Below are 72,089 nucleotides of genomic sequence, written 5' to 3' on the forward strand. Positions count from 1 at the left end.
GCAACAACTATGAGATGGCTGTATCTTCCATACTACATGCATTATAGGCAGTTCCCAAACAGAATGGTAAAGGTTTATACTCCCCCAACCACCAACAAGCATCAATCCATGGCTTGCTCGAAACAACGAGTGCCTCCAACTAACAACATCCCTGGGGGAGTTTTGTTTAATTATTTTGATTTGGTTTGATCTTTTGGATCATGGGACTGGGCATCCGATTACCGGCCCTTTCTCGTGAATGAGGAGCGGAGTCCGCTCCTCGTGAGAATAACCCACCTAGCATGGAAGATATAGGCAGCCCTAGTTGTAACATGAGCTGCTCGAGCATACAAAACAGAATTTCATTTCAAGGTTTGGAGTTTGGCACATACGAATTTACTTGGAACGGCAGGTAAATACCGCATATAGGAAGGTATAGTGGACTCATATGGAACAACTTTGGGGTTTAAGGAGTTTGGATGCACAAGCAGTATTCCCTCTTAGTACAGGTGAAGGCTAGCAAAAGACTGGGAAGCGACCAACTGAGAGAGCAACAACAGTCATGAACATGCATTAAAATTAATTCACACCGAATACAAGCATGAGTAGGATATATTACACCATGAACATAAATATCGTGAAGGCTATGTTGAGTTGATTCAACTACATGCGTGAACATGTGCCAAGTCGAGTCACTCAATTCATTTAAAGGAGGATACCATCCCATCATACCACATCATAATCATTCTAATAGCATGTTGGCACGCAAGGTAAACCATTATAACTCATAGCTAATCAAGCATGGCACAAGCAACTATAATCTCCAAATGTCATTGCAAATATGTTTACTTCATAATAGGCTGACTCAGAAACGATGAACTCATCATATTTGCAAAAACAAGAGAGGTCGAGTTCATACCAGCTTTTCTCATCCCAATAAGTCCATCATATATCGTCATTATTGCCTTTCACTTGCAAGACCGAACGATGTGTATAATAATAAGAGTGCACGTGCATTGGACAAAGCTGGAATCTGCAAGCATTCAACTCAAAAGAGAAGACAAGTAATATGGGATCTAAATTAAATAAACAATCATGCATATGAGAGCCACTAAGCATTTTCAATATGTTCTTCTCGACCCCCAAAGGAAAGAAAAGAAAAGAAAACTATTTACACGGGAAAGCTCCCAACAAGTAAGAAGAAGAACTAGAAATCTTTTTGGGTTTTCATTTTAATTCCTACTACAAGAATGGAAATTAAACTAACTATTTTTTTTGGTTTTTCTCAAGGTTTATCAAGCACACAAGAAGAAAACTAGAAAAAGGAATTTAAACTAGCATGGATAATACAATGAAAGAGTATGAGCACCGACAACTAGTGTGTGAACATGAATGTAAAGTCGGTGAGAAATACGTACTCCCCCAAGCTTAGGATTTTGGCCTAAGTTGGTCTAATACCAAGGACCGCCTAGCTGATATCCATAAGTGAAACCGGGGTTTTACTGGGATGCAGCGGCAACCGCCTCCTGAGCTGCGGCGTGTTGGCGAGCTGCCTCCACTCCCCTCTTGTATTCAGCTGCTTCCTCCATGGTGACAACATATCTTCCTTTTGCCTGAAAATCAAAAATGTAGGGAGCAGGAAGAGTAACAGGGACGATGTTGTGTCTGTCATAGATTAGTCGATAATGGAGGAATTGTTCATTCCTCTCAAGAAAATGATCATTAAACATAGCTTCTTTATCCAAATAAACAGGAGGTATTATCATATCTCCCTCTCGTGGGGATATACCAAGATAATTAGCCACACGGGTTGCATAAATTCCTCCAAAGAAATCTCCCTTTCTACTATTATTCTGCAACCTACGTGCAACTATTGCCCCCAAGTTATAACCTTTATAACCTAACACAGCACTCTTGAGGACACATAGATCAGGGACACACATGTGACATGCTTCATCCTTACCATTAATACATCTACCGATGAAGAGAGCAAAATAATGTATAGCAGGAAAATGAATGCTCCCTATGGTAGCTTGTGCTATGTCCCTAGATTCTCCCACGGTAATACTAGCAAGAAAATCTCTAAATTCAGATTTGTGAGGATCATTAATATTACCCCACTGCGGGAGTTTGCAAGCATTTGTAAAATCCGCTAAGTCCATGGTGTAAGATGTATCATAAATATCAAATAGGACACTAGGAGAATTACGCGTACAGTTATATTTAAACCTCCGCACAAAGGAATCAGTCAATTGATAGTTCTGAGGACCCTTATCTTGTAAGAAGTCCTCCAGCTCAGCATTACACACATACGCGTCAAATTCCTCCTTAAAGCCTACTCTGACCATAAAATCATCGGATGGCCACTCACAAGCTCGTACATTCGCGTCCCTCGGTAATGCAACATCTTTCTCACGTAAAGCAATCCTGGTCCCTTTCTTCACCGAGGAACCACCTTGGTACATTCTTCTAAGCATATTTCTTTTTCTGAAATAAATCTGAAATTTTTAGTAACTTCAAGATAAAAGTGAATGAAACTGAACAAGATTGATAGCAACTACTCCTACAAGTGCCTAGAGTCTATATCATGCATTGGAATTTCTTGGGACCTCAAAAATTTAACATGCAAGCTCAAGAACAAGGTCACCTATGCAGCAAAAAATTGCAATAAATAAAGCACTAGAACAAAAACTAATTGGACCAATGGAGGAGTCACATACCAAGCAACAATCTCCCAAAGCAGTTTTGTGAATGGAGCTTTGAGCAAGGAGATCGGAAATCGCAGCAAAATGAGCTAGAACTCATGCTTGAGCTGGATGGGGATTTTTTTGGGTGGAAGATGAAGTGTGTGGGTGCTGGCATAAGTGGAGGGGGGCCACCAGGGGCTCACAAGACAGGGGGCGCGCCCTATGGGGGGCGCCCTCCACTCTCGTGGCCTGGTGCTTGCCCCTCCTGCAGTGATTTCAGTGCCTAAAATCCTCAAATATTGCAGAAAAATCATACTAAATTTGCACGACATTTGGAGCACTTTTATTTTCAGACTATTTTTTAATGCACGGATAATTCAGAAAACAGACAGATAATACTACTTTTGCTTTATTTAATCTAAATAGCAGAAAGTAAAAAGAGGGTACAGAAGGTTATGCCTTCTAGTTTCATCCATCTCATGATCATCAAAATGAATCCACTAACAAGGTTGATCAAGTCTTGTTAACAAACTCATTCCGAATAACACGGAACCGGAGAAATTTCGAATAACACTAAGTTACCTCAACGGGGATTTGAAAATCCCCAACAATAAGGATATCATACTTTTTCTTTACAGTAGGGAGAGGAAATTCAAAACCTCCAAAAAATAATAGTTGGGACTTTTTCAATAGAATTGATGCTATGAACTTGAGATTGTTTCCTCGGAAAGTGTACCGTATGCTCATTACCATTAACATGAAAAGTGACATTGCCTTTGTTGCAATCAATATCAACCCCTGCAGTATTAAGAAAAGGTCTACCAAGGATAATAGACATACTATCGTCCTCGGGAATATCAAGAATAACAAAGTCCGTTAAGATAGTGACATTTGCAACCACAACAGGCACATCCTCACAAATACCAACAGGTATAGCAATTGATTTATCAGCCATTTGCAAAGATATTTCAATAGGTGTCAACTTATTCAATTCAAGTCTACAATATAAAGAGAGAGGCATAACACTAACACCGGCTCCAAGATCACATAAAGCAGTTCTAACATAATTTCTTTTAATGGAGCATGGTATAGTTGGTACCCTCGGATCTCCAAGTTTCTTTGGTATTCCACCCTTAAAAGTGTAATTAGCAAGCATGGTGGAAATTTCAGCTTCTGGTATCTTTCTTTTATTTGTAATGATATCCTTCAAATACTTAGCATAAGGATTTACTTTCAGCATATCAGTTAAATGCATACGTAAGAAGATAGGTCTAATCATTTCAGCAAAGCGCTCAAAATCCTCATCATCCTTTGACTTGGATGGTTTAGGAGGAAAGGGCATGGGTTTCTGAACCCATGGTCCTCTTTCTTTACCGTGCTTCCTAGCAACAAAATCTCTCTTATCATAACGTTGATTCTTTGATGGTGGGTTATCAAGATCAACAGCAGGTTCAATCTCTACATCATTGTTTTTGCTAGGTTGAGCATCAACATGAACATTATCATTAACATTATCACTAGGTTCATGTTCATCACCTGATTGAGTTTCAGCATCAGAAATAGAAATATCATTGGGATTCTCAGGTGTGTCTACAGTGGGTTTACTAGAAGCATGCAAAGTCCTATCATTTTTCTTTTTCTTCTTTTTAGAAGAACTAGGTGCCTCTAAATTATTTCTCTGAGAATCTTGCTCGATTCTCTTACGGTGGCCTTCAGGATACAAAGGTTCCTGAGTCATTCTACCAATTCTAGTAGCCACTCTAACAGCAAAGTCATTTTTATTATTTAATTCATCAAGCAAATCATTTTGAGCTTTAAGTACTTGCTCAGCTTGAGTAGCAACCATAGAAGCATATTTGCTAACGAGGTGAAGTTCATCTTTAACTCTAGCCAGATTATCACTTACACGTCCTATCTCGAAACCATTATTCTTTAACTCTCTACCAACATAAGCATTAAAACTTTCTTGTCTAGCCATAAAGTCATCAAATTCATCTAAGCATGGGCTATGAAATTTAGTAGAGGGGATTTCAACTTTATCATATCTATAGAGAGAATTTACCTTTACTACCTATGTTGGGTTATCAAGACAATGTGGTTCTTCAACAGGCGGTATATTAAGACCATGTATTTCTTCAATAGGAGGTAAATTCTTAACATCTTCAGCTTTAATACCTTTTTCTTTCATTGATTACTTTGCCTCTTGCATATCTTCAGGACTGAGAAATAAAACACCTCTCTTCTTCAGAGTGGGTTTAGGAAAAGGCTCAGGAGTTGGCTCAATTGGTTCAGGAATTGCTTCAGGAATTGGCTCAGGAAGGGTCCAATTATTTTTATTAGTCAACATATTATTCAATATTATTTCAGCTTCATCGAATGTTCTTTCCCTGAAAACACAACCAGCACAACTATCCAAGTAGTCCTTGGAAGCATCGGTTAGTCCATTATAAAAGATATCAAGTATTTCATTTTTCTTAAGAGGATGATCAGGAAAAGCATTAAGTAACCGGAGAAGCCTCCCCCAAGCTTGTGGGAGACTCTCTTCTTTGATTTGCACAAAAATATATAATTCCCGCAAAGCAGCTTGTTTCTTATGAGCAGGGAAATATTTAGCAAAGAGGTAATAAATCATATCCTGGGGACTACACACACAACCAGGAGCAAGAGAATTATACCAAGTCTTAGCATCACCCTTTAATGAGAACGCAAATATCTTAAGGATAAAAAAATAGCGAGACTTCTCATCATTAGTAAATAGGGTGGCTATATCATTCAACTTGGTAAGATGTGCCACAACAGTTTCAGATTCAAGGCCATAAAAAGGATCAGACTCAACTAAAGTAATAATCTCAGGATCAACAGAGAATTCACAATCCTTATCAGTAACACAGATAGGTGAAGTAGCAAAAGCAGGGTCAGGTTTCATTCTAGCATTAAGAGACTGCTGCTTCCATTTAGCTAATAATTTCTTAAGATCATATCTATCATTGCAAGCAAAGATTTCCCTAGCAGCTTCTTCATTCATAACATAACCCTTAGGAACAACAGGCAATACATAATCATTGGGGGAACGTTCATCATCACTATCATCAATAATAGCATCTTCAATATTTTCATTCCCCCTAACTCTAGCAAGTTGTTCATCAAGAAATTCACCTAATGGCAAAGTAGTATCACGCACAGAAGCAGTTTCATCATGCATAGCAGAAGTGGCATCATCAATAAGATGCGACATATTAGAATTCAAAGCAGTAGCAGGTTTAGGTGTCGCAAGCCTACTAATAACGGAAGGAGAATCTAGTGCAGAGCTAGATGGCAGTTCCTTACCTCCCCTCGTAGTTGAGGACATAATCTTGGTTTTGGCGTCTTCCAAGTTCTTCATAGTGATCAATAGATATAAATCCCAAGTGACTCAGAGAATAGAGCTATGCTTCCCCGGCAACGGCGCCAGAAATTAGTCTTGATAACCCACAAGTGTAGGGGATCGCAACAGCTTTCGAGGGTGAAGTACAACCCAAATTTATTGACTCGGCACAAGGGGAGCCAAAGAATATTCTTGAGTATTAGCAGTTGAGTTGTCAATTCAACCACACCTGGATAACATAGTATCTGCAGCAAAGTATTTTGTAGCAAAGTAGTATAATAATAAAGGTAACGGTAGCAAAAGTAAAGATAAATCTTTTTGGGTTTTTTAGCAGTTGTAACAGTAGCAACGGAAAAGTAAATAAGCGAAGAACAATATATGAAAATCTCGTAGGCAATGGATCAGTGATGGATAATTATGTCGGATGTGATTCCTCATCTAATGCAATAACATAGGGTGACACAGAACTAGCTCCAGTTCATCAATGTAATGTAGGCATGTATTCCGTAAATAGTCATACGTGCTTATGGAAAAGAACTTGCATGACATCTTTTGTCCTACCCTCCCGTGGCAGCGGGGTCCTAGTGGAAACTAAGGGATATTAAGGCCTCCTTTTAATAGAGAACCGGACCAAAGCATTAACACATCGTGAATACATGAACTCCTCAAACTACAGTCATCACCGAGAAGTATCCCGATTATTATCACTTCGGCGTTGTCGGATCATAACACATAATAGGTGACTATAGACTTGCAAGATAGGATCAAGAACACACATATATTCATGAAAACATAATAGGATCAGATCTGAAATCATGGCACTCGGGCCCTAGTGACAAGCATTAAGCATAGCAAAGTCATAGCAACATCAATCTCAGAACATAGTGGATACTAGGGATCAAACCCTAACAAAACTAACTTGATTACATGGTAAACCTCATCCAACCCATCACCGTCCATCAAGCTTACGATGGAATTACTCACGCACGGCGGTGAGCATCAAGAAATTGGTGATGGAGGATGGTTGATGATGACGACGGTGACGAATCCCCCTCTCCGAAGCCCCGAACGGCCTCCAGATCAGCCCTCCCGAGAGAGATTAGGGCTTGGCGGCGGCTCCATGTCATAAAACGCGATGAAACTTTCTCCCTGATTTTTTTCTCCGCGAGACGGAATATATGGAGTTGGAGTTGAGGTCGGTGGAGGTCCAGGGGGGCCATGAGATAGGAGGTGCGCCCTACGGGGGGGGGGGGCGCCCCCCTGTTTCGTGGACAGGCCCTGGGTCCCCTGGTGTATTTCGTTCGCCCAGAAATTCTTATTAATTCCAAAAGGTGCCTCCGCGGATTTTATGACATTCCGAAAACTTTTCTTTTCTACACATAAAACAAAATCATGGCAGTTCTGCTGAAAACAGCGTCAGTCCGGGTTAGTTTCATTGAAATCATGCAAGTTAGAGTCCAAAACAAGGGCAAAAGTGTTTGGAAAAGTAGATACGTTGGAGACGTATCACGGATCCACGCAGGATCAATCACTTCGGTGATGCTCGATAACTTTGGGGTTTGTTGGTTTGTGAAAGTGCGTTATATCGACTAGAGGGGGGGTGAATAGAAGATTTTTATGAATTCTTCACTGAGGAATTTGCTGGTGAGGAAATTCCTTAGCGAAGAACTACTTGCAGCGGAATAAGTACTCAGAAGTAAATATAACTGGATACAAACATAGTCATCATGATGAAATGAGGACTAGCACAGAGTACAGAAAGCGTAAACACAGGATAACAAGATGAAGACAAACAGACTGAAGAAATTGAACTGAGGAATTTGTGAAAGTCTTCAGTCAAAGTCTTCAAACACAGATATGAACAACATTCAACACAGTAATGAGGAAATGAATGAGTTGAGGAAATAGAACCAGTCAGTTGGTGAAGACAATGATTTGGTAGACCAGTTCCAACTGCTGTCTCAGTTGTACGTCTGGTTGGAGCGGCTGAGTATTTAAACTCGAGGACACACAGTCCCGGACACCCAGTCTCTGAGCCGCAACTCAGGACACCCAGTCCTCACCGTATTCTCCTTGAACTAAGACCATGCAGGCCTCGTCCAATCACTCGTGGTAAGTCTTTAGGTGACTTCCAAACCTTCACAGACTTGGTCACTCGGCAATCCACAATTCCTCTTGGATGCTCTAGACCTTGACGCCTAACCGACTGGAAGAAGCACAGTCTTCAAAGGTAACAAGCGTCGGATCCACTCAGGATCAATTTCTTCAGTGATGCTCAATCACTTTGGGTTTGTGGGGGTTTGGTTTTGGGATTTTCCTCACTTGATGATTTTCGCTCAAAGTCCTCGGAGGATGGGTTGCTCTCAGATGACAAGTGTCAAGTTCTCTCGGAGCAGCCAACCAACTAGTGGTTGTAGGGGGCGGCTATTTATAGCCTAGGGAGCAGCCCAACATGATAAGACATAAATGCCCTTCAATGATATGACTGTTAGGTGGATAAGATATTTTGGACAGCCGGCGCGCAGCACAACAACGGTCGGAAATTTGACTCTCAAATTCCTCAGGGCTATCATGTTCCTCACTGTGTAGGCAATTTGCACTGGCGAATTCCTAACTCCTCAGTCAGAGCAAAGTCCTCAATGACCAGAAGAACTGCGTCTCTGTCACTGAAGAAATTGACTGAACTATATGAGATTTCCAATGGCTTCACTCAAAGGGATTGGTAGGTGTAGGATTTTGAGTTGACCATCACATCGAAATTTTTCCTTAGTATTTCCTCGACCCCCTTTAACAGTACGGTGTTTCCTATGACTCAAGAAAGAGAAAATGAAACTACGAAAACAAAAGTCTTCACGCTTCATGTTCCTCAAGTAAATACCAAGTCTTCAAGGTCACACCATTTTCTTCACTTTCAAAGTCTTCAGCAAGTCTTCAGAATATCAAAGTCTTCAGTCGAAGAACTTCATTTTTAGGGGTCGAGTTTCTCTGTAAATATCAAACTCCTCATAGACTTATAGACCTGTGTACACTCACAAACGCATCAGTTACTTAACCTATAAGTCTTCAATACACCAAAATCACTAAGGGGCACTAGATGCACTTACAATCTCCCCCTTTTTGGTGATTGATGACAACATAGGTTATGTTTTCAACGGGGATAAACATATGAAGTGTAAATACTGATATTGAGGAATTTGATTGCAAGATATAGAAGAACTCCCCCTGAATATGTGCATAGTGAGGAATTTGCTTTTGAGGCAATGCACATTTGAAGAATTGAATCATGGAGATCTCCCCCTATATCTTGTAATTCATACACGCATTTGATATATAATATGAAGAATTTGAAATGCATGATGAAATATGGTGCCTGATGAGATTCAGCATGCGTGCACTAATATTAACGAGGAATAAGCATGCAGAATAGCACATCAAAAGTATCAGAGCTCAGTGCATAAAAAAACATCAGAGCACGACCAAAAGTATCAAGGCACCATCGGATTTAAGATTACAACTCGATCCAATAAAAGTTTCGGAAGAACGAGAGTTGTAACTTAACAAAACGCCCATAATATAAACCCGCTTGAAGACTAACTCAGATTTCTCCCCCTTTGTCATCAAATGACCAAAAGGATCGAAACTAAGGACTAACGCCCCTGAAGAATTTCAAGTTGATGGAGGAGCGCCAGCGTTGTCGGGGTTGTTTGTTGAAGGAGGGCCTGCCGCAGTGTCGTTCAAATTTTCATGTTCATCAGTTTCACGCGATGAAGAATAAGAACTGGCCATCAGATCAGGAACTTTGACTCTCTTGAATTTCTTCGGAGGTGGTGCAGACCAGTCAAATGCTTCCTAGAGACCCATAGTCTTCAGTTCTTCCGCGGAATATACATGAGTGAGAACAGCCCAGGTGCGGTTGAGGGTTTCATGAAGGTGATACTGATTTTTCTTCACTGCATTATGTGTTGAGGTCATGTTGTGAAGAATTGCAGCAAATTGACGCTTCACCCATTTGTGATTGCGATCAACCTTCTGATGAAGACTGAGGAGTAACTCACGGTCAGTCATCACCCTGGGTGCTATGGCTTGAGGATTTTGCTTAGTTGAGGTATTTGCGGCAGTGTCATGTGTTGCAGAATCATCATTGGTGGAGTAAGAAGTAGCTAGACGGAATTGACCATCCGATGGACGAGTGCCTTCATCGATCACAGCAGCTGCCTTGCCCTTATCATCAGATGATGAAACTGGTCGCTTGAGGACTTCAATGGGCGGCAAGTAGCTACCATGGTTCAGAGTGTTAGCCTTGTAATTCAGTGAAGATCTTGCCCTTATGAATCTCATAATCCAAGGCGCATATGGCTTCAGCTCAAAAGGTGACATTGCAACATTAGCCAGAGTCCTCATGAAGAAATCATGGAAGTTGACGGGAACGCCATGAATGATGTTGAAAAGCATGTTCTTCATGATGCCAACGACATCTTCATCATTTGAGTCGTGGCCTTTGATAGGACTCATTGTCTTTGTCAGGATGCGATAGACAGTCCGAGGCACATACAGCAATTCTTTGACGAGGAATTTGGTTCGAGGGGCCTGCCCTGGCTTCAAAGGCTTCATGAGCACTTGCATATAATGATCTGTCAGTTCGCGGTCATTGTAAATGCAACGTGCACTGTCATGGGGAGGATCAAGAGGAAGGACACGAAGCAATTCAGTTGCTGGTGCCTTATAGTGAGTGTTTTCTGTCATCCAATCCAGCACCCATGAATTGACATCTTCAGCATCTCCGGTGATATGCAAAGTGGCATAGAACTGAAGAATGAGTTCTTCATTCCAATCACAGATATCAGTGCAGAAATTCAGTAGTCATGCGTCGTGAATAACTCGGAGAACTGGCTCGAAGCACGGTAGAGATTCCATATCCACATGAGGAATATGCTCATGATCGAAGATTTTGTCCTTGTCAAAGAGCACTGAGGAATAGAAGTTGGCTTGAGCAGCAGTCCAGAAACGTCTTTTCCTTATGTGAGCAGAGTCATATGGATTGTAGTCAGTGAAGAACACATGCTCAGAAAAGAAGTCTTCAGCCTTGAATTTTTGCTTGCTCGAGAACGGATTCTTAGGTTTGGGCAGAGGAGTGTTAGTGATTTGCAGCACAACCTTAGGAATCGCGATCTCAGGTGCTTCAGGCTGGGGAATTTCTGGTTCCTCTTCTGGTGCAGTTTAGGGATCAGCAGCAGGTTCTTCAGCACTAGCGGCTGGAATTTCTTCATGAACAAACGATGTGGGATGAGTTTCTTCAGAGCCCATTTGAACAGTTGTAGCCGGGGACTGAGGAATTTGTTGAATAGGAGTGAAGAGAGGAGTATTTGGATGCTGACTTTCCCAAAAGTCATCGTTCATCACTGGTGTAGTGCATCCAATATCCACGTCTTCATCTTCTTTTTCAACTTCCTCAACACCAGCCTCCTCAGCTGTGAACTGAGGCATGGGTGAGGAAACTACTGGCGTTGAAGGGAATGCTTCCACTTTAATTTCTTCATCAAACTGTTCTGAGGTAGCAACAGAATGATTTTTTCTTCATCAGATCCGCTTGGGATCTTGTAGTCTTCTCCATAAGGAACAATTTCCTTAGACGGCATGGAGGAAATGGGAACGGCATCAATGGGATTTTCAAGCGAGCTGGTCATTGGCTTCATTTTCTTCGCGGCCGAAGAATTTGACACAGCTGATGCCTTCCTTTTCTTCACCGCAGCTCGCTCTGCAGCCTTCGTCTTCTTCACTTCATAAGCAGAAGGAAGAATTGGAGTTGGTGTTGGCACAGGAGGAGCTGAGGACTGTGGTTCATTTTCTTCAGGCGCAACTGGTGCAGTTGCCCTGATCTCTTCAGTTTCTTCAGGCGCACACTAGTGGATGCCCTGGGAATTTCTTCAGTAGCTGGAATGGAGTCATCAGCCCTGGAACTTGTATTCTCATCAGCAGGATGAAAGTCATCAGTAGTGCTGGCATGTTCTTCAGCAGGCTGAGCAGAGTCTGCAGCCTGAGGATTTTCTTGTTGCGATGGGGCTGCAACAGTTGTCATTTTCTTCGTCAAGTTGACGAATCTCACTTTGGCTCCTTGCCAATCAGCATTGTATGCATCGAAATTTTGCTGAGGGCTTGCATCTCAGATTGAGCCTTGAGAAGTTCTTCAGGTGATAGTCTAACAATGTTCTTCTTCAGAAGCTTCTCCTTTCTAGCTTGTGCTCTCTTTATTTCACAAGCCTTTTCAAACTTCCATTTCTCTTCAGAGATGAAATGGGTTAGCATATGATGTTAACCAGGAGTCAGAGGCAGATCAGGCATTGGAGTGTTTGGATCCTGATGTCATAAGTCGATGAAGTCAAGGATCTTCTTCGGATCCAAAAGCAGAGGCACAGGTGTTCCTTTGGCTCTAGCGGCCTTTGCTTGTCTGTCTCTGATGATTTCTGCAAGTTCTTCATCAGAAGCCTCGTCATTAGAGGGCACGTGGAAAGCAACTTGTTTCTTTCGTGGACTTGGCCGAGGACCGCGTCCAGCTGTTGCTTTTGTCTTCAGTAGAGTGGGGCCTGATGAGGACATTGGTGCAGCTAAGGAACTTGCTGAGACACCAGAGGCAATCGAGAAACCCTGAGTCCTTTGACATGTAGCCAGATGCACAGGAGTTGAGGACTTGGAGGGAGCTGCTGAGGACATTGGTGGAGCAGCAGTAGTCTGAGGAATTTGCCGTGAGGGCACGGCTGAGGAACTTGGTCGTGAGGGCGCTGATGGTGAAGCACTTGGCTTGCGAGCAGGCTTCTTCGGCATTGATTTCCTCGGCTTGACCGAGGTCTCAGCAGCAGCAGCAGCAGCAGAATCCTCATTGAATTTCCTTACTGCCTCCTTGGCTTGTCTTGCCAGTTTTGCTTGACGCCTAGACCATTCTTCAGGAAAGTCCTCACCACGCTTGATGCTGGTGGGATCAGCGACTTGGCCAGGTGCCAATGGAGCTCTTGGGCATGGAGGGTTTAAGGCGAATTTCTTCATGTACTTTGGAGTAACAAAGCGATATTCCCTCCATTCTCGTGCCCATCTTCGTTCTATCCTCTGAATGCGCACTTTGCGCTGATTTTTGTTTTCTTTGCCAAACTTGGCTTCATCAGGTGTGCAATAATCCTTGTATATATCATCAGGGATTTCGAAGGCAGTCATAACCTCCGGTTTCTTTCCTCCTTTCTGCAGTCTCTTGCCTTCTGCCATTTTCTTCAGATGAGGAATTTGAACAATAGAACACTCTGAAGAAGTATGCAGTTTTTCTTCGAGGAACGCTGCAAATGAGTTAAGTTGATGAGAACCTAGTGATTCAGCAGCGGACATGAGTACCTGTGAACAGAGTGTAGGTGCGAGGAATTTGGAGAGGTCATATGTGTTCTCAGAAGATTTTTTGAGAAGACAAGTTTTGAGGAATTTGACCAGTTGAGCCTTGAGGAATTTCACTAAGCGTTCTTGTCTTAGGTTCCAGAGTTGTACAGATCGAAAATTCGCACAATTGAGGAATCTTGAAGAAATGAGTGCTTAGAGAGATGGATCAAGAGCATACAGTGTGTGAGGTGTTCATATGTGAAGATTTGAAGAATAAAACACCTTTGAAGATTTTCAGAAAAGTTTGAGAATCAAAGCGAGTAATAAAAGTGACTTTTAATTACCCGAACTGAAGAACACGACGAACAGAGATGAACCATGGTGAAGTTCGTCACGTTAGATCTCCCACGCCCTAACTTGGCAGAGGGAGACAGCTACGGCGGCGGCGGAGTGAAGATTTCTGCTGCCGGCGCGAGTACGACGGCGACGAGGTCAAGGCAGTGAAGCTCTTCCTCACCGACGGCGATGGAGTAGCGGTGGCGCTAGGGTTTGAGGAGAGCTCGAGCGAGAGACAGCGACCGAGCGGAGTAAATGAAGTAAGGAAGGGAGAGGGGTATTTATAGCCACGGTAAAAAATGTTCGTCCGAAGATTTTGGGACGAACATGCCCCTGCCCTTTCTTCTTCACGCGACATGTGTCACCCACGTACTGTGCAGATGAGATCGTGTAAGATCGTGGGTGAATAAACTAATGCATCGTGGGATGCGGAACGGTTTGAGCGGTAAAACCGAAAATCTGGATAAGATTTGTTTTAAAGTTTCGTTCGCAATTTCTTCAGCTGATAGGACACAGTGAAGACTTTGAACGAGTTTCAATCAGAACGCACATGAAGAATTTGTGAATAGATTGGATTGAGTATAGCATAGAGGGGGAAGGGTCCGATCACATTCACTTAGCGGAAATCGCAACTTGAAGAAATAGCAATAAGTGAATGCTGTAGAGGACTTAAACTCACATATATATATATATATAGCCAATGAAGAAGAACGACGGAAACAGTGAAGATTTTGCAAAGTTGAAGAATTTGAAAGACTGAGGAATTTCAAAAATGAGGAAAAACTCAAATTGAAGATTTTCAACTTTTGTGGTGGCGTGACCCACAGTATAAGAATGATGATTTCAGACACCGCGTACAATTGTCGTAGGGTTCTGAGAATCAAATTCTTCATTAATTTCTTCACACTTAGAGTGTTATTCTTCATTGATTGAAGAAAAACGTTTCTTCATGTGTTGCACATCTAAGTCATCAATTCTGCATTAGGGTTAGGATGTGTGTCCTTTTCAAAGAACATTCGAAGATTCTAAGATATTTAGCTCACACCGCAACTTGCTAAATCTCTTCTCATCCAAGGGCTTAGTGAAGATATCAGCTAGCTGTTCTTCAGTCTTCACATGCTCAATGGAGATGTCGCCCTTCAACACATGATCACGAAGAAAATGATGACGAATCTGGATGTGCTTAGTCTTCGAGTGCTGAACTGGGTTGTGAGCAATCTTGATGGCACTCTCATTGTCGCAGAGGAGAGGCACATTCTTCACGTTGACGCCATAGTCCTTGAGGGTTTGCTTCATCCAAAGCAGTTGAGCACAGCATGAGCCAGCAGCAATGTATTCAGCTTCAGCAGTAGACAATGATACGCAGTTCTATTTCTTCGAGGACCAACAGACCAAAGATCGTCCGAGGAAATGACAAGTGCCAGATGTTGACTTGCGGTCCACACGATCACCAGCATAGTCAGAGTCAGAATATCCAATGAGATCAAAAGCAGAGCCCTCGGGTACCATAATCCTAGTGTTGGTGTGTGAGCTAGATATCGAAGAATATGCTTCACAGCCTTATGGTGTGATTCCTTCGGTGCAGCTTGAAATCGGGCACACATGCAAACACTAAGCATTATATCTGGCCTAGATGCACATAAGTACAATAAAGAACCAATCATGGAGCGGTATACCTTGTGATCGAAGTCAATACCATTTTCATCAGTGCATAGATGGCCATTTGTGAGCATAGGAATTTTGACGCCTTTGCAATCTTGCATGCCGAATTTCCTCAGTACATCTTTGAGGTATTTCTCCAGAGATATGAATATGCCATTGCGCTGCTGACGAATTTGAAGACCTAAGAAGAATTTCAACTCTCCCATCATAGACATTTGATATTCTTCACTCATCATATAGGCAAATTCATCACTATAACGTTGATTAGTACAGCCAAAGATAATATCATCAACATATATTGGCACACAAACAGTTCACCATCATATGATTTAGTAAAGAGAGTAGGGTCGAGTGAACCGGGTGTGAAGCCATTCTTCACGAAGAATTCCTTCAATGTATCATACCACGCCCGAGGGGCTTGCTTGAGGCCACAGAGAGCCTTATTAAGTCTGAAGACTTTGTCAGGATTCTTGGGATCTTCAAAACCTGGGGGTTGAGCAACATATACTTCTTCCTCAAGCTTACCATTGAGGAATGCACTTTTCACATCCATTTGATATAAGATGATATCATGATGGTTAGCATAGGAAAGTAAAATGCGAATAGCCTCAAGTCTAGCAACAGGTGCAAAAGTTTCATCGAAATCAATTCCTTCAACCTGTGTGTAGCCTTGAGCTACTAGTCGTGCCTTATTCCTCACCACAAGGCCATTTTCATCTTGCTTGTTGCGGTAGATCCACTTTGTGCCAATGATATTATGCTTGCGAGGATCTGGGCGATTGACCAATTCCCAGACATTGTTCAGCTCGAACTGATGTAATTCTTCTTGCATAGCCTGAATCCACTCCTGCTCCAGAAATGCTTCATCTACCTTAGTGGGCTCTGTGATAGAGACAAAAGCATAGTGCCCACAAAAGTTAGATAAATGTGATGCTTTTGAGCGGGTGAGAGGACCTGGTGCGCTAATGTCATCGATGATCTTCTCCACTTGCACTTCTTTCGCAACGCGTGGATGAGTTGGTTGTCGCTGAGGATTTTGATCAACATTTTCTTCAGCACCATTTTCCTCATCTTGTTCTTCAGGTGCATCAGCTCGACGTTCTTCACGAACAGGAATGAATTCTTCAGCAGATTCTTCAGTAGAAATGACATCCTCAGTTGCCTTGAGCTTGATAGCATCCTCAGGTGTTGGTTCATCTAACACAGAAGGTAGGTGCTCTCTTTGCGAGCCATTAGTTTCATCGAACCGCACATCTACAGTGTCAACAATCTTGTGAAGAACAATGTTGAAGACTCTGTAGGTGTGCGAGTCATTTCCGTAACCAAGCATAAAACCTTCACGTGCTTTCGGTGCAAATTTAGAGTTGTGATGAGGATCTCTAATCCAACATTTAGCACCGAAGACTTTGAAATAACTCACATTGGGTTTATTGTCAGTGAGGAGTTCATAAGAAGTCTTCTTGAAGAATTTGTGAAGATATACCCTGTTGATGATGTGGCAAGCAGTATCAATTGCATCAATCCAAAAACGCTGAGGCGTTTTGTATTCATCCAGCATAGTGCGAGCCATCTCAACAAGAGTTCTGTTCTTGCGCTCCACGATGCCATTCTGCTGAGGAGTATAGGGAGCATATAACTCATGAGTAATACCAAGTTCATCAAGATAGGCATCAAGACCAGAATTCTTGAACTCAGTTCCATTGTCACTTCTGATATGCTTGATCTTCACACCAAAGTTGGTTGAAGCCCTCGAAGAAAATCGTTTGAAGACTTCCTGCACTTCATGTTTGTAAGTAACAATGTGTACCCATGTATATCGAGAATAATCATCAACAATGACAAAACCATATAGAGATGCATCATTAGTGACTGCTGAATAATGATTAGGTCCGAAGAGGTCCATGTGAAGCAATTCGAATGGACGGGTAGTGGTCATGATAGTCTTCGCTGGATGCTTGGCCTTGGTCATTTTTCCGGCTTCACATGCTCCGCATAAGTGATCCTTGAGGAATTTGACATTCTCAATGCCAATGACATGCTTCTTCTTCGCAAGCGTGTTCAAATTCCTCATGCCTGCATTACCAAGTCGTCGATGCCATAGCCAGCCTTCTGAAGCTTTTGCAAGTAGACACACGGCTGGTTGTGGTCCTGTAGAGAAATCAACAATATACAGATCTCCTCTCCTAAAGCCTTCGAAGACTTTGGAATTGTCAGCTTCCATAATCACAACACAGCGATATTTGCCAAAGACAACAACCATATCAAGATCACAAAGCATTGAGACTGACATGAGATTGTATCCTAAGGACTCAACAAGCATGACTTTGTCCATGTGCTTATCCTTAGAGATAGCAACCTTACCAAGACCCAATACCTGACTTTTGCCTTTGTCAGCAAAGATGATTTGCTTCAGAGGTGATGGTGATAAGGGAGAATCCATCAATAGATTCTTGTCACCAGTCATGTGATTTGTACATCCACTATCGAGGACCCATTCAGTGGTTTTGGGTTGATCATCCTGCAGATGAATTAGTGTAGCTTACAATCTCATATGCTTCATCAGTGAAGAATATGATATCAAGTTCATCAGATGAATTTCATCAAGAAGTAAACAGATATAGCAGTATGAGGACGTGTGAAATGAAAGTTCATTTCATCATGATTCGCCTGCGTCCCTTCAGGCATTTTTGTCAGGTCCCCAGCAAATTCTTCAGACGTTAGAGCACGTCTGGAGACCTGACCCTGCAGAGGAGGTTAGTTCTTTTTCTTCACCACCCACATCTGGAGGGGTGGCAAGGAGTTCATCATCCTGCGAGCACCATGTGAGAAAGGTGGCAAAGATGCCAAACCATTTCGCTTCACATAAGAGGGGTTAGGGTAAGCATATGGATAAGCAGAGTAATTCTTCGAGGACTTATGAACATAATGGTTTGAAGAATAATGCACATATTCATAGCCCTTAGCTCTACCCTGCGAGATAGAGTTGTTAGCACGATGATAATCATATGAGGACTTTGATCCAGTTGAAGAGTTTGGTCCATATGAAGAATTTGATCTGGGGTTCCTGTCCTTCACAGGTGGTGTCATGAGGACATTCACCTGAAGACTTTCAACACAACTTTTGAGAACCCAGATTTTCTTCATAGGGGAACCGTTCCTGCAGTTAGTGCCAACATATCTAGCAAATACTTCACCATTCTTGTTTTTGAACAGTTTATAGTTGGAGTCAAAAGACTCATCAGAAGAATGAGGAGATTCACATGTAAAGCCAGATAAGTTGGATGGATCAACTGGAGGTCCCTTTGCAGCAACCCATGAGGTTTTGGGGTACTGCTCAGGCTTCCAATATGTTCCATCAGCATTGAGTTTCCTCTCAAAGGCAATACCCTCTTTCCTAGGGTTTCTGTTGAGGATCTTCTTTTTGAGCACATCACAAAGTGTCTGATGCCCTTTGAGGCTTTTGTACATGCCTGTCATGTACAATTCCTTCAGCCCTGCATTGTCAGTGATACTAGCAATGTTTTCAGATGAGGAATTAGTGATAGCACAGGCAGATGAAGAATTTGTAACAGTTGAAGCATTTGAACATTCAGGTGAAGAATTAGCAGAATCACGTTCAATGCACTTTAAGCATGGAGGAACAAATTATTCCTGAGAAGCGCTGATTTGTTGAGCTAGTAATGAATTGCGCTCCTTCTGAAGATCTTCATAACACACTCTTAGCTTTTCAAGATCTTCCTTTCTTTGAAGAGATTCAAGAGAAAGCTTCTCGTGATCTTGCGTTTCTTGAAGAAATTCATAAGAAAGTTTCTCATGATCAGACAAGAGAGAGTTATGATGACCTTGAAGGTTATCATACCTAGACTGAAGTCTCTGAAGATTTTCAGTCAAGGCTTTAGTGCAATCCATTTCTTCACCCAACATATCATCACTTTTATCTAGCATGTTTTGAACCTTTTCAAGAGCCCGTTGTTGTTCCACAGCAATTTTAGCACGTTTAGAGTAGCTGGGCTTAAGATCCTCATCAGATTCATTTTCGCTTGAGTCAGAGGAGTTGTATTTGAGTACCTTAGCTCCTTTCGCCATGAAGCAATAGGTGGGAGCGTAGCCATCATTATCTTCATCAGGCTTGTCGGTGGAGTCAGTTTCTTCAGAGTTGAAGATGGACTTGCTGATGAAGGCAGTAGCAACGGCCAGACTCGCAACACCAGACTCAGATTCTTCAGACTCCTCCTCTTCATCATTTTCCTCAGATTCAGCTTCAGAGTCCATTTCTTTGCCAATGAATGCCCGAGCCTTCTTGGAGCTGCCCTTCTTGTGAGATGAAGACTTCGAGGATTTCGATGACGAAGATTTTGACGATTTCTTCTTCTTCTTCGCATCATCAGAACTGTATTCCTTGTATTTCTTCTTCTTCATTTCCTTTTCCCACTAAGGACAATCTTGAATATAGTGACCATGCTTCTTGCATTTGTGGCAAAGTCTTCTCTTGTAGTCACTGGATGAGGAATCATTTCCTCTTGAGGGTTTTCCAAAGCAACCACGTCTTGTGAACTTTTGGAATTTCTTCACAAGCAGTGCTAGATCCTGGCTCAGTTCTTCAGGATCACCAAGGCTACTACCAGAATCCTCATATTCAGAGTTAGACACAACCTTGGCCTTCAGGGCACGTGGTTTGCCATAGTTTGAGCCATAGAGATCTCTCTTTTCAGCAAGCTGGAACTCATGAGTGTTTAGCCTTTCGAGGATATCAGCAGGATCAAGCGACTTGTAGTCAGCACGTTCTTGTATCATCAGTCCCAGAGTATCAAATGAGGAATCAAGCGATCTCAGCAGTTTCTTCACAACTTCATGATCAGTGATGTCAGTGGCACCGAGGGCTTGAAGCTCATTTGAGATGTCAGTGAGGCGATCAAAGGTTTGTTGGACATTCTCATTGTCGAGTCTTTTGAAGCGGTTGAAGAGATTCCGAAGAACATCGACTCGAGAGTCACGCTGAGTTGAAACTCCTTCATTTACTTTGGACAGCCTATCCCAGATAAGCTTAGTAGTTTCCAAAGCACTCACTCTTCCATATTGTTCTTTGCTCAGATGGCCACATATGATATTCTTCGCTTGAGAATCGAGTTGTTTGAATCTCTTCACATCGGTAGCGTTCAGTGAGGGAGTGACAGTGGGAACACCATTTTCCACAACATACCAGAGATCATTATCAATTGCCTCAAGATGCATTCGCATCTTGTTCTTCCAGTAGGGGTAGTCCGTTCCATCAAAGGTAGGACACCCAGCCGAGACCTTGATCATACCTGCGGTCGACATAACTAAAACTCCAAGCGGTTAAACCAAAATCACACAGAACAAGGGAGTACCTCGCTCTGATACCAATTGAAAGTGCCTTATATCGACTAGAGGGGGGGTGAATAGGCGATTTTTATGAATTCTTCACTGAGGAATTTGCTGGTGAGGAAATCCCTTAGCGAAGAACTACTTGCAGCGGAATAAGTACTCAGAAGTAAATATAACTGGATACAAACATAGTCATCATGATGAAATGAGGACTAGCACAGAGTACAGAAAGCGTAAACACAGGATAACAAGATGAAGACAAACAGACTGAAGAAATTGAACTGAGGAATTTGTGAAAGTCTTCAGTCAAAGTCTTCAAACACAGATATGAACAACATTCAACACAGTAATGAGGAAATGAATGAGTTGAGGAAATAGAACCAGTCAGTTGGTGAAGACAATGATTTGGTAGAATAGTTCCAACTGCTGTCTCAGTTGTACGTCTGGTTGGAGCGGCTGAGTATTTAAACTCGAGGACACACAGTCCCGGACACCCAGTCTCTGAGCCGCAACTCAGGACACCCAGTCCTCACCATATTCTCCTTGAACTAAGACCACGCAGGCCTCGTCCAATCACTCGTGGTAAGTCTTCAGGTGACTTCCAAACCTTCACAGACTTGGTCACTCGGCAATCCACAATTCCTCTTGGATGCTCTAGACCTTGACGCCTAACAGTCTGGAAGAAGCACAGTCTTCAAAGGTAACAAGCGTCGGATCCACTCAAGATCAATTTCTTCAGTGATGCTCAATCACTTTGGGTTTGTGGGGGTTTGGTTTTGGGATTTTCCTCACTTGATGATTTTCGCTCAAAGTCCTCGAAGGATGGGTTTCTCTCAGATGACAAGTGTCAAGTTCTCTCGGAGCAGCCAACCAACTAGTGGTTGTGGGGGCGGCTATTTATAGCCTAGGGAGCAGCCCGACATGATTAGACATAAATGCCCTTCAATGATATGACCGTTAGGTGGATAAGATATTTTGGACAGTCGGCGCGCAGCACAGCAACGGTCGGAAATTTGACTCTCAAATTCCTCAGGGCTATCATGTTCCTCACTGTGTAGGCAATTCGCACTGGCGAATTCCTAACTCCTCAGTCAAAGCAAAGTCCTCAGTGACCAGAAGAACTGCGTCTCTGTCACTGAAGAAATTGACTGAACTGTATGAGATTTCCAATGGCTTCACTCGAAGGGATTGGTAGGTGTAGGATTTTGAGTTGAGCATCACATGGAAAATTTTCCTTAGTATTTCCTTGACCCCCTTTAACAGTACGGTGTTTCCTATGACTCAAGAAAGAGCAAATGAAACAGTAAAAACAGAAGTCTTAACGCTTCATGTTCCTCGAATGATTGCCAAGTGTTCAAGGTCACACCAATTTCTTCACTTTCAAAGTCTTCAGAAAGTCTTCAGAAATCCAAAGTCTTTAGTTGAAGAACTTCATTTTTAGGGTTCGACTTTCTCTGTAAATATTAAACTCCTCATAGACTTATAGACCTGTGTACACTCACAAATGCATCAGTCCCTTAACCTATAAGTTTTCAATACACCAAAATCACTAAGGGGCACTAGATGCACTTACAGTTTGGGGTTTGGGTTTTCCTCACTTGATGATTTTTGCTCAAAGTCCTCGGAGGATGGGTTGCTCTCAAATGACAAGTGTTAGTTTCTCTCAGAGCATCCAACCAGCTAGTGGTTGTAGGGGCGGCTATTTATAGCCTAGGGAGCAGCCTGACATGATAAGACATAAATGCCCTTGTCTGATATGACCGTTAGGTGGCTAGATATTTTGGGACAGCCGGCGCGCAGCACAGCAACGGTCGGAAATTTGACTCTCAAATTCCTTAGGGCTATCATGTTCCTCACTGTGTAGGCAATCCGCACTGGCGAATTCCTAACTCCTCAGTCAGAACAAATTCCTCAGAGACCAGAAGAACTTCATCTGTGTCACTGAAGAATATGACTGAACTGTGCGAGATTTCCAATGGCTTCACTCGAAAGGATTGGTAGGTGTAGGATTTTGAGTTGAGCGTCACATGGAAACTTTTCCTTAGTATTTCCTCGACCCCCTTTAACAGTGTGGTGTTTCCTATGACTCAAGAAAGAGAAAATGAAACTGTAAAAACAAAAGTCTTCACGCTTCATGTTCCTCGAATGATTGCCAAGTCTTCAAGGTCACACCAATTTCTTCACTTTCAAAATCTTCAGAAATCCAAAGTCTTCAGTTGAAGAACTTCATTTTTAGGGGTCGACTTTCTCTGTAAATATCAAACTCCTCATAGACTTATAGACCTGTGTACACTCACAAACGCATCAGTCCCTTAACCTATAAGTCTTCAATACACCAAAATCACTAAGAGGCACTAGATGCACTTACAATCGCCCCCTTTTTGGTGATTGATGACAATATAGGTTAAGTCTTCAAACGGGGATAAACATATGAAGTGTAGATACTGATATTGAGGAGTTTGATTGCAAGGTATAGAAGAACTCCCCCTGAAGATGTGCATAGTGAGGAATTTGCTTTTTAAGCAATGCACACTTGAAGAGTATAATCATGGAGATCTCCCCCTATATCTTGTAATTCATACACGCATTTGACATATAATTTGAAGAATTTGAAATGCATGATGAAATATGGTGACTGATGTAATTCAGCATGCGTGCATTAAAATTAATGAGGAATAAGCATGCAGAAGAACACAGCAAAAGTATCAGGCCACCATAGAGTTTAAGATTACAACTCAATCCAGCAAAGTCATCAGACAAACGAGAGTTGTAACTTAGCAAAAAACGCCCATATAAGATAGACCCGCTTGAAGACTAACTCAAATTTCTCCCCCTTTGTCATCGAATGACGAAAAGGGTTGAAAATGAGGACTAACGCCCCTGAAGAATATCATGAAGATGGAGGAGCGCCAGCGTTGTTGGGGTCTTGAGTCGATGTAGGGCCTGCTGCAGTATCATCCAAGTCTTCATACTCGTCCGTGTCACGTGATGAAGAATATGAACTGGCGACCAAGGGAGGAACCTAGACCTTCTTGTATTTCTTCAGTGGAGGAGCAGACCAGTCAAAATTTTCCTTGAAGCCCATTTGCTTCAGATCTTCTTCACCATATATATGTGACAGAATAGCCCAGGTGCAATCAAATACTTCATGGAGGTAGTAATGGTTTTTCTTCCCTGCATTATGTGTAGAGGTCATGTTGTGAAGAATAGAACCAAACTGACGCTTAACCCATTTGTGGTTTCGATCCACCTTCTGGTGAAGACTTATAAGGAGTTCACGGTCAGTGATCACACGAGGAGCAGTAGATTGAGGACTTGACTTGGTAGCATTGGCAGCAGAATCATGAGTGGCAGAGTCATCATTGGTGGAGTAAGATGCAGCTTTGCGGAACTGACCATCTAATGGACGAATGCCTTCATTGATAACGGCTGGTGACTTGCCCTTCTCATCAGATGAGGAAATTGTCCGCTTGAGGACTTCAATAGGGGGAAAGTAGCTGAGGTGATTCCGAAAATCAGCCTTGTAGTTGAGTGAAGACCCTGATCTGAGGAATCTCATGATCCATGGAGCATAAGGCTTCAGCTCAAACTGTGAAAGTGCAACATTTTCCAGAGTCCTCATGAAGAAATCATGATAATTGATCGGGATACCATGCATGATGTTGAAAAGCATATTCTTCATCATCCCGATAACTTCTTCATCGGATGAGTCATGGCCTTTGATAGGACTCATAGTCTTCGTCAGTATGCGATAGATGGTTCTTGGCACATAGAGCAATTCCTTCACTAGGAATTTGGTCCTTGGGGCTTGACCAGGCTTCAGCGGCTTCATGAGCACTTGCATATAGTGAGCAGTGAGTTCAGGCTCATCATACAGACAACGAGCACCTTCAGGTGGAGGACTGAGTGGCAAGGCACGAAGCAATTCAGAGGCTGGTGCCTTGTAGTGATTGTTTTCGGTCATCCAGTCCAACACCCAGGTGTTGATGTCATTTGCTTCACCAGTGATAGGCAGCATCGCATAGAACTGAAGAATTAGCTCTTCATTCTAGTCAACGATGTCAGTGCAAAAGTTAGGCAGACCCGCATCGTGAATCATACTGAGGATTGTTGTGAAGCAAGGCATTGATTCCATGTCCACGTGAGGAATGTGCTCATGGTCGAAGACTTTGTCCTTGTCGAAGTGTACTGAGGAATAGAAGTTGGCCTGGCTGGCAGTCCAGAAACGCTTCCTTCTAAGATGAGCATTGTCATATGGGTTGAATTCAGTGAAGAACACACGCTCGCCGAAGAAATCATCAGCCTTGAATTTTTGCTTCTTTGAGAAGGGATCCTTTGGCTTGGGTTGAGGAATGTCAGTCAATTGCATCACCACTTCAGGAATCGCAATCTCAGGTTCCTCAGGCTGAGGAATTTTAGGCTCTTCTGCAGCTTCAGCCTGGGTCTTCAATTCTTCATTTACATTTTCTTCAGCACTAGTGACTGGAATTTCTTCATGGACAGACAGGGTTGCATGAGATTCTTCAGATCCCATTTGCACTTCAGTAGCAGCTAGGGACTGAGGAATTGCTTGGAGTGGAGTGAACAACAGAGAGTTGGGGTGCTGACTTTCCCAAAAGTCATCATTCAATACGGGTGTGGTACAGCCGATGTCCACATCCTCATCTTCCATTTCTTCAACACCTGCCTCTTCAGCAGTGAACTGAGGCATAGGTGAGGAGATGACTGGGGTTGAAGGGATTCTATCCACTTCAATTTCTTCATCCAACTGCTCTGTCGAAGCAGCAGAAGGAGTTTCTTCATTGGATTCCTCGGGAATTACATAATCTTCACCAAACAGAACAAGGTCCTTTGATGGCATGAAAGAGACAGGAATGGCATCAATTGGATTTTCAGTTGAACTTGTCAAAGGCTTCATTTTTCTTTGGAGCTAAAGAATCTAATGAAGCTGATGCCTTCCTCTTTTTCATGGTTGCACGCTCTACAGCCTTGGTCTTCTTCACATCTAATGCAGATGGAAGGATCGGAGTTGGAGTAGGCGCAGGAGGTGCAGAGGACTTTGGATCATTTTCTTCAGTTGCAACTGTTGCAGTTGCCCTGACTTCTTCATTTTCTTCAGGCGCACCACTAGTGGATGCCCTAACAATATCTTCAGCGGCTGGAATGGAGTCATCAGCCCTGGCACTCTCATTTTTTTCAGCGGCCTAATTGTCATCAGCGGTGCTGGCATGTTCTTCAGTAGGCTGAGCAGATCCTTCAGCCGGTGTAACTTCAATGTGCACAGGAGGAGTAGCACTTGAAGTGAATTTCTTCGTCAGATTGACGAACCAAACCTTGGCGCCCTTCGAATTAGCATAGTAGCGATCGAAGTCATCACTCAATTGCTTGATTTCAGCTTGCAAGGCAATGACACTACTAGGGAAAAGCCTATACACAGAATCTTGCTACTGCTACTTACTAGCAGCGCAGGTTTTTAAACCTCGCTACTACTAAGTTGATAGCAGTAGCGCAGGTTTGTAACCCTCGCTACTACTAAGCAGTTTCTACCGTGCCCCCCGGGATATGCCATAGTAGTAGCACGGGTTTTTAACCCTCGCTACTACTAAGTTGATAGCAGTAGCGCGGGTTTTTAACCCTCGCTACTACTAAGTGGCCCCTGGACCATGCCATAGTAGTAGCGACGGTTATGAACCCCCGCTACTGCTATCAACTTAGTAGTAGCGAGGGTAAAAAACCCTCGCTACTGCTAATCGTCTGCCATAGTACTAGCGCGGGGTATGGCCTATTTGTCAAAGTCTACCCCCCCCCCTGTGGACCGCCTTTTCAGTTTTTTAAAAAATAAAATAAAATGATAAAAATGTCAAAAAAATAAAAGAAAATAAGTTTCCCATGTGATATGTGGTCTAGTTGTTGGGAAAATTTACAAATATGAATTTCGACTTTATTTGCAAAATCTCTCTAGAAATTTGTAAAATGGCCATAACTTTTGCATACGAACTCGGACGAAAAAGTTTTTTATATGAAAAATCATCTACTCGAAAAGTTACATCCGAATTTAACCGGGGGAACCCTGTTAAACATTTTTAAAATCCTCAAAAACCTAACAGAAAAAAAGTTACGGGGCTTTTAAGATCTGGAGGCAAAAAAATTCAAAAAAAACAGTTTTTTTAATTTTTGTTAAATCTAGTCAAACTAATTATTCAAGAATATAAATGCTACTAAATAATTATTTTAGTTTTTTTGAATTTTGGTCAAATCTGGTCAAACTATGGTCAAATTGTGGTCAAATCTGGTCAAACTGTAGTCAAACTGTGGTCAAACTAATTATTCAAGAAATATTAGTGTTACTATTTTTTTAGAACAATAGTTTCAAACTCAAACAGTGAAATGTGTGACTTCATGCTCAAGCTAAATTCTTGAGGTTAATAGGATTGACATCTTACTATTGTCAGGAAAACAACAAGTGCAGACTTGGAAACGAGGGAGAATAGAACCCGGAAGTTAAGCGTGCTCAGGCTGGAGTAGTGAGAGGATGGGTGACCGTCTGGGAAGTTAGATGATTTGGAATGATGAGGGGTGATTAGAGATTAAATTGAGCAGCGATGAGGGGTGATTAGAGATTTGAGATTAAAATAATTCAGAAATTTGAAAATTAGGGAAAAAATCAAAAAAAAATTCAAAAAATTTCAAAAAAAATGCAGAGTTTACAGATTAGTAGTAGCGTGGGTTTTTACCCACGCTGCTGCTATACGTTAGCTGTAGCGCGGGTAGCACCCGCGCTACTGCTATAAGTTAGCTGTAGCGCCTTATTAGTAGCGCCGGCCCCCGCGCTACTAATAGGCCCAAAACCCGCGCTACTGCTAGGCTTTTCCCTAGTAGTGTGAGCTGATCAGGGGTGAGAGTGAGGACATTGTCCTTGAGGTAGCGCTGTTTCTTGTATTGCGCTTTCTTCAGCTTTCTGCCTTCTTCAAATTTCCACTTTTCTTCCTCAATGAAGGCAGTCATAACATGACTTTGACCAGGAGTGAGGTTCATCTCTGGCAAGGGCGTGTTAGGGTCCTTGTGCCATAAGTCAATGAAGTCAAGGATCAACTTTGGATCCAACAGTAATGGCATGTTGCTACCTTTGGCTCTAGCGGCCCTGGCTTGCCTGTGTGTGATGATTTTAGCAAGTTCTTCATCATAAGCCTCATCTTCATCAGAGGGAACTTGGAAGGCAACCTGCTTCTTGTGAGGACTTGGTCGAAGGCCTCGTCCAGCAGTGGCCTTTTTCTTCAGCAAAGAGGGGCCAGCTGAGGAATTTGGTGCAGCTGAGGAACTTGTAGATGCTCCTGAGGTAATTGAGATGCCTGAGGTCCTTTGGCATGTTGCAAGATGCACAGGTGCCGAAGATTTGGTCGGAGCAGCTGAAGACTTTGTCAGAGGAGCTGAGGACTTTGGAGGAGGAGGAGTAGACTGAGGAATTTGCCGTGAGGGCTTTGAAGATTCTGGCCTTGAGGGCATTGCTGAGGAGCTTGGTCATGAGGTCATTGAAGAAGAAGCACTTGACTTGTGAGGAGGCTTCTTAGGCATCGCCTTCTTCGGATAACTAGTAGAGGCCTCAGCAACGGTAGCAGCAGCAGTAGAGTCTGCATTGAGTTTCTTCACTGCTTCCTTTGCTTGCTTGGCCAGTTTGGTCTGGCGCTTTGCCCATTCATTAGCATAGTCCTCACCGCGCTTGAGGCTGGTGGGATCTTCCGCTTGGACTGGTGCCAATGGAGGTCTTGAGCATGGAGGGTTGAGCGCGAATTTCTTCATATACTTGGGAGTAACATACCTGTACTCCCTCCATTTTCGTGCCCATCTCCTCTCTATCTTTTGAATGCGCACCTTGCACTAATTTCTATCTTCCTCTGGGGGTGTGCAGTACCCAGCATAAATGTCCTCAGGGATTCCAAAAGCAGTATTGACCTCAGGCCTCTTTCCACCCTTCTGTGGCTTCTTACCATCGCCCATTTTCTTCAGCTGAGGAGTATGAACAACTGAAGTTTCTGAAGAGGTATGCAACTTTTCTTTGAGGAACGCTGCAAATGAGTTAAGTTGATGAGAACCTAGTGATTCAGCAGCGGACATTTGTACCTGTGAACAGAGTATAGTTGCGAGGAATTTGGAGAGGTCATATGCATTCTCACAAGATTTTCAAAAAGAATAGGTTTGAGGAATTTGACCAGATGAGTCTTGAAGAATTTCACTAAGCATTCTTTATCTTAGGTTCCAGAGTTGTACAGATTTGAGAATCCACACAATTGAGGAATCTTGAAGAAAATCATTGCTTAGAGAAATGAATCAAGAACAGATAACATGTGAGGTGTTTGGTGTGTGAAGATTTGAAGAACAAACACCTTTGAAGATTTTCAAGAAAAACACATGAATCAAAGCGGGCAGTAAAAGTAACTTTTAATTACCCAAAGTGAAGAACACGATGAACTGAGAAGTGTAGGTGTGAAGTTCGTCAGTTCAGATCTTCCACACCCTAACTCGGCAAAGGAAGACGGCTATGGCGGCGGCAGAGTGAAGAAATCTGCAATCGGCGCGAGTACGATGGCGACGAGGTCGAGGCAGTGAAGCTATTCCTCACCGGCGACAATGAAGTAGCGGCGGCGCTAGGGTTTCGGGAAGCTCGAGCGGGAGTGAGGTCGAGCGAAGTAAAAGTGAATTGAGGAAGAGGCAGGGGTATTTATAGTGGGAGTGAAAAACTGTACGCCCGAAGATTTCGTACGAACGTACCCCTTGCCCTTCTCATTCACGTGACATGTGTCACCCACGTATTGTGAGGTGGCGATCTTGTAGGATCGTGGGTGAATAGATAAGAATTGTCGTGGGATGCGGAACGGTTTGAGCTGCAAAGCCGAAAATTTAGATAATATTATTTTAAGTTTTCGTCCGCAATTTCTTCAGCTGTCAAGGACACGGTGAAGATTTTGAACGAGTTTCAAATTAGAACACACATGAAGAATTTGTGAATAGACTGGGTTGAGTTTTAGCATAGAGGGGGAAGGGTCCGATCACATTCACTTAGCAGAAGAAATCAACTTGGAGAAATAGCAATAAGTGAATGTTGTAGAGGACATATATATTCAAATGAAGAACAACACAGGAAAAAGTGAAGACAGTGCAAAGTTGAAGAATTTGAAAAACTGAGGAATTTCAAAAAAATGAAAAAAAACCCTCAAATTGAAGATTTTCAACTTTGGTTGGTGGCGTAACCCACCGTATAAGAAAGCTGATTTCAGACACCGCGTACAATTGTCGTAGGGCTCTGAGAATCAATTTCTTCATTGATTTCTTCACACTTAGAGGGTTAGTCTTCATTGATTGAAGAAAAACGTTACTTCGTGTGTTGCGCATATAAGTCATCAAGTCAGCATAAGTGTTAGGATGTGTGTCCATTTCAGAGAACATTCGAAGATTCTAGGGTATTTAGCTCACACCGCAACTTGCTAAATCTCTTCTCATCCAAGGACTTAGTGAAGATATTGGCCAGTTGATCTTCAGTTCTAACATGGTCGATGGAGATGTCGCCCTTCAACACATGATCACAAAGAAAATGATGACGAATCTGGATGTGCTTTGTCTTCGAGTGCTGAACTGGGTTATGAGCAATCTTGATAGCGCTCTCATTGTCACAGTAGAGAGGCACATTCTTCACGTTGATGCCATAGTCCTTGAGTGTTTGCTTCATCCATAGTAATTGAGCACAGCATGATCCAGCAGCAATGTACTCAGCTTCTGCAGTGGAGAGATAAGCAGTTCTGTTTCTTCGAGGACCAACAGACCAAAGATCGTCCGACGAAATGGCATGTGCCTGATGTTGACTTGCAGTCCATGCGATCGCCAGCATAGTCAGAGTCTGAATATCCAATGAGATCAAATGAAGAGCCCTTGGGATACCATAATCCAAGTGTTGGTGTGTGAGCTAGATATCAAAGAATATGCTTCACAGCCTTATGGTGTGATTCCTTCGGTGTAGCTTGAAATCGGGCACACATGCAAACACTAAGCATAATATCTGGCCTAGATGCACGTAGGTACAATAAAGAGCCAATCATGGAGCGGTATACCTTTTGATCGAAGTCTTTACCATTTTCATCAGTGCATAGATGGCCATTTGTGGGCATTGGAATTTTGACCCCTTTGCAGTCTTGCATGCCGAATTTCCTCAATATATCTTTGAGGTATTTCTCCTGAGATATGAATATGCCATTGCGTTGTTGACAAATTTGAAGACCTAAAAAGAATTTCAGTTGTCCCATCATAGACATTTGATATTCTTCACTCATCATATAGGCAAATTCATCACTATAACATTGGTCAGTACAGCCAAAGATAATATCATCAACATATATTTGGCACACAAACAATTTATCATCATAAGATTTTGTGAAAAGAGTTGGGTCGAGTGAACCGGGTTTGAAGCCTTTCTTCATGAGGAATTCCTTCAAAGTATCATACCATTCCCGAGGGGCTTGCTTGAGGCCATACAGGGCCTTGTTGAGTCTGAAGACTTTGTCGGGATTTTTTTGATCTTTAATACCTGGGGGTTGAGCAACATATACTTCTTCCTCAAGCTTACCATTGAGGAATGCACTTTTCACATCCATTTGATATAACGTGATATTATGATGGTTAGCATAAGCAAGTAATATGCGAATAGCCTCAAGTCTAGCAACAGGTGCAAAAGTTTCATCGAAGTCAATTCCTTCAACATGTGTATAGCCTTGAGCTACAAGTTGTGCCTTATTCCTCACCACAAGACCATTTTCATCTTGCTTGTTGCGGTACATCCACTTTGTGCCAATAATGTTGTGCCTGCGAGGATCTGGACGTTTGACCAGTTCCCAGACGTTGTTGAGCTCGAACTGATGTAATTCTTATTGCATAGCTTGAATCCACATAGGCTCCAGAAATGCTTCATCTACCTTAGTGGCTCTGTGATAGAGACCAAAGAAAAATGCCCAAAAAAGTTATATAAATGTGAAGCCTTTCAGCGAGTGAGAGGATCTGGTGCTTCAATGTCATCGATGATCTTCTTGACTTGCACTCCGTTTGCAATGCGAGGATGAGCGGGTTGTCTTCGAGGAATTTGATCAGCATTCCCTTCAGGAGCATTTTCTTCAGCACCATTTTCTTCAGGTGCGCCAGCCCGACAATCATCACGTTCTGGAATGAATTCTTCAGCAGATTCTTCGGTTGGAATGACATCCTTAGTAGCCTTGAACTTGATAGATTTCTCAGGTGCTGGTTCATCTAATACAAAAGGTAGGTGCTCTCTTTGCGAGCCATTAGTTTCATCGAACCGCACATCTACAGTTTCAACAACCTTGTGAAGAACGCTATTGAAGACTATGTAGGTGTGCGAGTCCTTTCCGTAACCAAGCATAAAACTCTCATGTGCTTTCGGTACAAATTTAGAATTGTGATGTGGATCTCTAATCCAACATTTAGCACCGAAGACTTTGAAGTAACTCACATTGGGTTTCTTGTCATTGAGGAGTTCATAGGCTGTCTTCTTGAAGAATTTGTGAAGATATACTCTATTGATGATGTGGCATGCAGTATCAATTGCCTCAATCCAGAAACAACAAGGTGCCTTGTATTCATCAAGCATAGTGCGAGCCATTTCAGCAAGAGTTCTGTTCTTGCGCTCCATGACGCCATTCTGCTGAGGAGTATAAGGAGCAGATAACTCATGAGTAATACCAAGTTCATCAAGATAGCTATCAAGACCGGAATTCTTGAACTCAGTCCCATTGTCACTTCTGATGTGCTTGATCTTCACACCAAAGTTGGTTGAAGCCCTCGAGGAAAATCGTTTGAAGACTTCCTGCACCTCATGTTTGTAAGTGACAATGTGCACCCATGTGTAACGAGAATAATCATCAACGATAACAAAGCCATATAGAGATGCATCATTTGTAATAGCAGAATAATGATTAGGACCGAAGAGATCCATGTGAAGCAATTCAAATGGTCGAGTTGTAGTCATGATAGTCTTTGCTGGATGCTTGGCCTTTGTCATCTTTCCAGCTTCACAAGCTCTACATAAGTGATCTTTGAGGAATTTGACATTCTCAATGCCAATGACAAGCTTCTTCTTTGCAAGCGTGTGCAGATTCCTCATGCCAGCATGACCAAGTTGTCGATGCCATAGCCAGCCTTCTGAAGCTTTTGCAAGTAAGCACATGGCTGGTTGTCGTCCTGTAGAGAAATCAACAATATACAGGTCTCCTCTCCTAAAGCCTTTGAAGACTTTGGAATTGTCAGCTTCCATGATCACAACGCAATGATATTTGCCAAAGACAACAACCATATCAATATCACAAAGCATTGAGACAGACATGAGGTTGTATCCTAAGGACTCGACAAGCATGACTTTGTCCATGTGTCGATCCTTTGAGATCGCAACCTTACCTAGACCCAATACCTAACTTTTGCCTTTGTCAGCGAAGATGATATGCTTCAGATGTGACGGTGATAAAGGAGCATCCATCAATAGATTATTGTCACCAGTCATGTGATTCGTACATCCACTATCGAGGACCCACTCGTTTGCTTTGGGTTGATCATCAGGGAAGAATATGACATCAATATCATCTGATCAGTTTCATCAAGCTATAGCATAGATAAATGACTATGAGGACGTGTGAAATGAACGGTCATTTCTTCATGATTAGCCTGCGTCCTTTCAGAAACATTCAGGTCTCCAGCAAATTCTTCAAATGTTTTGAGCATGTCTAGAGACCTCACCCTGCATAAGAGATTAGTTCTTTTTCTTCACCACCCACATCTGAAGGGGTGGCAAAGAATTCATCACTCTGCGTGCACCATATGAGAAAGGTGGCATAGAAGCCAGTCCGCTTCGTTTCACATAAGAGGTGTTAGGGTAAGCATATGAATAAGCAGAGAAATTCTTCGAGGACTTATGAACATAATGATTTGAAGAATAATACTCATATTCATAGCCCTTCGCTCTACCCTGCGAAACAAAAGGGTTAGCACGATGATGATCATATGAGGATTTTGATCCTTTTGAGGAATTTGATCCATGTGAAGAATTAGGTCCATATGAAGAATTGGATTTGGGGTTCCTGTTCTTCACTGGTGGTGTCATGAGGACATTCACCTGAAGACTTTCAAGATGACTTTTGGGAACCCAGATTTTCTTCATAGGGGAACCGTTCCTGCAGTTAGTGCCAACATATCTAGCAAATACTTCACCATTTTGATTTTTGAATAGTTTATAGTTGGAGTCAAATGACTCATCAGAAGAATGAGGAGATTCACTCGTAAAGCCAGATAAATTGGATGGATCAAATGGAGGTCCCTTTGCAGCAACCCATGAGGTTTTGGGGTACTACTCAGGCTTCCAATATGTTCCATCAGCATTGAGTTTCCTCACAAAGGCAATACCCTCTTTCCTAGGGTTCCTGTTGAGGATCTGCTTTTTAAGCACATCACAGAGAATCTGATGCCCTTTGAGGCTTTTGTACATGCCTGTCGTGTAAAATTCCTTTAGCCCTGCATCATCAGTGGTACTAGCAATGTCCTCAGATGAGGAATTAGTGATAGCAGAGACAGGTGAAGAATTTGTAACATTTGAAGCATTTGAACATTCAGGTGAAGAATTAGCAGATTCACGTTCAATGCACTTCACACATGGAGGAATAAATTCTTCCTGAGTAGCGATGATTTGTTGAGCAAGTAATGAATCACGCTCCTTCTGAAGATCTTCATAACTCACTCTTAGCTTCTCAAGATCTTGCTTTCTTTGAAGAAATTCATAAGAAAGCTTCTCGTGATCAGATAAGAGAGTGGTATGATGACTTTGAAGATTGTCAAACTTAGGCTGAAGTCTCGGAAGATTTTCAGTTGAGTTTTTAGTGCGATCCATTTCTTCACCCAACATATCATCACTTTTGTCTAGCATGTTTTGAAGCTTTTCAATAGCCTTTTGTTGTTTCATAGCAATCTTAGCAAGTTTAGAGTATCTAGGCTTAAGATTTTCATCAGATTCACCCTCACTAGATTCAGAGGAGGGGTATTTAGTTACCTTGGCACCCTTTGCCATGAAGCAATAGGTGGGAGCGCATCATTGCCTTCATCAGCATCGTTGGTGTTGCCATTTTCTTCAGAGTTGAAGATAGACTTGCTGACAAACGCGGTAGCAAGAGCCAGGCTTGCCGCACCAGACTCAGACTCCTCGGATGCCTCCTCTTCCTCATGATCCTCAGATTCAGCCTCAGAATCCATTTCCTTGCCAATGAATGCCCGAGCTTTCTTGGAGCTGCTCTTCTTGTGAGATGAAAGCTTCAAGGATTTTGATGATGAAGACTTTGAAGATTTCTTCTTCTTCTTGGCATCATCAGAACTGTAATCCTTGTATTTCTTCTTCTTTAGTTCCTTGTCCCACTGAGGACAATCTTGAACGTAGTGACCAGGTTTCTTGCATTTGTGACATAGCCTCTTCTTATAGTCACTAGATGAGGAATCTTTGCTCCTTGAGGATTTTCCAAAGCGACCACGTCTTGAGAACTTCTGAAATTTCTTCACGAGCAGTGCTAGTTCCTAGCTCAGTTCTTCAGGATCACCAAGGCTGCTAGTAGAGTCCTCTTCTTTAGACTCAGAGACTGCCTTGGCCTTTAGAGCACGTGGTTTGCCATAGCTCGAACCATAGAGATCTCTCTTCTCAGCAAGCTGGAACTCATGAGTGTTTAGCCTCTTGATGATATCAGCACACTCTTGAATCATCAGTGCCAGAGTGTCAAATGAAGAATCAAGCGATCTCAGCAATTTCTTCACCACCTCATGGTCGGTGATATCAGTGGTGCGAAGCGCTTGAAGCTCATTTGAGATATTAGTGAGGCGATCGAAGGTTTGCTGAACATTTTCATTGTCGAGTCTTTTGAAGCGGTTGAAGAGATTGCGAAGAACATCGACACGAGAGTCACGTTGAGTCGAGACTCCTTCCTTTACTTTGGAGAGCCTATCCCAGATAAGCTTAGCAGTTTCCAAAGCACTCACTCTACCATATTGCCCTTTGCTCAAATGGCCACATATGATATTCTTCTCTTGAGACTCGAGTTGCTTGAATCTCTTCACATCACCAGCATTCAGGGAAGGTGTGACTGAGGGAACACCATTTTCCACAACTTACCAGAGATCGTTATCAATTGCCTCAAGATGCATTCGCATCTTATTCTTCCAGTAGGCGTAGTCTGTTCCATCGAAGGGAGGACACCCAGCAGAGACCTTGATCATACCTGTGGTCGACATAACTGAAACTCCAGGTTGTTAAACCAAAATCACACAGAATAAGGGAGTACCTTGCTCTGATACCAATTGAAAGTGCGTTATATCGACTAGAGGGGGGTGAATAGGCGATTTTTATGAATTCTTCACTGAGGAATTTGCTGGTGAGGAAATTCCTAAATGAAGAACTACTTGTAGTGGAATAAGTACTCAAAAGTAAACATAGCAGAACACACGCATAGTCATCATGATGAAATGAAGACAAGCACAGAGTACAGAAAGCGTAAACACAGGATAACACAAGATGAAGACGGACAGACTGAAGAAACTGAACTGAGGAAATTGAGAAAGTCTTCAGTCAAAGTCTTCAAACAGATATGAAAAAGCACATAACAACATAGATGAGGAAATTAAAGATTTGAGGAAATAGAACCAGTAAGCTCGGTGAAGACAATGATTTGGTAGACCAGTTCCAACTGCGGTCTCAGTTGTACATCTGGTTGGAGCGGCTGAGTATTTAAACTCGAGGACACCCAGTTCCGGACACACAGTCCTCACCGTATTCTCCTTGAGCTAAGGTCACACAGACCTCGCCCAATCACTCGTGGTAAGTCTTCAGGTGACTTCCGAACCTTCACAAACTTGGTCACTTGGTGATCCACAATTCCTCTTGGATGCTCTAGACCTTGATGCCTAACCGTCTGGAAGAAGCACAGTCTTCAAAGGAAACAAGTGTCGGATGCACGCAGGATCAATCTCTTCAGTGATGCTCAATCACTTTGGGGTTTGTAGGTTTGGGGTTTGGGTTTTCCTCACTTGATGATTTTCGCTCAAAGTCCTCGGAGGATGGGTTGCTCTCAAATGACAAGTGTCAGTTTCTCTCGGAGCAGCCAACCAGCTAGTGGTTGTAGGGAGCAGCCCGACATGATAAGACATAAATGCCCTTGTCTGATATGACCGTTAGGTGGGTAGATATTTTGGGAAAGCTGGCGCGTAGCACAGCAACGGTCGGAATATTTGACTCTCAAATACCTCAGGGCTGTCATGTTCCTCACCTTGTAGGCAATCCGCACTGGCGAATTCCTAACTCCTCAGTCAGAACAAATTCCTCAGAGACCAGAAGAACTTCGTCTCTGCCACTGAAGAATATCACTGAACTGTGCAAGATTTCCAATGGCTTCACTCGAAAGGATTGGTAGGTGTAGGATTTTGAGTTGAGCATCACATGGAAAATTTTCCTTAGCATTTCCTTGACCCCCTTTAACAGTACGGTGTTTCCTATGACTCAAGAAAGAGAAAATTAAAACAGTAAAAACAAAAGTCTTAACGCTTCATGTTCCTCGAATGATTGCCAAGTGTTCAAGGTCACACCAATTTCTTCACTTTCAAAGTCTTCAGAAAGTCTTCAGAAATCCAAAGTCTTCAGTTGAAGAACTTCATTTTTAGGGGTCGACTTTCTCTGTGAATGTTAAACTCCTCATAGACTTATAGACCTGTGTACACTCACAAATGCATCAGTCCCTTAACCTATAAGTTTTCAATACACCAAAATCACTAAGGGGCACTAGATGCACTTACAGCTTCGGAATTACTCCAGGAGTATGTGAAGAGGTTAAAACAATGTGAACGTAGTGGGGTTTGGATGCAAATGAAGATGAAGGGGAGGTGAAGAAGCCAAGGAAAATTGGTTCCCGATGGAGAAGTAAATGGGAGAAGTGGCGTGCAAGCAGTTGATTAGATGGCTAGGTAGACTAAACGAAAAGGCTATGCGGGTAGATTGAGGAGTCGTACATGTTCGTGTACGTGCCCATCCTTCATGATACGTGGGACCTATGCAAACAGATAAAAAATGTGTCGTAGCTGCTACAGATGGATATTGGCGCGTGTGTGGGAGACACAACATTATCTGGTTAAGGAATACATGGTTATCCTCATAAAAGAAAAGGCCCATCTTCGCGCTTCCGCATGCACGAGAATTTGGTTTTGCTCGCAATGTGGATGATATCTGGAGGATGAAGTGAACAGGCATGCTAGCACGGGAGACCTATTTCCGCTATACAGTACTGGAGTACTCATGTTCCTACTACTACTAGTAGTAGTAGTAGTAGTAGTACAACTGTGGTACACTTGATGGTCAAAATACTATTCATTTGGTCCTCACAGTGAAGTGATAACACCCTGCGCCTGACACTAGTCCAGCCGGCGTGTTCGGGTTACCAAAGTCAGCCTCATCATGTGCACTGTGCAGTTTGTCACCACCGTTGTACAGCACATTAGCATGCCTCGCCTCGTCTCCGTCTCCCCTCCCATAGCACCACTCCATCTCCATCTCCATCTTCGTCTCCATCAAACTGTGCCCCCGTGTTCCGTCGCCTCGCTCGCCTCCCCCTGTACCACTATTCCCTCGCTAGCCGCTCCAGCACCGACAACCTTCTCCCCCCTAAATCAAGCCCCCCAAAAACCCCACCTTCCAAACTCCACCATGGCCGAACACGAACCACATAGTATCCATATGATCCGCAATTGGAGAAATCTCCCCAGTGACATCCTCGACCACTGTTGTTCGTGTATGGATATGTTGAGCGCCTTGCGGATAGCTGCATGCTCGAGGGACATGCACACGGCCATCGTCAAAGCGAGGCCTAAGCTTTTCAACACACCCTGCTTGCTGCTATCTGGTCTCGCGAGATTTGCTCACCATGATACGGAGGCGTACAAGATGCCCCTCGACTTCAATCCAATCTCCATTAGCCGAAACTTCTTTGCAGGTATGTAGTGGGTCGCCATACAACATTTCCCTCGACTTCGATCCGATCGCCATCGCCCGAAACTTCATGGCAGGTATGTACTGGGTCGGCATGAACTCCCACTGGATGGCTGCCTTCAGAGAAGATGGTAAAAAGTTGGTGCTCGTGAACTTCCAGACCTCCCATGAGATTATCCTTCCTCCGTTGGATTATATAGAGTTTTACCAACGCGGTCCAAGTCATCTAGATTACCATGTCAGTTGGACGTACCTTGTTTTGCAGAAGATTGTAATCTGCCAAGTGCCCACATGACATGCGAATTACGCAGACTTCAAGCTACTTTCCTTGTTCGACCGCGGACTCGCCTATCTTTATGACAATGCCTTCTTTAGCTGGAGACAACTCAGCTCGCAGTGGATCATCGTCAAAGCTGATACACACTTCTGTGATTCTATTGAACACAATGGCATCATCTATGCGATCGACAAAGCAGATGGCACCACATATTGCTGGGACGGCGCGTGTAAGTTGTTTCCATCTCATGTTAATGATGACGCCATGACACTGTTTGAACTTTTTGTGATGATTGGCATATCCCTGTTTGAGCAGAATTTGAGTAGAACTATGGCAATGTATTAGAGACGCTGTAAATTAGCTATATTTGGAATGAGTTAATTCATGGGATTGTGACCATGTCATTATAGCCAATTTGTACCCCTGAATAATCAAACGGTTAGGAATATATGGATATTCTCCTTATTTTATAGTAATCTATATACTACTACTAAATATGAGTGTGTATCAATGGCCATGTTAGTTTCCTCATTTTCATGATGTAGAAACATGCACCACACTGTTGGTTTCATCTAACCATACATTAGGGAAGTAAATGTGCATATGAAGAACTCTATATTTGGAAGTAGTGAAATCATGTAATGCTTACCATGTGTACATACCTATATTCACCCTTTAACAATCAATGGCTAGAATAATATCCTCACAAAAAATTTGCCCACAGAACACGAGTATATAACAATGCATGGTCTGTTAGTTACCTTGAAGAATTTGTTTGTGAGGACAGAACATGATTAGATAACATGCATGACATGGTAGTTTCCTGTGAAGAATCGAATTGCGAGATAACATGAGTATAACCATGCATGGCACTTCTATATTTTCGAAGCAAGTATACATTTCCCTGTATTTTCCTCCTAGTTCCAACAGGGACATATCAATGTTGTTTCTTGCATTATCCTACTCATACTCTGAACAAGGATGATCTTACATTAACAATGCCTGTCCTTTTTGATATGATGCAGTGTCCCTACAGTTACTGCCCTTTGTAATCACACCACCTTTGCCAAAAACAGGGAAGCACAACTAGTTCCTTGCTCGATCAGACGATGGCAAAAGACTGATGATCGTTCGGACACATGAGCCGGAAAAGTTATATTGCAAAAACCCCGCTGTATACAAGCACCGTGAAATACGTGAGTATCCGGACAGTGGCTGTTACGTCTATGAGCAGGATACCAACTTGTTGGGGCCTTTAGGATTTTTTTTAGTTGGAGGCGGGTAAACAGCCTTGGTTCACACTTTCGGTTTCTCGGACTCAATTATCCGATTAACTAGGTGATCACCGTTGGCAAGGACCTTGATGGCAGAGAGGCTCTGTTTGCTATGGAAAACTGTGTCTACATGGCGAGCCCTAGGAGTTCGGGAGCAAACTCCCCTCATTGTCAACGATACAGCCTGTAGCCAAAAGATGGTGAGAATGACAAAGTGTGGGGACCCCGACTCATAAGTCGAGATCATCGAATGCACGTGTATAGTGATCCCAGAGATCAATGCTCACTGAACACACAGAAGCTGAATAACAAGAGTCTTACACCCATACATACCGTCTTACACAAATTATGACCATTATGGTCAAGTCTTACATTGATAAAGCCTTAAGGGCTGAACATCAAATGAAACACAAGCAGCAGACATCTTCATCGATAAGAAGAACCCACGCCATCTGCCTTAACCCTACAGGCATTCTGACTGGGAAGCATCCTACTTCGCGTGTTCATCACCAAAGAACTCTTCCTCGAACTCCTGCTCTTCCATGCTTGGTCAATTAAATAACCAGTGGCAAGCCAATGAGTACTTTGAATGTACTCGCAAGCAACCCATGATTTGGTTCAAAGTAACAATGCAATTGTACAACAACTAAGCAACCTAGCTTCAAGCTAGCTGAGGTGTCCTATCAACTTGTGAGATATGCATCAATAAACATGGGTAACCTCAAGAACAGGTTACATATATCAACATAAATAGAGTTGAATCAATGCCATGTCATTCAACATGTCAAGTCACCACCTTGACACAAATAGTTCCTTTCCACACACACGTGCACTGTGATTTGTAAAATTTCTCGACATAGTTTAAGTAGCACCTCCCAACTGTCCATGACCATGGACACGGCTATTCGAATAGTTTGACACTCTGCAGAGCTTGCGCACTTTACCCACAAGATCCGGGAAGCTTTCATGTCATCCACGATCCCGTAGTACCTCAAGTACTCGGGGAAGCACCCGATCATTACTTTTCCCTAGACGACACTAACATAGGGTCCACTCGTTGATACACGGCCCTCGTGTATAGGCAAAATATTGTGGGACTCTGCCCTTTTCACATTATCACGCATACACGAAGGGACCAACGGTATGTCCGGTGCCCTGTGAAAACAATCATGGCCGCCTATCCAAGCACGACCCCGTCTATAGAGTGACCTCAAGTCACCCCATCAATAGTAATGTGGGCACCATGCTAGTATTAGCCTAAGTAATAAATAATGCCCCGTCCCATAAAGGGGTAGAGTGGTTGCACATGTTTGGTTGGGATGGTAATCACACATAAATCTAATCCATCATTTTACACACACACGCCAAAAGCTCTCTTCGGTACACCACTTCTTTCTCAAGTGGTGACCTTAGTTCAACATCTCCCAAGGACATTAGGGGCACCCGATGGGGTTTTCGACCGAACGTAACCACAAAGAGTTCATGGTACACATGCATCATTATGCATCAACTAGTCTCTTGACAATGCAATCATGAACAAGGTAAAGTCATGAGTAGGGGTATGCATCATGTGGTGGTTCACAACAAGTTTACCACCACATATTTCATCATCATGCAATCGGCAAAAGGGTACCGATGAACAAGAGGGATGTCATGGTCAAAGGGCTGCTTGCCTTGATTGGCTTGTTCTTTGAGGTCTTCAAATCCTTCTCCTCCTTCTTCAGCAACTTCGTCAAATACGGGATCTAAACATCGCAAGAAAATAACGGAAAATAAGACAATAATAAAAATAGAAAAGTCAAAGTGCTCAAAAAAATGTCAAATTATTTTTGTAAAATACTAGAGTGAAACCTAAGAAGGGGACAAATTCCTAATTTTGGATTTGGAGTGGCATAATAGGAGAAATGGATGACTTAGTCATAAAACAAGACACGTCGAAACTCTAATAGATGACTTGAGGCTTACATTCGACAACCTCCGAACATACGACATCAAGCTGAATCCAGAAAAATGTGTTTTTGGCGTCCCCTCTGGAAAACTGCTGGGCTTCATCATTTCCAATAGAGGAATTGAAGCTAATCCGGCAAAAATCCGAGCCTTGTCAAAGTTGGCTATACCAACAGACCTCAAACACATCCAGAAACTTGCTGGATGTGTGGCTGCTCTGAGCCGCTTTATCTCCAGATTAGGAGAAAAGGCACTACCTCTTTCCTGCCTTCTTCGGTGCACCAAACACTTCGTGTGGACGGATGCAGCCGCGGCCGGACTCGATGAAATAAAGACCTTATTGGCCAATAATCCAGTCCTAACAGCGCCAAATATCGGTGAACCTATGCTGCTGTACATAGCTGCAACACATCAAGTTATAAGCGCAGTACTCGTCGTTGAACGAGAGGTTGACGGATACAAATTCCCGCTACAGAAGCCGGTTTATTACGTATTCACGGTCCTCACCCCTTGCAAATCCCGATACCCACACTATCAAAAAATAGCATACGCGGTCTTCATGGCATCCCGAAAGCTACGACACTACTTTCAAGAGTGTTCAATTATGGTGGCCTCCGAAGTACCACAAAACGATATAATAAATAACCGCGATGCCACGGGCCGGATCGCTAAATGGGCCATCGAGCTCCTTCCGTTCGACATAACAAACAAGCCTCGGCGGGCCATCAAGTCGCAAGTATTAGCTGACTTTGTCGCTGAATGGACAGAAGCCGAACTCCCAAAAGAGTATGGTGCGTACTATAACTGGATCATGCACTTCGACGGCTCTAAAATGTTGGCCGGATTGGGAGCGGGTGTAGTCCTGACGTCTCCCACAGGAGACACGGTCCAATACGTCCTCCAAATATTATACACAGACTCCAACAATGCAGCCGAATATGAGGCGTTGTTGCACGGTCTTCGGATGGCAGTCTCTATGGGCATTCAACGCCTAGAGGTGCGCGGGGATTCAAACCTTGCAATATCACAAAAAAATGGAGACTTTGATGCCAAGGATCCGAAAATGGCGGCCTACCGTAATGCCATCCTTATAATGTCAGCTCGGTTTGAGGGGCTCGAATTCCACCATGTGGCTCAAGAAAACAATCAAGCGGCAGACGTCCTTGCCCGCATCGGTGCTAAAGGCGACCCTGTCCCACCTAACATATTCCTGGAAAGGCTGTTCAAGCCATCCGTGGCATGGGAAGGGGAGTCCAGCAATACCAGCGTGGATCCGAATACATCCCTAGATTCCAAACTATCAGACATAATCGGAGGCTCTACCACCGAGATAACATCTTCGGCCCATGAAACCATGGATGTCATCGCCCCATGGACTGAGCCTTTCATGGCCTACCTAAATAGGCAGGAGCTTCCCGAAGACCAAAATGAAGCACGCTACATCGTCTGGCGTTCTAAAGCTTACAAAGTCCATGAAGGGGAACTCTATAAGAAAAGTGCGACTGGAGTGCTCCAAAGGTGCATCTCCGAATAGGAAGGGCGGCAGCTCTTGGCTGAAATCCATGCCGGACTGGGCGGGCACCACGCCGCGACTCGAGCACTAGTCAGCAAGGCCTTCCGTACAGGTTTCTATTGGCCGACGACCCGAGCAGACGCACACGACCTTGTCCAACACTGTGTCGGTTGCCAGCTCTTTGCCAATCAGAGTCATATGCCCCCTACCGCTCTCCAAACAATCCCCATAACTTGGCCCTTTGTGGTCTAGGGGCTGGATATGGTTGGACCCCTTAAAGGGGGAAGCCACAAGAAAAAATACTTATTGGCCATGGTAGATAAGTTCACCAAATGGATAGAAGCCAAACCAGTCAAAACGGCTGAATCCGTACTAGTAATAGACTTTATATCCGGGGTTGTACACCGATAAGGTGTCCCCAACAGCATCATCACCGATAATGGCTCAAATTTCATAGCTGATGAAGTGAAAGCTTGGTGCGGCAAAATGGGCATTAAGCTCGACTACGCTTTCGTCTACCATCCCCAAACAAACGGCCAGGTCGAACGGGCAAATGGTCTTATCATGAGCGGCATCAAACCCAGAATAGTGCGATCCTTGACAGAGTCGGACATGCATTGGGTCGGGGAGCTCGACTCTGTACTCTGGGGGCTGCGGACCACGCTGAATCGCACCACCAGATATACACCATTTTTTATGGTGTACGGTGCGGAAGCGGTATTACCCTGCGACATAATACATGATTCACCACACGTACGCATGTACTAAGAGAAGGAAGTCGAGTTAGATCGGGAGGATAACTTGGACGCCCTGGAGGAGGAGCGCGATGTCGCAAAGGCCCGTTGCGCATTCTATCAGCAACAGGCTCGACGATACCAGAGCAGAGAAGTGCGGGCCAAAACTTATAATATTGGCGAGCTCGTTCTACGCTTACCGGAGAAGAAGGACAAGCTCAAACCCAAGTGGGAAGGTCCCTTCGTCATCGACAAAGTTCTCACCGTAGGAGCGTACCGCTTACGTAATGCGTCCGATAACAGACTCGAGCCGAATCCATGGAACGCGGCCAGACTCCAGAGATTCTACGCCTAGCGCTGAACTCAGTGTTTGTCTCCTTACCTCCTCCTTTTTAATTATGCTCCATCCCTTTTCCTTTCTCGATTTTTCTCCCTCTTCACATAAAGTTTTTAATACAGTGCGGACTTCCGGATCACTCTGGCTGCACTATGTGTGTAAGCAATACCTGGGGGCTTCCTATACGGAAGCTAAAAATAATTAATCTAATGGCTTTTCGCCCATCACATATGCATTTCTTTTTCCATATGTGCCTTTTCTTCACCGTCATATGCAACGATATGACTTAAGATGTGGCCAAGGTGGGTTGCCTGGCTCTTGTGATTATGCCCTATGTTCCCATTAATTCGGCTAGGGCATAAGGGGAGCACCTCTGCGATTGTTACTACCGGTTCAGCCGGATGTGTACCTCAGACTGGGTGAAGCCGAAAGCTAGTTTCCTTAAGAGAATATTTGGTCGGTGACCAAAATATGTATTCGTTTATTACAATGTAAATCCCCAGAAGTTTTGTATCCTGCGCCATGGTTCGCAGTCCGGACATGTGCATTGTCGCATGCTTACCCAGGGAAAGGAACCCCTAATGGAACTATTCGCCCTGGAAGATGTTTCTTACTATCCATGTAATATAACATAACTAGTTGGGTACTTCTCTGTTCAAGCACTTATGACCCCTACACCTGGTTTCCACGCATACCCCAGTTTTTTATAACTGAGCGGGTATTCGGACACACCCTGGACTGTCGGATCCGGGGGCTGAAGCGAAAAGGTCCGCCAAGACAAATGATTTTAATCCGGCTAGGGGCTACTTATGTCCATTGAATTACACAATCACTTGGACTGACTGTATTCTTCCTCTATACCATCCAACAGGCTATCTAGCTTACAGTCCTATTGAGAATACTTTGCGGCTAACGCCACCTGGTCATATACCAGACTCACGGGAATTTCTTGCCCATCCGGCCCTGCCGGTCCGACTTCGGCCATATGGTTCGGGTCTAGCTTGGTGTAGCGCGTCTTCACCATAGCCCATGCTTCGCTTGCACCTTGCCGGCAGGCTGACATCTTCCACAATCAGAAGCGCCGCCGTGCTCCTTGAAGCATGTCCACAAGCTCCCCCATGCCATTCGGGAGGAAGCTTGATTGCCACAAAGCCTGCGCAATGCCCTGCATCGTCTGCCAAGCTCGCTCGTGCAGTTGTGAGAGCTCTTGCAGTAAACCACCTGCAGATGCGGGCATCTCATCCTGAGGGCGACCCGTTAACATTCCTACAAGCAAAACTCTTTCAATATACTTCCTCGCCAAACTATGCTACAGTTCGTTTAGGCACTTACCATAAATGCCGCGGCGAAGCCTTTTGTTCTCCTTCACGGAGTTCGCCAGCTGCGCGCGAACGTATTTCAATTCCACATCCAGCCGAACATTGGCATCTTGAAGATTATTCTTCTCTTGCTTAACTTGCATAAGAATGCGCTCGCCAGCTCTTAGCTGCCTCTGGAGATGCGACTCGTCATCCCTTCCGCCCTCCGGATTCACCCTGGGGTTATCTGCAGAATTTTCTGTTAAATTCATCATACTAGCCACTTACTAACTGGTGCATTTTTGTACAATCGAGAAAAATGTTACCAGATGAGGCCTTCTGGGATTCCTCTAGCTTGGCACCCATGGCCCTCAGTTGGGTCTTGCACCCCTCTAGCTTCCGAGACAATTGCTCATTCTTATCTACAAAAACCTGCGCATAAATTGATCCTTAAAACAGTTGTTCCAACCGTTTCAAGTCTCAGGGGCTACTGCTATACATGCTTATCAAAATTTCTTACCCGTATATCTTTGGTATACTGGTCCATCGCCCGGGCAAGCCCACCTTGAGCAACTCGGATGTATGCGTCTCCCGAATTGAAAGCATTAAAAGCCTCTTCGGAAAAGATGTTGTTGCGAATCATGGCACGTCGACGCCGGTGATTCATGGCGCTTTCTACTTCGGAATTCGTGGCAGAGAGCATATCTGCGTCCTCTGTCGGAGGACTACGCGGCATCGGCCCCACGTCCGCCTCCTCTCTTGAAGCCGGTTTTGGAACCCGACTGGTGGAGGCGTGATTGGCAGGATCCCCGGATATAGTCCGGATACTCTTCCTGCCAGGATGTAAAGGGCGCTGTTATACTTCAAATAACAATAATTACATGACGGGTTGTTTCCTTACCTCTGTAGCGGCGTGTCGGCCCTAACCATCTTCCTATTGAGCCTACCCAATCCGGACGCCTGTGGCTGATGGGTCCCTAGGGGCTCGGCCCTGCGCTCCGACCGTCATCTCTGCAAAAACACGACACTTCAGGGATAAGGCATGACATCAGGAAAGAGTCCTCTTCGGAGGATAGAGTCTTCGGCTTGGCTTACACGCGATGAAGGTAGCGGTCCGGGATAATCGGCAGTAATAGCCACTGAGGCACCATCACGGCTCGCCCGATAAAATATCCCGTTAGCAAGCTCCACGGCCGTATCCGGGTCTTCTTCGAGTCCTGGATCCAGGGACCTTTCGGGGTCCTCTGGCTGCGGGGAAGGGTTGGAGATTCCTTCTACGGCCCTCTGAAAAAGTCGCGAGGGAAAACAAGAGATTTCTCATCGCGAGAGAGAGAGAGAGAGAGAGAGAGAGGAAGGGGAGAGAGAGGAAGAGAGAGACGCCTTAGGATTAACCATATTCAACACACGTTTTTTGTTGTTTTGTGTGAACAACGAGGCCATCGCCGGCGAGGGTGAGAAGGAGGATAAGTGGCAACACAAATATGATGCCTCGCAAAAATAAAGAAGATGGACCTATTGTGGTCTTGAGTGATGGTTGTTGAGTTAAGAGTGTGTGTTATGTTTTCTCTCCCGTTGCAACGCACGGGCTCTTTTGCTAGTACCCTTAAACCAGTTTTGCCATGAGGGTCCACCATATCTACCTATGGATTGAGTAAGATCCTTCAAGTAAGTTTTCATCGGTGCAAGCAATAAAAATTGCTCTCTAAGTATGCATGACTTATTAGTGTGGAGAAAATAAACTTTCTACGAACTTGTTGTGGACGCAATAAAAGCGACGGACTGCATAATAAAGGTCCACATACAAGGGGCAATATAAAGTGACGTTCTTTTGCATTAAGATTTTGTGCATCAACCCTAAACGTGCATGACAACCTCTGCTTCCCTCTGCGAAGGGCCTATCTTTTATTATTATCCTCTACCTTATGCAAGAGTCACGGTGATCTTCACCTTTCCTTTTTCATTTTATCCTTTGGCAAGCTCAGCATGTTGGAAAGAACATGATATATATACCTAATTGGATGTGGGGGAGCATGAATTATTATTGCTGACATTACCCTTGAGGTAAAAGGTTGTGGGGCAAAACTATAAGCCCCTATCTTTCTCTGTGTCCGATTAAAACTCCGTAACCACAAGTATTGCGTGAGAGCTAGCAATTATGAAGGACTAAGTGATACTTGAGTATGTGGACTTGCTTTTAAGCTCTGACATAGACTCTTTCCGATGTTATGATAAATTGCAATCGCTTCAATGACTGAGGTTATAATTTGTTGGTGCTCAATAAGGTTTCTGATTCATACTATGGCTTTGTGAAATGGTCATCACTTGAACATGAGTAATCATATGACAAAATCTATTTATGTTACTCTTATAGAAATAATCATGATGCCCTCATGTCCGTATCTTATTTTTATCGACGCCTCTACCTCTAAACATGAGGACATATTTATTGTTATCGGCTTTTCGCTTGAGGACAAGCGAGGTCTAAGCTTGGGGGAGTCGATACGTCCATTTTGCATCATGCTTTTATATCAATATTTATTGCATTATGGGCTATTATTTCACATTATGTCACAATACTTATGGCTATTCTGTCTTATTTTACAAGGTTTACATGAAGAGGGAGAATGCCGGCAGCTGGAATTCTGGGCTGGAAAAGGAGCAAATATTGAAGGCCTATTCTGCGCAACTCCAAAAGTCCTGAAACTCCATGGAATATCTTAAAATAAATAAAGAAAAATCGTCGCCAAAGATGAAGGCCAGGGGGCCCACACCCTGCTCACGAGGATGGGGGGCGCGCCCTCCCCCCCTGGGCGCACCCCCCTACCTCGTGGGCCCCCTGGTGGCTCTCCGACGTCCATCTTCTCCTATATGAAGTCTTTCGATGAGAAAAAAATAGAAGGCAACCTTTCGGGACGAGACTCCGCCGCCACGAGGCGGAACCTTGGCGGAACCAATCTAGGGCTCCGGCAGAGCTATTCTGCCGGGGACACTTCCCTCTGGGAGGGGGAAATCATCACCATCGTCATCACCAACGCTCCTCTCATCAGGAGAGGGCAATCTCCATCAACATATTCACCAGCACCATCTCATCTCCAAACCCTAGTTCATCTCTTGTATCCAATTCTTGTCTCCAAGTCCGGGATTGGTGCTAGCAGGTTGCTAGTAGTGTTGATTACTCCTTGTAGTTGATGCTAGTTGGTTTATTTGGTGGAAAATCATATGTTCAGATCCTTTATGCACATTATTACCCCTCTGATTATGAACATGAATATGCTTTGTGAGTAATTACGTTTGTTCCTGAGGACAAGGGAGAAGTCTTGCTATTAGTAGTCATGTGAATTTGGTATTCGTTCGATATTTTGATAAGATGTATGTTGTCTAACCTCTAGTGGTGTTGTGTGAACGTCGACTACATAACACTTCACCATTATTTGGGCCTAGAGGAAGGCATTGGGAAGTAATAAGTAGATGATGGGTTGCTAGAGTGACAGAAGCTTAAACCCTAGTTTATGTGTTGCTTCGTAAGGGGCTGATTTGGATCCATATGTTTCATGTAATGGTTAGGTTTACCTTAATACTTTTGTTGTAGTTGCGGATGCTTGCAATAGAGGTTAATCATAAGTGGGATGCTTGTTCAAGTAAGAACAGCACCCAAGCACCGGTCCACCCACATATCAACTTATCAAAGTACCGAACGCGAATCATATGAGCGTGATGAAAACTAGCTTGACGATATTCCCATGTGTCCTCGGGAGCGCTTTTCCTATTATAAGAGTTTGTCCAGGCTTGTCCTTTGCTACAAAAAGGAATGGGCCACCTTGCTGCACTTTATTTACTTTTGTTACTTGTTGCTCGTTACAATTTATCTTATCACAAAACTATCTGTTACCACTTATTTCAGTACTTGCAGAGAATACCTTGCTGAAAACTGCTTATCATTTCCTTCTGCTCCTCATTGGGTTCGACACTCTTACTTATCGAAAGGACTACGATAGATCCCCTATACTTGTGGGTCATCACGTTACTGAACTTGGGGAGTCCTGTCCAGACTGGATCCGGAAGGGGAATGTCGTCAATATAAAACCACTCTGAAGGCCAGTTCTATGGTGCCTTCTTGGGAGTGCCGGATAGGTATCCGGTCTCGGCGATACGCCATACTTCGGCCCTGCCCACTTGACATAGGGGCTCTCCCTGGTTGTGGGGGACAAGGCAGAACAGCTTCTTCCATAAACCGAAATGAGCCTCGCAGCCTAGAAATAGCTCACAAAGGGCGACATACCTTGCTATATGTAGTACGGAAGCTGGAGTAAAATTGTGCAACTGGAGGCTGTAGAACTCCAGGAGCCCGCGAAGGAACGGATGAATAGGAAACCCGACGCCCATTAACAAATGCGGAATGAGGCATATTCGCTCCTCTAGAGACAGATTAGGGGATATCTCCGCTTGTTCCCCGCCATTATAGGTGGCTATTCCGGCTCGGATGGGGACCATGAACGCCAGTGGGAGAAGCCCTTGGGTTTGTAACTCTATCAAACGGCTATGAGGAACTGAGCACTCTCCCCAGTCCCCCGGCTTGGGGCAAGGGGAGCGAGCAGAAGAGCTGCGACGACCGGCCATGTTGGAATGGTTTTTTTGGGGCGCTCTGTTAGATGCTTGCTCGAGGGGGAAGAGTGAGGTTTGGATCTAGGAATCCCCATATCTACAAATAGACGGTTAGCCCGATGGATCAGGGGTGGCAAATGCAAAAATGCCTCGACTCCTCGCATTCGCTCAACACATGGAAATGGTCATTATTGAGGCACTGAAGCCAGGGAGTACAACGTTGATGAGATGCCGTACACTGTTCGTCGTAATAGGTACATGGGAGTATTCGAAGATGGAACCCGCCTTGCAATGCCGAAGACAAGACTGCACGCTAGACTCACCGTCATTGAAGCCTGGTTCAGGGGCTACTGAGGGAGTCCTGGATTAGGGGGTATCCGGATAGCCGGACTACATACATCGTCCGGACTATTGAAGCGTGAAGATACAAGACTCAAGACTCCGGCTCGTGTCCGGATGGGACTCCCCTTTGCGTGAAGACAAGCTTAGCGATCCGGATATTACATTTCCTTCCTTTTAACCGACTCCATGTAAACCCTAGCCCTCTCTGGAGTCTATATAAACTGGAGAGGTTGGTCCTTAGAAGCACGATCACAATCATACCATCATAGGCTAGCTCCTAGGGTTTAGCCTCTACGATCTCGTGGTATATCTACTCTTGTACTACTCATATCATCAATATTAATCAAGCAGGAAGTAGGGTTTTACCTCCATCGAGAGGACCCGAACCTGGGTAAACATTCTGTCCCTTGCTTCCTGTTACCATCAGCCTAAGATGCACAGATCGGGACCCACTATCCGAGATCCGCCGGGTTTGACACCGACACGCCCTCCCATAATTGAGTTGTGGATTTTCCATAGTTACTAGAGGTGCAAGGGGACTAGGAGGGGCTGTGGTAAAAAGTGGAACTCGTGGAGATTAGTGGAAGAGCCCCAAACAGGGTTTTTAGTTAACATGCAGAAGGTGTTCGATATGGTTTTGGGGGTAATTGCACTAATTTAATTCTTGTGGCACTTGGCAGGGGTGTTTGTCATGACAAAATGACAAGGTAAAAGGAAGATGAGCTCATTTGGAAGAGTTTGCTATTGAAACTTTGGCAAACCCTAGAAATTAGCAGAAATGAACTTGTGTAGATCTAGTTGAGAAAATCACTTCTCCTTGATGCACCACTTGGTTTAGTGGCCTCATTTGGTCATGTGAACATGCTCACAAAATTTGGGGTCAAGGAGAGAAAGTTGGTAGTACAAAGTTGTTCAAATTTGATTCTGGTCAGAGAGGGTTTTGGGGGGATTTGGTGATGTTATCTTGTTCTCCAAGACATCAGGCTTGGCAAGATCATCCAATATGTCATAAGTGACATGCTAGAATTTTCTTGGAATTTTTATAGAATATTTACTTTGTAAATATTTCAAAAGCTTGAAATAACCAAAAAGCATTCTAGAGTGGTTTGACCAATATTTTGAACATGACCATGTGTTCAAACTCTTATATATGGACAATATATGTCCACTGAGTTTCCCTGAATTTTTATAAATATATTTAAAGCATTAAAAATAATTTTAACCTATTAAATACCATTTCTGGCCTAAGGAAAAGCCTTTAAATAAAATAGGAAAATTACTTTTAAAATTATATTTTTGTGGTTTACGGGAGTCCTATATCTAATAGGTTTCAAATATACTCTTTGAAATATTTTTCATACCCCAAATCAAATACTTGTAGTGCAAACCTCAATTTAGGGGTTTTTGGAAAAATAATTTTTGAAAATACTATTTGGCCAAATTATTTTTGTAAGAAAATACTATATTGCACTATACACATGGCATGATCATTGGGAAGAAGTTTGGGGCAAGGAGATGAGGTATATAAGGTGGAGTTGTGTTGACTTTAAAGGGCACTTAAAAATCACAGAGAGAAAACCAACTCCAAATAAAAGCCAAATAATGCAAAAGTTTTTGTTGGTCCAATTTTCTTGCTTTATTAATGCAAATGACATGTTACAGAATGCAGGGTGTGACAGACCTAACCCCTTACAAGAATCTCGTCCCCGAGATCCCTAAACTAGGCTCTAAAAGAGATCGGGAAACTCGGACCTAAGGTGGTCTTCACGTTCCCAGGTGGCTTTTGCTTCAGTGTGGTTGCTCCACTGGACCTTGAAGTACTTGATGGTGTGTCTTCGTGTACGTCATTCTGCTTCATCCAAAATTCGGATGGGCCTCTCACGGTAGGTCAAATCAGGCTGAAGGTCAATGGCTTGGTAATCGACATCCTTGTAGAGATCAGGCTTGTCTAGAACTTGGAGACACTTCCGTAGTTGTGACACGTGGAATAAGTTGTGCACATTGGATAGTTCAAGTGGTAGTTCCAACTGATAAGCCACTTCTCCTCGTCGTGCGATGATCTTGAAGGGGCCAATAAATCTTGGTGCGAGCTTCCCCTTAACGTGGAAACGCTTGGTTCCCTTAAGGGGGGTTACCCGTAGGTACACATGGTCTCCGACCAGGAAGTTCACCTGTCGGCGACGAGTGTCAGCATAGCTCTTTTGTCTTGACTTGGTGTTCTTCAGATGCTCTCTGACTAGCTGCACTTGTTATTCTGCTTTGCGGAGAATATCTGGTCCAAAGACTAGCCCTTCTTCGGTCTCTGACTAATTGAGGGGTGTACGAGACTTGCGTCCATACAACACTTCAAATGGTGCCATCTGGAGGCTCGATTGATAACTATTGTTATATGAGAACTCAGCAAACGGAAGACAATCTTCCCACTTAGCTCCATATGCTAGGACACAGGCTCGGAGCATGTCTTCGAGAATCTGATTCACCCGTTCTGTCTGGCCTCCGGTCTGTGGGTGGAAAGCAGTGCTGAAAGACAACTTGGTTCCCATGGCCTCTTGGGTTCTTCCAGAACCTCGCGGTAAACTGGGTTCCTCAATCTGACACAATCTCCTTAGGAACACCATGAAGACTTACGATTCTGTCGATGTATAGAGTTGCCAGCTGGTTGCCATCATAGGTAGTCTTGACAGGAATGAAATGGGCCACTTTGGTCAAATGGTCGACTATAACCCAGATGGAGTCATGACCCTTATTTGACCTGGGTAACCCAGTGATGAAATCCATTCCAACTTTATCCCATTTCCACTCAGGAACCTTGAGTGGTTGGAGCAATCCAGCAGGTCGCTGATATTCAGCCTTGACCCTTTGGCATACATCACACTTTGCAACATAGGTGGCAATCTCCCTTTTCATCCCGTGCCACCAGAATCTTTCCTTCAGGTCTTGATACATGTTGGTTCCTCCAGGATGGATGGAATACGGGGTGTCATGAGCTTCTTGCAAGATCATATTCTTGAGCTCAATCTTGTTGGGCACGCAAATGTGATTCCCAAACCACACAACTCCTTGCTCATCCTCTAAGAAACTTGGGGCTTTGCCCGCCTTGATCTTCCAGTTGATGCCTTCAATACTATCGTGTCCCTTATGAGCTTCCTTAACATCATCCATTAGGGTAGGCTTGACTTCAAGGTTGGCTAAGAATCCTGGTGCAACCAGTTCCAACCCGAAGCTTTCAAGTTCTTCATACAAGGCGGGTAGCCTTCCCTTAAGCATAGCATTCAAGGAACAAGCCTTTCTTCTTAAGGCATCTGCTACCACATTAGCCTTTCTAGGGTGGTATTAGACATCGAGGTCATAGTCCTTGATCAACTCTAGCCACCTTCTTTGCCTCATGTTCAATTCCTTTTGAGTGAAGATATACTTTAAACTCTTGTGGTCGGTGTATATCTCACACCGCTTCCCTAGAAGGTAATGTCGCCAGGTCTTTAAGGCGTGAACTACAGCTGCCAACTCAAGATCATGAGTAGCATAGTTCTCTTCATGAGGACGTAGTTGTCTGGATAGATATGCTACGACTCTGCCTTCTTGCATCAGGACACCACCGAGTCCGGTTCTTGATGCATCACAATAGATCACAAATTCCTTGTGAATATCAGGTGTGGCCAGAACTGGGGCGGTGGTTAATCTCTTCTTCAGCTCCTAGAAGCTCTCTTCACACTTTGGTGTCCACTCAAACTTCCTGTCCTTCTTCAAGAGCTAGGTCATAGGTCGGGCAATGCTTGAGAATCCTTCAACGAACTTGCGGTAATATCTCGCGAGTCCGCGGAAGCTTCTGACTTCCTTCACATTGCTCGGTTTTTGCCATTCAGTCACGGCTTGAATCTTGGTGGGATCCACTGACAACCCTTTGGCATTCAATACATGACCCAAGAATCCAACCTCATGCAGCCAAAATTCGCACTTGCTGAACTTGGCGTACAGTTGGTGCTCTCGAAGCTTGTCTAGGACCATCCTCAAGTGTTGCTCATGCTCTTCTTCCATCTTCGAGAAGACAAGAATGTCATCAATGAAGACGACAACAAACTTGTCCAAATATTCCATGAAGACCTTATTCATGAGGTACATGAAGTAAGCAGGGACATTGGTCAATCCAAAGGACATGACCATGCACTCATACAGGCCATATCTGGTTACAAATGCCGTCTTCGGAATATCTTGGGGTCTGATTTTCAGCTGGTAGTACCCAGATCTAAGGTCGATCTTGGAGAACACCTTGGCCCCATTGAGTTGATCAAACAGATCTTCAATCTTGGGAAGTGGATACTTGTTCTTGATTGTAACTTCATTGAGGGAGCGATAGTTAATGCACAAGCGGATGGTACCGTCCTTCTTTGCCACAAACAGAATAGGTGATCCCCAAGGGGAGGCACTAGGGCGGATAAATCCCTTCCTCAACTGCTCTTCCAGTTGCTTCTTCAATTGTGCTAACTCTTTTTCCGATCCCATTCTATAAGGCTTCTTATAGATGGGTCCTGCTCCGGGCATGAGCTTGATGATGAACTCAATGTCTCGGTCAGGAGGCATTCCTGACGGCTCATCAGGAGAGACATCGGGGTATTCGCATTCTACCGGCACTTTCTCCAATCCAACTTCAGTCAAACAGTTGACTTGGGTGGCTTGAGCAGAGGAGGGGTTGGAGGAAAATTTAACTTTGACTCCTTGGTCATTGGTCATAGTGACAGTTCGGTTGGCACAATCTAACAAGCCTTGGTGCTTGCTGAGCCAATCCATTCCCAAGATCACTTCCAAGCCCCGTGATCTTAAGATGATAAGGTCTGCTAGGAAATCTACCCTATTAATGACAATCCCGACTCCTTTACATCATATCTTGGCTCTCATCTCTGCTCCGGGGGTTTGTACCACCATAGGGTTATTCAGGGGTGTAGGGGTCATGCCACTTTTCAATGCAAACCTTTGGGTGACAAATAAATGCATGGCTCCAGAATCAAACAAGACAGTTGCAGGTGCTGAGTTGACAAGGAACGTACCCAGCACGACGTACGGGTCTTCCTGAGCTTCTTCTGCGGTGACATGGTTCACGCGCCCCTTGCCATTGTTGGGCGGGTTGCGGGGAGCTTGGTTCCTTGGGGGCATTCCACGACCTTGTCCTGGGCTCTGCGCATTGGGGCGTGGAGCATCGGGCTTCTTGTTGGGGCACACCCTTGAGATGTGTCCTGACTAACCACATCCAAAGCAAGTGACTTGGTTTGGGTTGTTGGTCTTGTTGCCACCGATGTTATTGGGGTTGTTGTAAGCTGGTCTGGGGTTGGAGTACTGCTGAGGTGGATAGTTGGTGCGGGGCGCAGGAGCTCTTGGTTGCTGATAGGTTGGCTTGACTGGGGCTGGCTGCCACTGGTGAGGCTTCTGGTTGCTGGAGCAACCCTTGCTCATCATCTTGCGCTTACGGGTATCATCTAAAGCATGTCGCTTGTCTTCAAGCATGAGTGCCTTGTTCACCAGATCAGGAAAGGTTGGGTAGTCACACACAACAAGTGAGTACTGCAGAGTCTGGTTAAGGCCTTCCATGAAGCGCTCTCTTTTGGTAACATCAGTGATGACATCCTCAGGAGCATACCTTGAGAGAACACTGAACTTTTGCATGTATTCCTTGACAGTGCTTCTTCCTTCCTTCAGGGCTCGTAATTCAAGCTTCTTGATGGCCATGATTCCGGAAGGAATGTGGGCCTTGCGGAATTCTACCTTGAAGTCATTCCAAGTGATGTTTTGCCCAGCATGCATGACCTTGAATCCATCCCACCAAGCTCTGGCAGTTCCCCCGAGACAGTGGGCAGCATATGCCACCCTCTCATGGTCTTCAGTGCAGCCGACTAGTTCCAACAGTTCCTCAATGGTGCGGACCCAGTAGTCTGCATCCAGGGGTTCAGCAGTCTCGATGAAGGTGGGTGATGCATGCTTCTTGAACTCCGCCAACATGGAACGTCCATTGCTGTTCCCCGCCGGCTGGCGGTTGACAGCCTGAGCAATCATCTGGAGGGCTGCAGTGTTGGATTGGCGTTCCTCTCGAAAGGCTTGGAGAAGTTGAGCCATGTCCATGTTTAGAGGTGGTGGCGGTGGTGGAGTTTGTCCTCGGGCTTGGTCCTGGCTGGCTCCGGCTTCTTGCTGCTGGGTAGAGGTACCAGTACGTGTTACAATAGGCATCCTATTGGAGCGGCCAAGGTCTCATGATTGGGAAAGATGAGGGAAAGCAATATAGATGGGATGCCTAGTAGGGGGTCGATATGACACTAATTGTGTTCATGCAAGGGCCCAAAGGCCAAACACATTCATTAAAAATTCAAATGGGTGATGTAGTTGTTTACAGGTTCCCAAAGGAAAGTACGACGTCCATCAAACACATCAAAAGCAAACGCAACACTACATGGTTTCATATGAACCATTACATGGACTCGACTTTGCATAGGGGATACACGACCTATCCTACCTCAAGGTTTACGGACTAGCACACCCTAGTCTAGAGTGCTGCCTATGCGGTGGAATGCTCGGTTGTGTACTCTGGCTCTTCTGGATCTTCCTCATCGTCGTCAGTAGCCTGACTTTCTTCATTGCTTGAAGGAGTGGGGGAGTGGAGGAGCTCAACATGGCGTTGCTTTGCCGGTGGCGTGAAGATCTTGCGGTAATCCCTTACGCTCATGTGGTGCTGATGTGGTGATTCCCCGTCCTTTGGGGGTCTTCCGCCTCGGTATGTGACTGCGGGCTGTCGAGGGGGGACACCTTCTTTCTTGATCCTATCCGTCTTCCCTTGAGCTTGGTGAAGAAGTTCCTTGGTCTCATTAAGTTCCTTTTGGAGCTCCATTGATTCCGAGGCCAAGTGTTGTGCCAAGCTATCGGCACAAAGGCCGAAGTAGGTCTGGAATCAAAGTGGAAGTCCTTCCTCCAATGGTGGAGCTGGTGCGCTGCACTCATCCTCACCCTCCTTCCGATAAGGCAAGAAGCGGGTTGCCAACTCATCTGCTATCTCGGGAAGAAGGTCTCGGAGGCGGGTGAGTGCCTTGAGGGTTGCCGTCTCGACGGCAAGAACCAGAGTTGCCATCTGGGGTCCCTCAAAGAACCAGCTTGTTGGAGAGTCATTAGCCTTCACGATCACTTCCACATGATACTCCATCTCGATGTCATTGATCCAATGCTCATGGTAGGTGAAAATGGGGGCTCAGTGAAACTGGCACTTCTTGAGGCTATCCTCGAGAAGCACGGGAAATCCGGTGGTCAGGAAGTCTTCGGGTACGGCAGCCATCTACAAAGGTTGAATGGGAGAGGTCAATAAGGGAAATATATTTTGGGTTGGGTAAGCTTTAGAAAAGAAGAGAAGTTTAGATGGTATCAAGCTAACTAGGGTCCATGCTAACTAAGGCTTCCTACAGTCAGGATGGCTCTGATACCAGCTTTGTGGGGACCCCGACTCATAAGTCGAGATCACCGAATGCACGTGTACAGTGATCCCAGAGATCAATGCTCACTGAACACACAGAAGCTGAATACCAAGAGTCTTACACCCATACATACCATCTTACACAAATTATGACCATTATGATCAAGCCTTACATTGATAAAGACTTAAGGGCTGAACGTCAAATGAAACACAAGCAGCAGAAATCTTCATCGATAAGTAGAACCCATGCCATCTACCTTAACCCTACAGGCATTCTGATTGGGAAGCATCCTAGTTCACGTGTTCGTCACCAAAGAACTCTTCCTTGAACTCCTTATCTTCCATGCCTGGTCAATGAAATAACCAGTGGCAAGCCAATGAGTACTTTGAATGTACTCGCAAGCAACCCATGATTTGGTTCAAAGTAACAATGCAATTGTACAACAAGTAGGCAACCTAGCTTCAAGCTAGCTGATATGTCCTATCAACTTGTGAGACATGCATCAATAAACATGGGTAACCTTGAGAACAGGTTACAGATATCAACATAAATAGAGTTGAATCAATGCCATGTCATTCAACATGTCAAGTCACCACCTTGACACAAATAGTTCCTTTCCACACACACGTGCACCGTGATTTGTAAAATTTCTGGACATAGTTTAAATAGCACCTCCCAACTGTCCATGACCGTGGACACGGCTATTCGAATAGTTTGACACTCTGTAGAGGTTGCGCACTTTACCCACAAGATTCGGGAAGCTTTCGTGTCATCCACGATCCCGCTGTACCTCAAGTACTCAGGGGAAGCACCCGATCATTACTTTTCCCTAGATGATACTAACATAGGGTCCACTCGTTGATACACGGCCCTCGTGTATAGGCAAAAGATCGTGGGACTCTGCCCTTTTCACATTATCACGCATACCCGAAGGGACCAACGGTGTGTCCGGTGCCCTGTGAAAACAGTCATGGCCGCCTATCCAAGCACGACCCAGTCCCGAGAGTGACTTCAAGTCACCCCCGTCACTAGTAATGTGGGCACCATGCTAGTATCAGCCTAAGTAATCAATAATGCCCCATCCCATAAAGGGGTAGAGTGGTTGCACATGTTTGGTTGGGACGGTAATCACACATAAATATAATCCATCATTTTACACACACACGCCAAAAGCTCTCTTCGGTACACCACTTCTTTCTCAAGTGGTGACCTTAGTTCAACATCTCCCAAGGGCATTAGGGGCACCTGATGGGGTTTTTGAAAAAATGTAACCACGAAGAGTTCATGGTACACATGCATCATTATGCATCGACTAGTCACTTGACAATGCAATCATGAACAAGGTAAAGTCATGAGTACGGGTATGCATCATGTGGAGGTTCACAACAAGTTTACCACCATTATATTTCATCATCATGCAATCGGCAAAAGGGTACCGATGAACAACAGGGATGTCATGGTCAAAGGGTTGCTTGCCTTGATTGGCTTGCTCTTCGATGTCTTCAAATCCTTCTCCTCCTTCTTCTTCAACAACTTCGTCAAATATGGGATCTAAACGTCGCAAGAAAATAACGGAAAATAAGACAATAATAAAAACAGAAAAGTCAAAGTGCTCAGAAAAATGTCAACTTATTTTTGTAAAAAACTAGGGTGAAAACTAACAAGGGGACAAATTCCTAATTTTGGATTTGGAGTGGCATAATAGGAGAAATGGATTTACAAAGGTATATTTTTAAATGCTAAAAAGCACATTTAAATATTTGCAGTAAAGAAAAGGTTGTTTGATTTGAATGAAAGTTGCACCATTAAATAGGTTGCAATACTTTAGGAATTTAGTTGGAATTAATTTATTTGGGCAAATATTTTATCTAGTGGAATTTTTAGAAAAGTGACAGAAAAAGAAAAGGAAAAAGGCCACTGTGCAACTGGGCCAGAACAGTCGCAGTGCGCAGACCCAGAGGCGATTCGGCCCAGCCGAGCCGAGCGACGCGCGCGCGCCAGGTTTGAACCTGACGGGCGGGGCCCAGGCGCCAGTGAGAGAGAGGGAGACGAGGGAGGGGAGAGGCTGACAGGAAGGGCCCGCCTGTCATCCCTAACCCCGAGTCCAGACGTCCGGCGAGCTCACCGGCGACGATGCAGGGCACGGCGAGGTCGGGCGAGGGCATGGCTGGGCTCAGCGTCGTGTCGCCGTTTGGGTGGTGGTGGTTGCGGTCGCCGGGGTGGCCTGGTTCGCCGGCGACGAGGAGGCACGGTGGAGGAGCTTCGGGCGGCGGTGGCTCCGGCCTTTTCCGGCAGCTAAACAGAGGGGAAACGGGGGGAAAGGATCAGGATGATGCATAGGCTCCAGATCGAGAGGAAAGAGAGGTGGGGACGGCCTATACCTCGTGAACTCCGGCGAGCCGAAGCGGCGGAGCTCGAGCTTGATCTCAAGCTCGGGCAGCTCTGGAGAGGAACTGGGGGTGCAGGGGGATGATTTGGTGGTGCAGAGGACGAGCGGTGTGGAGAGAATGGCACGGGGTGGCTTTATCTAGCCGCATGATGGTCCACCATGGACTCGTGCACCGACGAGCTCGTTGTCGTCGCCACGGGTCACGGGGGCCTGTTTGAGTGTGTCTGGGGTGCTTGTGGGGTTGGTCCAGAGTGAGCGGGTGAAGGAAGAGAGTAGGAGGAGGGCCAGGGGCACCGCGCGTGTGAGCGTGCTCACTGGTGCGCTCGGGCGGCCAGTGCGCATGCAAGCTGGGGCAAGAGGAGGGAGAAGGAGGAGGGGGCAGAGGTGTGGCATGTCACAGATGTCGAGGTGCATCGTCGGGCGTGCTGGGGAGGCCCGAGGTGGCCGGAGGTGGTTGGCAGGGGGCGGCTACAGTGCGGGAGCGGACTGTAGCGCACTCTAGAGCGCCCAAATGGCCGGCATGGCCATTTCCTATGCAATGTGGGCGCGGCCAAAGATGTCTGGTAGCTCTAGGGGGAAGTAAATAAGAGGGGAGGAGCATTGGATGCCATGGATGGCCAGTAGGAGAGGAGTGGGGTTGAGAGAGAGGAGGAAATGGGCTATCCAGAGAGAGAAAGTGGGGTTTTACCCCTCCAATAATTGAGCTGTGGATTTTCCATTATTACTGGAGGTGCAAGGGGACTAGGAGGGGCTGTAGTAAAAAGTGGAACTCATGGAGATTAGTGGAAGAGCCCCAAACGGGGTTTTTAGTTAACATGCAAAAGGTGTTTGATATGGTTTTGGGGTACTTGCACTAATTTACTTCTTGTGGCACTTGGCAGGGTTATTTTTCATGACAAAATGATAGGGTAAAAGGAAGATGAGCTCATTTGGAAGAGTTTGCTAATGAAACTTTGGCAAACCCTAGAAATTAGCAGAAATGAACTTGTGTAGATCTAGTTAAGCAAATCACTTCTCCTTAATGCACCACTTGGTGTAGTGGCCTCATTTGGTCATGTGAACATTCTCACAAAAGTTGGGGTCGAGGAGAGAAAGTTGGTAGTACAAAGTTGTTCAAATTTGATTCTAGTCAGAGAGGGTTTTGGGGGGATTTGGTGTTGTTATCTTGTTCTCCAAGACATGAGGCTTGGCAAGATCATCCAATATGTCATAAGTGACATGCTAGAATTTTCTTGGAATTTTTAGAGAATATTTACTTTGTAAATATTTCAAAAGCTTGAAATATCCAAAAAGGGTTCTGGAGTGGTTTGACCAATATTTTGAACATGACCATGTGTTGAAACTCTTATATATGGACAATATATGTCCACTCAGTTTCCCTGAATTTTTACAAGTATTTTTAAAGCATTAAAAATAATTTTAACCTATTAAAGACCATTTCTGGCCTAAGGAAAATCTTTTAAATAAAATAGGAAAATTACTTATAAAATTATATTTTTGTGGTTTATGGGAGTCCTATATCTAATAGGTTTCAAATATACCCTTTGAAATATTTTTCATACCCCAAATCAAGTACTTGTAGTGCAAACCTCAATTTAGGGGGTTTTGGAAAACTAATTTTTGAAAATATTATTTGGCCAAATTATTTTTGTAAGAAAATACTATATTGCACTATACACATGGCGTGATCATTGGGCAGAAGTTTGGGGCAAGGAGATGAGGTATATAAGGTGGAGTTGTGTTGACTTTAAAGGGCACTTAAAAATCACAGAGAGAAAACCAACTCCAAATAAAAGCCAAATAATGCAAAAGTTTTTGTTGGTCCAATTTTCATGCTTTATTAATGTAAATGACATGTTACAAAATGCAGGGTGTGACACAAAGGCATCTGGATTAACTTTGATCCTTGGATGTCTCAATTATGACAGGGTGTGATGTGGTTCAAGCCTTCAAGTTGATAGGTAATTGGGCTGTTGCATCGAGAGGGTGGAGTACTGGTGTCTCTGGATGACTGGCCGCTGAAGCGGGGCTGCAAATTATGATGGTGTTGGATCCTCCCTCTTCGAATGACTTTGTTGTCTTTGCTTCTTGTTCTGGATGGGTAGTTCTTTCTTTTGTTATGCATATTCCTTGTCATTTGGTCATCCTCTCGTCTATGTCACTCTTACTATGTAATAGTTACCTCTGTTTAGAATGTCATTCTCGTCTATATCACGAGAGTCTAAGCGCTACAGATGGGTGCGTTTTGGTGGTGTAGCAAGACTTATTATGAACTATCATGTCTTGCTGTTTATGTCAGTAGTAGTCACTAGTCAGTGTTTGAATGTTGTATATATCATTGTTTTGAACTGTTTATTGTCTCAAACTATTGGTGGGCTAAATGAGGGCATCACCATTCTCAAGTGTTTAGAGTATATCTCCTTTTTTCAAGTTATATAATTTGAGCTAAGTGTCTTTTCGATGATGTACACTCATTTGGGCCAGTGAGGTGTCGTTGAATATGGGCCGAGTAGTAATGCAATGCCAAATAGGTCAATTATGACTCTCAGGACGGGCTCTCAAAAGATCCTAAACAAAGGTCAGGCTCTCCAAAAAAGAAAGAATAAGGACACCTAAGCCAACATGTGGGCTCCACCGGTGTTTTCGTGCGCTTGCGCACTGAGAGCATATTGACGCGTGTTCAAAATTCATGCTACCTTTTCATCCCCAATCTCCCGCCCCTCCCCCACCTCTGGAATCTCGATTCCTACTCCAGTTCCCCCAAATCTCCCTCATGTACTCCCTGTGCTCAAGCGCACTATCATGTCGCCGGTCAACGCGGATCTCCGAGCCGGAGATCCTGAGGTCCGTCCTGCCTTCGGTCGCTGCGTGTTGTCGCTCAATAGTGGCATGGCGGCGCTTGACGACCAGTTTGTCGGCAAAGTGCTGATGGTAACCATCAATGGCGACCGGCCTCCCGTATCGCCGGACGACCTTGTCAAAGCTCTTGGCATTGCGCATGGCATCCAAATAAGTGACTTGCTCGTCGAAGTATGACCGCCACCGGCCGATTTCTTTGTCAGGTTCCGGACAACTTTCGACTGCAGTCGTGTGTTCGAATCTTCCCGGCGTTTGTTTTGCGATGGCGCGCTGGTGAGCTTCGATCGGTGGCACCCAGGATGGGGCTCGATGCCCTCTGAGCTTGAGTTTTTAACAAATCTTACCTTCCATGGCATGCCTCGACGTGCTTGGAACAGCGAGTCCATGAATGAGCTTATCAACGACCTTGGAGGTGAGCTCGTAAGTATGTTTGTTCCTCCAGACAGCTGGGCTCTGACAGTTATGGCATGGATGAAGAAGCCGTCCACCATACTGAAGATGATTGGTGTTGAGATACCGGTGCAGGAACCAGGGTTGTACTATTCGTCGCCACCAAGGCCGTCGTGGACCACGTTAAGGATGTACATGTATCGAGTGTTCGTGCATGTCGAAGAAGTGGTCAATCCATCAATCGAAGTCCCGCCGCCGCCGCTGGTGCCAGGATCCATTGACGACGTCCATTACAGGATTCAACGTCATACTTTCCTCGTGTTGCTCAGAACGATGGATTGCACAGGGCCTACTCCATCGCGCGGCGGAGGCCACTGCTTCTTTAGGATGGTTGGCTGCCTGAGTGTGCTCTAATTTGAGGTAACAACTGAATCTTGTCAGATACTAGTTAAATCCGAGCTATGGGTGTGAAGCACTGATGTGCCAGTACACTTGATTGTGACATGTTCTAATTTTGTACCAGAACTTTTTTAAGAAAGGGTTGTACGTCAACTTAATGTGCTAGCAGAACTTATTGTGTTGTCTGTCTATTTTCTTTGCACAACATTCAAGATATTTCCCCATCATTGATAAAGACGATGAACCATTATGTACGAGTTCATTGGTTTCAACATAGCCTTACCCGTAGCGATCCACTGCTTCCATCCTGATTGTGCCGCTTGCGTGTAATTTTTGTATGCAAGGTCAGTGTGCTATGATGTTCTATATGATTGTGTCAACTATATAAGTTTCTACTGAGCATCAGCAATGTATATGGTTGAAAGATGTATTTACGAGCATCAACCGATGGTTCTCACACACATATACACACATGCACACGCACACACACACGCGCGCGCGCGCACAAGTGGGACCCATTGAATTATGTCTTTGCTCATGACAACTTTTAATTAGGTTCAACTGTAATCTAACTTTTTCTTAAGTTATTAATTGAGCTCAGTGACTTCAAAAAGTTATACAGAAGCCTTGTTTGGGCCTTTCCGGCGTCGCTGAATGTGGGCTTTTTTTTAATCTACCGCTGAATGTGGGTTGAGTAGTCATGTTAGGTTGTATTGTACTACACAGGCCTTTTTTTCAACATCAGCAATGAAACTGGGCCGACAATTGTACACAATATCCGGGTCAACTTGTTATTCTCTGCCCCGCTGGGATGCAAACTTTCCTAGGAGGTATGCATTAGGCTTACCAAGAAAATGGACTTTAAGAAATAATAAATGAGATTTAATTATAATAACTGGGAAGTAACTATAAAAAATGTACCAAACGTGTAATTAGTTTAAAAAATATATTATTTTTGGAATTTGAAAATTTTAATTTCATTACTTGTTGCGCGCGCAATATTTCGTTGGATTTTAACGTAATACAACTTTATTTTAAAATTATATTTAATCTGACTAGAAATTTCGGATAAAAAAATTTCGGATCCCATGAAAATGTGAGAAATTTTTTTGAATTCTATTTTGAGCGGTTGGTTGGAATTATTAATCGTTGTCCTAGCTAGAAAATGGGTTGTACTTTTAACAAACTGTAAATGGGTTATAGTAAATTCCATTAGAATCAAAAAATGGGTTGTACATTCTTACAAATCGCAAATGGGCTTCTCTGCCACACACCTGTGGGCCTTCTAAGTTGACGCGTCCCCTAAAAAAACTAAGTTGACGCATATGCAAGGCTTTGTCAACAACACACAGTTCTAGCAGGTGTGGCCGTTGGATGACCATCCAACGGATGTCGTGGTTCTTCTTCAATCTCAGATATTCTTGCTTCAGCCACCCAAAAAATGATTCCTCCCCCTGACATCTAGGGCGCACCGTTTCGGAGGCTGATCTGTGGGCCTACTAAGTTGACACGTACCAAGGGCTTTGTCAACTTAGTCAATATAAACAATTCTAGCTGCAGTGATCGTACGATGTCCATCCGACGACCGTAGTGCTTCTTCAACCTCTCGTCTTCTTGCTCCAGCCGCCCAAAGCAGCGCCGGTCGTGCCGCGTGCTCCTGCCTCCCGTGGCCGGCTATGATGCCGCGGAGGCCTCATCGCCCCTACTGCTCCCACCGCTGGCCAAGCCATCCCTCTACTCACCCACACCCCCTGTTATTGTGCGGCGACGGTAGCCTCACACCGGAGCCGAACTAGTGAACCCTCGTACTCCTCTCCGCGCGGGCTTCCACTGCCGCTCTTCCCCAGCTCCGCATCGTCCCCTTCCTAGGCCTTGCCATCGTCCACCGCCCTGGTGCTCTCGGCGCGGCGTGGTCAACGTGGTCAAGGAACGACTTCCATCGGAAGAGTACTATACGTGGAGAGGCTAACAGTTGGGTCCATGGCAGCCGCATGGAAGTGCCTCCTTATTACGCACAAAATAATTATTCCTCCACCTGACAGCAGGGACCCACCGGACGGGCCATCATATTTTGTGAAAAAACGTTCCACCTGACTGCTGGGACCCACCAGCTACATCTTCGCACGCAAGGAAGTGCCTGGCAGTCGTGACCCACCTGGTCGAAGCGTACATAGTGTTGTCATTCTGGTCGCGAACATGTACGTACATACTGGTCGATGTAGACGCGCACGTGTCGTAGTAGAGGCGCGCATGTAGCATGTACTCAAACGTACAGCGGCCAGGGTGCAAGAAAGTAAATACAGCCACGTACATACATACAGGCGGGGTCTCCAACGCCTACTCGCGCATACGTACGACCAAGGCTCATGTACATGGCTGGGTCGGAATGGAAAAACTGCATTGTCATCGTGTTCATGGGGAGCCAACCGGCTGGGTCGGAATGGAATGCGTCGTCGTGTTCATCGGGAAGGCTTGGACGGAACAGCCGATGGAAACGAGGCCTGGCGTACCGCAGAACGAAGGAAACGGCCTTGTGTTCGACCGGCCATAGTCGAAACGGGACCATGTTCATCGGGAGGGGTCTGGCGTACCGCAAAATGGAGGAAACAGACTTCTGTTGGACCTCCTACAGTTGACCCGGGGTCATGTTGATTGGGAGGGTGTGGCGTACCGCAAAACGGAGGAAAAGGACTTGTGTTGGAGCGCTACTGTTGAAACGAGGGTCCTATTCATCGGGAGTGGTGTGGCGTACCGCAAAACGGGACTCCACGGGATAATGTTCATCTCCACGGCCGACCTCCTCCAGCCTCCACGGGCTAATGTTCATCAACCATCGACCTCCTCCAGCCTCCACATGCGACTGTTCATCCACAGGCTCATGTTCATCCAGCCTCCATCGCGCGCTACTCCACCAGCTACTATTCACATAGACTTCTCCACGGGCTACTATTCAACCACCCCTCCACGGGCTACTGTTCATCCAGCCCTCCACCAGCTACTATTCATGCAGCCCTCCACGGGGTCTGATACGTCTCCAACGTATCTATAATTTTTGATTGCTCCATGCTACTTTATCTACTGTTTTAGGCAATATTGGGCTTTATTATCCACTTTTATGTTATTTATGGGACTAACCTATTAACCAGAGGCCCAGCCCAGATTTGCTGTTTTAGGCCTATTTCAGTGTTTCGAGGAAAAGGAATATCAGACGGAGTCAAAACGGAACGAAATCAACTGGAGAAGTTATTTTTGGAAGGAAACCCACCTGATGGACTTGGACCCCACGTCAGAAGATACGGGAGGTGCTCACGAGAGTGGGGGCGCGCCCTCCCCCCTGGGCGCGCCCCCTGCCTCGTGGGGCCCTCGTAGCTCCACCGACGTTCTCCCTGCACCCATATATACCTACGTACCCTAAAACTTCCAGAACAGAAAATAGATCGGGAGTTTCACCGCCGCAAGCCTCTATAGCCACCAAAAACCAATCGGGAACCTGTTCCGGCACCCTGCCGGAGGGGGATCCCATCACCAGAGGCCATCTTCATCATCCCGACGCTATCCATGACGAGGAGGGAGTAGTTCACCCTCGGGGCTGAGGGTATGTACCAGTAGCTATGTTTTTGATCTCTCTCTCTCTCTCTCGTGTTCTCTCTCGTGCTCTATGGCACGATCTTGATGTATCCCGAGCTTTGCTATTGTAGTTGGATCTTATGATGTTTCTCCCCCTCTACTCTCTTGTGATGAATTGAGTTTCCCCTTTTGAAGTTATCTTATCGGATTGAGTCTTTTATGAACACTTGATGTATGTCTTGCGTGGGATAACCGTGGTGACAATGTGTTATTCTATTGATCCACTTAATGTATGTTTTGGTGATCAACTTGCGGGTTTCGTGACACTTGGGAACCTACGCATAGGGGTTGGCACACGTTCTTGACTCTCTGGTAGAAACTTTGGGGCACTCTTTGAAGTACTTTTATGTTGGTTGGATGAATCTGAGATTGTGTGATGCATATCATATAATCATGCCCACGGATACTTGAGGTGACAATGGAGTATCTAGGTGACATTAGGGTTTTGGTTGATTTGTGTCTTAAGGTGTTATTCTAGTACGAACTCTTTTATAGATTGATCCGAAAGAATAGCTTTGTGGTGGTTTCGTACCCGACCATAATCTCTACGTTTGTTCTCCGCTATTAGTGTCTTTGGAGTGACTCTTTGTTGCATGTTGAGGGCTTGTCATATGTTCTATCTATGTTATTATTGTTGAGAGAACTTACACTAGTGAAAGTATGAACCCTAGGCCTTATTTCCTATCATTGCAATATCGTTTACGCTCACTTTTACCACTTGTTACCTTGCTGTTTTTATATTTTCAGATTACAAAAACCTTTATCTACTATCTATTTTGCACTTGTATCTTCATCTCTTCGCCGAACTAGTGCACCTATACAATTTACCATTGTATTGGGTGTGTTGGGGACACAAGAGACTTTTTGTTATTTGGTTGCAGCGTTGTTTGAGAGAGACCATCTTCCTCCTACGCCTCCTACGGATTGATAAACCTTAGGTCATCCACTTGAGGGAAATTTGCTACTGTCCTACAAACCTGTGCACTTGCAGGCCCAACAACGTCTACAAGAAGAAGGTTGTGTAGTAGACATCAAGCTCTTTTCTGGCGCCGTTGCCGGGGAGGCTAGGTAAGTGAAGGTATATCTTTAGATCTTGCAATTGAATCTTTTTGTTTCTTGTTTTAGCACTAGTCTAGTTTATAAAGAAAATTACAAAAAAATGGAATTAAGTTTTTCTCAAACACTTCACCTTTTTAATATCTTTCGTGAGTATGATGGAAAGGATAATTGTGCTCAAGTACTAGAAGAAGAAATCTATAGAATGTTTTTATTTGATGAGCATGATTGCAATGTTGTTAGTATGAATTCCTTGAATATCCATGATGCTAATGATATGCAAAGCCACAAGCTTGGGGAAGCTATGTTAGATGAAGATGATATTTTTTTGTCCCCCAAGCTTTGATGAGCAAATTTACTATGATGAAAGCATGCCTCCTATCTATGATGATTATTGTGATGATACGTATGCTATAAAGAAGAAGTTTGCTTATGAAGAGAGTAGTAAATTTTTTATGCTTGTAGATCATGAAAAGAATGATTTAGGTGCTGGTTATATTGTTGAATTCATTCATGATGCTACTGAAAATTATTATGAGAGAGGAACATATGCTTGTAGGAATTGCAATAATGTCAAGTTTCCCCTCTATGTGCTTAAATTCTTGAGGATATGCTTGTTTTACCTTCCTATGCTAGTTGATTATTGCTCTCCCAAGTTGTTTGCTCACAAAATCCCTATACATAGGAAGTGGGTTAGACTTAAATGTGCTAGTCATATGCTTCATGATGCTCCCGTTGCGTTTCAATTCTTATCTTTTTTGTGAGCATCATTGTCATCATCATGCCTAGCTAGAAAGGCATTAAAGAAAAGCGCTTGTTGGGAGACAACCCAATATTTACCCTTAATGTTTTTGTGTGTCCACATGATTATTCTACTGTTGTAATCATGTTTTATAGCTTTTGTTTCAATAAAGTGCCAAGTAGAACCTTTGGGAAGACTTGGGTGAAGTTTATATGATCTTGCTGTGAAAAACAGAAACTTTAGCGCTCACGAGAATAGCTGCCATTTTTTACTGGAGAGTGATTTTAGGTTGATTCTTTTTGCAGACGATTAATAGACAAATTGCTCAGGTCCAGAAATTTATTTCATAATTTGTTGGGTTCCAGAAGTATACGTTTTATACAGATTACTACAGACTGTTCTGTTTTTGACAGATTCTGTTTTCTATGTGTTGTTTGCTTATTTTGATGAATCTATGAGTAGTATCGGAGGGTATGAACCATAGATAAGTTGGAGTACAGTATATATTACACCAATATGAATTTATAATGAGTTCATTACAGTACCTAAGTGGTGGTTTTATTTTCTTATACTAACAGAGCTTACGAGTTTTGTTTTGAGTTTTGTGTGGTTGAAGTTTTCAAGTTTTGGGTAAAGATTCGATGGACTATGGAATAAGGAGTGGAAAGAGCCTAATCTTGGGGATGCCCAAGGCACCCCAAGGTAATATTCAAGGACAACCAAGCAACTAAGCTTGTGGTTGCCCCGGAAGGCATCCCCTCTTTCGTCTTCGTTCATCGGTAACTTTACTTGGAGCTATATTTTTATTCGCCACATGATATGTGTTTTGCTTGGAGCGTCAATTTCTTTTGTTAGTTTTTGCTTTCTGTTAGTTAGAATTGTGTTTTGCCTCTTTAGTTTCAATAAAAAAGTCAAGGATAGCCTTTGCCATACTTATTTTGCTAGTTTGCATGTTGCTGTTTGAAAACAGAAAGTTTACCGCTGTTGCAAAAATTCCCTAGAAAATTCAGAGGATGGTATAACGTTGAATCATTTTGCATATTGAGCTCTGATAAATTTATTACAGTGGGAATTTTAGTTCATAATTTTTTGAGTCAGGGAAGTATTGATACTCTTGCATTCTTTACAGACTGTACTGTTTTGACAGATTGCTGTTATGTTTGCGTTGTTTGCATATGTTTGCTTGTTTAATGATTCTATTTGATGATAGGAGTATTAAATATGCAGAGGAATTTAGTATTCAATGTTGAATAATAATTTTAGTGAGTTTTTACAGTAGAAAATGATAAGGTTTTGCATTGGTTTATACTAACCTATCTCACGAGTTCTTGTTGAGTTTGTTGTGAATGAAGCTTTTGATAAAAAGAGAAACCATGATATGAGAGGAATTAAGGAGACACAAAAGCTCAAGCTTGGGGATGCCCAAGGCACCCCAAGATAATATTTCAAGAAGTCTCAAGCATCTAAGCTTGGGGATGCCCCGGTAGGCATCCCACCTTTCTTCTTCAACAACTATCGGTTAGTATCGGTTGAGCCTAAGTTTTTGCTTCTTCACATGAGATGTGATATCCTTGCAATGTAGTTTTCTTTAGCTTTTCTTGCTATTGGAATGAAGTATCAAGATCTGAAATCCTTTAATCAGAGAGATCCATACATGATTTGGAATTTGTTAGAATACTCTATGTGCTTCACTTGTATCTTTTGAGCTTGATAGTTTTGCTCATAGTGCTTCACTTATATATTTTTGAGCGTGATAATTTTTGCTCTAGTGCTTCACTTAGATCTTTTAGAGCACGGTGGTGGATTTGTTTTAAAGAAACTTGATCTCTCATGCTTCACTTAGATTATTTTGAGAGTCTTTTATAGCATGGTAATTTGCTTAATGTTAATATACTTGGTATTCAAGATTTGTGAAACTTTCTTTTGAGTGAATTGAATACTAAGATAAATCTAATGCTTAATAATTGTTTTAAGATATGGAGGTAATAATATCAAAGTCGTGCTAGTTTATAATTGTGAATTTGAGAAATACTTGTGTTAAAGTTTGCAAGTCCTGTACCATGCACGTATGGGTAAAGTTGT

This window comes from Triticum aestivum, chromosome 5B (genome assembly GCF_018294505.1).
Source record: "Triticum aestivum cultivar Chinese Spring chromosome 5B, IWGSC CS RefSeq v2.1, whole genome shotgun sequence".
Classification (NCBI taxonomy): Eukaryota; Viridiplantae; Streptophyta; class Magnoliopsida; order Poales; family Poaceae; genus Triticum; species Triticum aestivum.